At 35.0% G+C, this 72,089-nt stretch overlaps 1 pseudogene; it reads right to left on the bottom strand.

The window, feature by feature from the left end:
• Positions 1–29,430: 29,430 nt before the first annotated feature.
• On the bottom strand, positions 29,431–59,366 carry LOC120595054 (protein SERAC1-like; annotated as a pseudogene).
• Between the last annotated feature and the right edge of the window lie 12,723 nt (positions 59,367–72,089).

Genomic DNA, 72,089 nt, shown 5'->3' on the forward strand with positions numbered 1-72,089 from the left:
TGCATACAATAAAGCTTCTTCTCTTTATCCACAGGTCAGTCTCTTAGGCCTTCGTGGGAGCTTATTTAGTCTAGATTTATGCATAACTAACAAATTGGATAATCTGGTTTCCAAGAAAAAAAAAATCAGATTAAAATATCAAGTTAGAAAGGAAATTGTTTACACACAGGGACACTGACACCAAAGAGAAAACTGTATAAACAAAAAAACTGATAGAAAACATTTAAATAACATATCCAATAACTCTGAGTAAGGCATCTGAGACCACTGATTTTTAAAATTTAATTTAGTTAGATTTTTAAAATTAAATTTATTGGGGTGACATTAGTTAATAAAATTATGTAGGTTTCAAATGTAAAATTCAATAATATATCATAAGTATATTGCACTGTGTATTCACCACCCAAAGTTAAATTTTCTTCTGTTACCATATATTTGACCCCTTTACCTTTATCCATCTCCCCCCACTTTCCCTTACTTTTGGTAATCGTTAAACTGTTGTCCACATCCATGAGTCTCTGTCTGTTTCTCTTGTTTGTTTTTTGCTTGCAGTTTTATATCCCACATATGAGTGACATCATATGGTTCTCAACTTTTTCTGTCTGACTTATTTCACTTAGCTTGATAATCTCAAGATCCATCCGTGTTGTTCCAAATGGCAGTATTTCATCTTTTTTACAGATGAGTAATATTCCATTGTGTATATAAATGCCATATCTTCTTTATCTAATCATCTATCAAAGGACACTTTGGTTGTTTCCATGTCTTGGCCACCATGAATAATGCTGCAATGAACACTAGGGCGTGTATATCTTTACAGATAAGTGTTTTTAAATTTTTAGGGTAGATATCCAGAAGAGGGATTGCTGGGTCATATGGTAATTTTATTCTTAATGTTTTGAGGAACCTCCATACTGTTTTCTATCATGACTGTATCAATTTACATTCCCACTAGCAGTGTATTAGGGTTCCTTGTTCCCCACAACCTCTCCAACAGACATATGAAAATATGCTCAATTTCACTAGTTATTAGGGAAATGCAAATCAAAACCACAATGAGATACCACCTCATACCTGTAAGAATGGCTATCATCAACAGGACAAGTGAGACCACTGAAAAGCCCTTTCTTCCTCAATGGTTCCCAGTACATCATACACACAGTACATTAGTTCATGCTCTTTATGACTTAAGTTTTCAAAAACCTGTTAAACTGTTCTGGTCTTCACAAAAGGAAGGAAAGGAGGGAGGGAAGGAAGGAAGAAAATAAATACGGGCCAAAAACTTGAATAGACATTTCTCCGAAGAAGATGTAAAAATGACTGATAACACAGCAAAAGATAATCGACATCACTATCATTAGGGAAATATAAATCAAAGCCATAGTGAGATACCACTTCAATCCATTAGGATGACCATTATCCAAAAAGGAGAAAATAAGTGTGTTGGCAAAGATGCGGAGAAACTTAAACCCTTGTATATTGCTGGTGGGAATAAAAAATGGTGAAACCACTGTGGAAGACAGAACAATAGTTATTCAATAAATTTAAGCATAAAATGATTCACAATTCCACTTTTGGGTATATACACAAAATAACTGAAAGTAGGGACTCAAACAGATATTTGAACACTAATGTTTATAGCTGCATAATTCACAATAGCCAACTTTCCATCGACATGGATGAAGGAGATAAGCCAGATGCAAAAGTCCAAATATTGTGGGCTTCCCCTTAATGAGGTACCTAGAACAGTCAGATTCATAGATAAAGAAAGTAGACTGGTATTCACCAAGGGCTAAAGGAGGGAAGAATAAGGAGTTATTGTTTAATGGATACAGAGTTTCGGTCGAGGACAATGAAAACTTTCTGGAGATGGATAGTGCTGATGATTGCATAACAATGTGAATGTACTTAATGCTACTGAATTACACACTCAAAAATGATAATTATAAATTTTATGTTATGTATATTTAACCAGATATTTAAAAAGGTCAGAGATTAGTTAGTTGTATGCATGAAAATCACTGGTAAAGGAGTATTGTAGGTAATTATTTGACAGGTTTTCATGTAACATGGATTGGACTTCAGGGCAAAGAAAATCTAAATGATCTCTGAAGCATGGGTGAGGAAGAAAGAAAAGCATGCTGGATGAGGGGAACAGTGTACGCAAAGGCCTCTAGAGAGGCCAGAATAAACAACCACAACAAAAAATCCTCCTTTCTGAAGTGAATATATGAAGTGAGACAGGAGGATATGTTCTCGTTATAAAGATCCATAAAAGCGAGGAAAAAAATAGGACACGATATAACTTAAATATTTATAAACCTGCTGAAAATTCTTTTCTTTTGTTGATGAGGGGAATGATGTAATTTTTAAGGAAAATAATCCAAGCAATATAGTGCACATCAAGTGGAAGTGGGGAAATCTGCTGTCAGAGACACCTGTTAGATGTTGCTCAGTAATCCTCATGTGAGATGATAAGAACCCAAACTAGACTTGTGGTTAGGAAGTTGAGAGAAATGAAAAACTTTAAAGAAAAATTTCTAAGAAAAATAATGGAATTGGAGATTTACTAGAATTAAAAATAAATATGTTTTGACCCATGTCATTGACAGAGCCAAGTCTAAGTATAGAACTAAGAAGTGAAGACAATACAATTATAACCCTAGAACACTGAGTAGGAAAAGGACTAAAGTCCAGCATTTAAAGACAAGACTGCTGTTTATAAGAACTTTGTTGCAAAAAAAGCAGAGATCCACTGGGAACCACCATATCTCAGTTCTTTAACACGTCAATATTAGAACTTCTTTTATTCACCTTTTACAGATGACAAAACTGAGACTAAAAGAAAATAAATGACTTATTCGATATCAGCTAATAAGTGAAAGTGTGCTGTTGCTTTATTAGTGAAAGAATGTAATGAAATAAATAGCTCAAGATACATTTTTGGACAATAACGGAAATTTTTCTCAGCTACACAGCCCCGAATCAGTACAAAAAATGAACTCAAATTAATTAAATATATAACTATTGAATCACAACATCCCATAGTACTCCAAGTTTTTCTGAAGTTTTTCTAAGTTCTAAAGTGAAATAACATAGCATAGGATATGCTGAAAACCAGCCATTGTCTAGCTGACGTACTTTTTTCAACATAGCATAGTAAAATAATGTGCTTTAGTTTAATGCTGTACTCTAGAACTAATAACAGTAGAATTGTAATCTTAATTTTACAATCGAATAAGTCACCTGATAATTTAATATGTAGTTCTTAAATTCTGAAATTGAGAATGCAATCTTTCTCAATATAGATACAATTTATAGGTTATGTCTTAATAATGTTGACTAATTGCTTCTGAACTACACATTCTCTCTCATTCCTCATCCAATATTAAACTCATTAATATGCACGGAGACATTTCAGAAGTTTCGTAATGAGCCCAGACTGTGGAAACAAAGCTGTATTAGTGAATATCAGTCAAGCGTTATGTTTTTTGTTTGTCTGTTTGTAATTAGATGTACCCTGTTTTTTTTTTTTAAAGGATAATGACAGTAATTTTAAAACTCCATAGATAAAGATAATGTGAATGTCTCCAGACCTCATCAACCTATGGAGAGAAAAGCTATATTAACAACAGACATCCAAAATTCACTGGATCACTGTCCCTGACTCATGGAGGAAGGACTCTAATCCCAAAGAGAACTCCTGCTCAGGAATTTCTGGGAGTCACTGAAAGGATAAAATAAATCTGCTATGTTATCTGCTCCCAACTTTTCTTTCTAGCGGTTGCCTTCCTACATGAAAACCACTAGTCACTGCCATTGCCTCATGTGCCCTGTGAAATGTCTGTGTCCATGTCAAGGTGATACCTCCCCGTGTTACCAAAGTAGCTAGTCTTTGAAGAGTCAGAGTTTTGCTGATCGCTGTCTGAGGTTGGAAAGAAGTCTCTCTCACATACTCTGATCGGTGCTCTGTCACAAGTATCAGGAAAGTATGACATTTCCCAGGAAAAAAAGCTCTTTTAGCTTTTTCTTCTACCTTATTCTATCAAGGCTCAAAAATTCAAATGGGCTGTCTGCTCCCTCTATTGTTCATATTTCCTCCACCTCATCACCATGTGCTCCTGCAATTAAAAAAAACCTCTTCCTGCTTTAGCCTAAAACAAAATCTCTTAGGCATATCCATGTATGCTAACAGACTTTCTGATAGGTCACCAGCACACTATCTCAGCCAACAGTAAGATGCTTATTCTCAATTTGAGCTTGGCTAGGATCCACTTCAAATGGTCATGAGCTGAAATTATTTTCATAATTTGAATGTAACAAAACAAATATATGAACTATAAATAGAAGCAAAGTTACATAACACACTGATACATGCCAGCATCAAGGGATTAAATATTAGTCAGAATTACTTCTTTATTAATCCATTTTTGTTAACTGAAAGAAAATGAACCACTGTCTGAAATCACCTGAAGGAGTGCCACTGGCTATTTCAAAAGCACCGTCTGGAAGTGATGAACTAACATATTTTAATAAACCTTTTTTATTTTTGAATTTGGAATTCACTCCCTGTATGGTTAGTTGGTCTCACATAAATCCTCTTTTCTTTGGATTTACTTTCAGAGCAAATGCTTGCTACTTTGTGTGAGAATCCTAAAGCTTTTGGATGTGCTCTGTGGATAAAATACAAAAAAAGTCATTTCCCTTATAATCTTTTTAAAAGGACAAAAAAAAATTGTTTAAAATAGAAAGAAGTATTTTACTATGAGGCAAATTATTAAAGTGAGTTGCAGTGTAAATATGCATATATGCATATGCACAAACTGAATAAAAGCCTAAATTATAAACTCCAAAAATGTCAGTAGCTTTGTGTGTATATGTATATATGTATATATATACATATATACATATACACACATATATACACATATGTGTGCATATAAGTAACACATACACACAATACATATATACACAAATTCAGTGGCGTTAAGAGAATGTTTTCTTGATTTTGTGATATACATATATATAAAATATATTTCAACGGTATAGTTTACATACAATTCCAAAATAAAAGATAATTAGTCACTTTTTTTCTTATTTAGATTAATGGACTCAACTTCATTAAATTAAAATATGCAACTTTTTTACTAATTGAGTCCATTCAAGTATCTAAACATACATTTGCTATAAAAGTTTAATAATCTATCCTCCAAATGGAAATGGTTGCAAAAGAAAGTATCTGTAAAGCAACTAAATATTCTTCCAGGAAAAAGCAGGATAGGTTATTTTTAAAGAAAAAATTAATAAGATTCAAAATATTCATCATATAACAAAAGCAGACTGTGGGTCTATTTTATTTGAGATGTTTTGAGGAACTTGGAAAAAAATGATATGATTTGTCAGGTCCAAAATTCTAGAACTAAAAGGAAATAGATTTTGTGGTCATATGCTCATCAAAACTAAAATGCTATATCCAAAAATAAAATGACAGTACTTCAATGGAACCATTTATTAGGGAGTTTGTTATTAGAGATAGAAGTTGATACACTGTTTAAAGCATCATAATAGTCATCAGATAATATGAAGTCTGTGGTTAAGAAAATATTAAAAATTAAAAAAATTTTAAATGTGCTTAAAAATACAGACTGTACTGGATACCCTAAACCAAACACACAAAAAAAAATGTCTAGGGAAAGTGACAGAGGTGTCCCACCTGTCCACAGACAATAGACTGTGGGGCTGCACCAGGGCACAGTTGATAAATAGGCATAAGTCCCTCTATCTCCAATAACTTCTAGAATAGGACACAAATAATTATTTCCATTCTACATGGAAAAATTAATTAAGGTATGTTCAACAAACAAAAATTAATCAAAAGGATGCTAGTCTCTATTCCGTCTCCTGAGAAAAGGCCAAAGTATAACATACTTTCCTAATTTATATCACAATACTTTGAACAACCATTTCACCATCACTGCCCCATCCATGCTCTTTCAATGGACAACACTCAGTTTTCTGGAATTTGTCCTTTTCCCATTCTGGGTTTCTAACCCTCTAACATGCCCAAAATCTTCCAAAAGGCAATCTGTCCACCTTAGTCTACTCCACTTCACACACTCCATCCTCACATCAAACCACACCATCTCCTTCCCAAACATGTCCACGGGGATTTCCACTGGAACCCACTGGGCCAAAACTACCAAGCAAAGATGGACGTCTCCTTCCTTACCCCATCTTACCACTCCTTGCTGCACATGGAGGGAAGCACATGGAGAAGCCTAAGAGGTCCCACTATTCTCTTCCTTTGACTGCCTTCCTTGTGAGAAATTCTCAAGAAGAATTTGTGGAAATTGAATTTCTCATCTCAGAATCAGACTTCTGAATTATAAATGTTCAAAAGAAACCACCAACATTTGATTGCAGAGAACTCTTCTCTTCTCCATTTCCACATATGCTTGATGATGTCTGAAATCAGGGTTGGGGGAAAGGTCTTTCTTTTGATAATTAAAATTAATGTGCACGTTCTTGCTTTAATGAAGCTCGTTCAAAGTCAGGCAGGCAACTGGTGTCTATGACGGGTACTAAAGTCTTACCTACTTTTATAGGGTAGGGTGTAAGGGAAGGTATGTCACAAAAAAAAACCTAATGTGTTGCATACCTAAACGAAAAAAAGTCCCTACTAAAGTGGGAAGGGATTCATAAAATGGGCTACCGGAGAGCAAGAAACAATCTTTGCAGGATTCATAACCCTTTCTAGGAAATTGCATGTTACCTGGAATCTCTCTAGAGAAAAAGAAGCTGTGTCAAGATGTTTCCTGTTACATTCAGCAGGAGATGCCTAAACTCTACTAGAACAATTTATAAAGATTTGTTGTGGCTATTTTTAAAAAAATTTTTGCTATAAAGCAGCTTGTTATTAAAGGAATTTATTCATCAAAATATCACCACATTTACACACACACAAACACACCCATACACACAGTTTTTAATCAAGTCTTAATTTCTATAAGCTTGAAACGTGGGGATAGAGTGGGAGGCAATGTATTGACCCAGAAGAAGGTAAAATTAAAATAATACATTGGGGTTGAGGGACAAATTGCTTTCACGTAATCCATCCATAGATTTCATAAATGAACACATATGTACCCTTCTGAAGTGTGCATTGAGCAGATGATATTCTTTAAAATTGTAAATATACTTTTTCTTGTATGAAAAGCTCACCTATTTATTGGTCATGTAGAAAGCATAGTTCTTCATATGTAGACTATTCTAATAAAACCTAAATGATGCTTCTAAATGTAATGATTCTTTATGATTTAACCTCAGTGAGGCCAATCTAAATATTTCTTCTAGTACAGTTGTTGTTAATATGGGGCGATTTTGTCCCACAAGGAACATTTCGCCATGTCTGGGAAGATTTCTGTTTGTCAGACTTGGAGGATGTTATTAGCATGTATTGGGTAGAGGCCAGGGATGCTGCTAAACATCCTGCAATTCACAGGGACAGCCCCTTACAATGAAGACTATCCAGCCCAAAGTTTGAGAAACCCTCTTCCAGAAGAATGAGGAATATATGCTAATTTGTGAATATTCTTCCCCTTTCACTTCCCCATTTCTCCATCTCCTACTCCAAATCTATTCAGTAGTCTCCCATACTACCTTACAAAGGGAACGCTACTGATTTTCATATTTCTGACCATCTACCTCAGACCAGATGAGCGTCTATGCAAAGAGCATCTGCAGAAACCATCAGCTGCCAAGAGGCCAGACACAACTTGCCAGGAAGCTCATACTCAAGGAATATTGAAGTTCTTTTTAAAACATTTGAGTTAGGGTAGTAGTTAATCAAAAGCAAAAATCTTTACTAACATTTTTTTTTTTTAATAGACTTATTTTTTAGGACAGTTTTAGATTCACAAAAAAATTGAGAAGAAGGAATAGAGATTTCTTATATATCCCCTCTCCCCACAAATGAACATTACCAACACACCCCACCAGACTGGTATTTCTGTTACTACTGATGAACCTACACTGACATATAATTTTCACTTAAAGTCCACAGTAGGGTTCACTTAAAGTTTACAGTAGGGTTCACTCTTGATGTTGTATATTGTATGGGTTTGGAAAAAAATGTTAATAGCATGCATTCACCACAATTCAGCTGGTTTAACAATACAGTCTCGAGGTACCTGCCTGTGGCCAAGTGTCTCATACATTGTCTGCGAGGAAAACCTCTACTGCCTGGGGTACCTTGATTTGTGGAAGCCACTTATTCTCTTTTAAATGTGAGGAGCTCAGCAGGCCGAAATATAAACATTTCTTTTCAACCAGGTTCAAAGAATATGAACAGTCTACAAAGGACATAATCAAATACCTTTCAAATTGCAAAGCCATAGGTTCCAGACCCCACCAGATTTCAGTTTTGTGAATATTTTATCAACCATCTGAACAACAGAGAGTGGCTGACCTGTTTGGCTTAGTTATCAAAAGGATCTGTTGTTATCCTGTAATGACAAAAGTGGGTCTACATGACAATTTAACAGCAAAAGCCATTTCTTTCAATTTTATCCTTTAAAAAACTGCCAGGTAATTAACTTCACAGTAGTTTTGTTGGCAAAGTAATACAACAGATAAAAATGAAACATTCATTAATAATTGACCATGAAATTGGTAGTTAAATACTGTTGAGCTAATATAATCACTAACAGAAGAAGACAGAGCAGAATGACTGTGAGATGTTGGAAAGCAGAAGCTGTTACAGCTCCAAAAGTCTAAAATATGAGAGAAAGTGGGAGATTAAGAACAAGAGGTAAAAGCATTATTTATAATACCTGTATTTTTACATATTTATGGGCAAAACAATTGATAATGGTGTTCAAAGTCCAACAGGAATTCCCATTTAAAAGACACTTACTCAGAAGTCTTTCATTTGTGTGAAGATGCAAACAAGAGAACACATAAATATGATAAATAACCAAAAGCCCATCAAAGCACATGAAATAATTAAGCCATTGATAGTTATTCATCAAAGCAAGCCTTTATTTCCACTTTAAGGCCTGTGTCTTGTCCATGTCCCTGTCCTTTAACTAAATGCTATTGAGAATGACTCTATTCTCCAATTAGTGTGGCTGTTGTCTCATCCCACCCCCCCCCCCCCCACACACACACACAGCCTTCTAAATAACTTTGGCTAAAAAATGGTATGAGTTCAAAAGAATCCTTAAATAAATAAAACCTTTCATCTACAAAATATCTGCAATTCTTTTTATGCAGAAAGCTAACAAAACAAAAGGCAAAGGAAATAATTTCATCTCCCTCAAATGGATGTATATCTCACTTCTAGTATCTAGGTTACCCATGCATTCTGAGCAAAATCATAAAGAGTAGGGAGACTAACCTCACACTTAAGATAATATTTTAGCCTTTACACTTATATGAGGTTAAATGATGTACGTTTATATCGCTTTGATCTGAAAATTGCTAAACAGTATCATGTCTTTCCTACTGATAATTATCTTTGAAGATAAATAATAATTAAACTTCTATTTTTGTTGTAATAATAAGACCCATACACTAAACTTGCAACTAAACTGCTATGGGCAAAGCTAAGAAATAGAAAATAAAAGTTTCCATTTTTGTTAACCTGTTCTAAGCAGGAGACCACATTATGCCCTTGGAAATTATTTTTAGCAAGTTCTTAAAAGGGAAAAAGCAACAATGTTGCAGATAAAGAATATAGGGCAAGGATATAGTCATACACAAAAATTTCCATTGCCAAAGACTCTGTGGCTCCTATGGTGACATTAGAATATGAACAATCTGTTAGTTTATGAATAGAAAAGCAATTACACATATTAGTGATTCTAAAACTTAGCTTTTGCTACAAACGTATGAACATATGCGCTAAACTCCAACACCATCCCTTTGTATCTTTTTTAGGTAATTGAAACTGGGTCATAGGCTATGTACTAATTTCTACAAAATTAGCTTACAAAAGATAATAAATTTATTGAAAGTTTTCATGTGGTTAAAATAATTTATAAAAAGATTTTTCCATCCCATTGAATTAAAATTTGAGATGTATTCTACATCAGATTATTGAAATAAGTTTTGAACTATTACTGGATTCAATAGGCAAAGATCCTAAATTAGTGTATTTGCTTCCCATGATAATATGCTACCCATTAGGCTACAAATACTTTTTAAAGTTAGATATAATTTTATGAAACAGAGAAAGGGCTAATGAATATTTTTAAGGACTTAGGATATTTTTTAACTTGCCAGAGAAATAGACAATTGACTTTTGTGGTTGAGTTCGGATAAAAAAATAAAAATAAGAGAATAATTCATATTTCCCCACCTGTCTAGAGTATAATTTATAATTTATAAACTGTATAATTTACCTACATATAGCTCAACTGTAAAATCATGCTACCTCTGTAAAGGTTTAATGAAAAGTAGAGTTTTACTTGGTTTTTATGGTCTAAAAACAATGTGGCCCGATGAGCATATTAAATATTTTACCAGAATTATATGCCGTTTACAAACAAATTATATATGCACACATAGGAGTATTTTATATTTTATTTCTCTATCCTCAATACTTACAATGTTTATTATGTATCAGGTTACTCAATAAATGTAAATTGAAACACATATCAGGAAGGAGGAGGAAGGAAAAGAATTAGAAAAAGAGACCTATATACACAGATTATATGTACTCATGCACCCACTGGTCAAAATATGCATACAGAAATGTATTTTTATGTACAAGAAGTGAAACATGTTCCTAAAGTTTCCGAAAAGCCAAAAATAAGTATTTTTTCAAACATTCACATAGAGAGCCTGTTTTAGGGAATAAATATAGCCTCATCATGCTCAGGAAGGAAGATGTAATGAGAGGAGGACAGAGCCCAGGGTGCTGAGTTACCAGTCTCTTAGGTGCCTTTCCTAGCTGATTTACTGAGGTGCCATGGAAATGCCTTTGGAAGAAGATCGTTCCCTTTTTCGGGGAATAGTTACTCCTCTGACACTCAGCCACGGAGCAGAAAGAGAAAAATAAAATAAAATATAGAAATATGATGATAAAAAGTAATTTTTAAGTAAAATATGTATATTTCTTCATGCCCCATTAGTTTTTATACATCATTAATATTTGGACAACAGCAGGTTATATGGAATTATACTCTAAATCTTCACTGACAAAAATAGTACCTGTCAGTGTTTGTAATGTCATTATATTATTCCAAATAAATTTTAGGTAACAAAATTCTGCAAAACAGATCTAGTAAAAAAAAGAGAAAAATGTCAAGGGGTAAAACTGAGCTAAATTTTTGTTGTTGTTATGGAATAAAATCAAGAATTTTTCTGATTGAGAAGTGGTCCATGATGCATAACATAAAATCTATAAAACATATTACCAATAACAAACAGGAATGTCCAACGGTGGGTCTATGTGAAATTCTGGGTAGGTAGGAAGGAGCCCGTTTCCCTCTGTCTTAAAGCCAATGCAACTCCTAATTACAATTCCAGTGGAGCAGCTGCTGACTTCTTCTTTCCCACCTACTCACTGCCCTTAATGGACATCAGCAGCTAGAGAGACCTAACAGACCATGCCACCTTGTGAAATCGAACTGCCAGAGGCAAAGATGAATACTGAACCAAAAAACGTAAGAAGACATAAGAAAACTGAAATTCCACATGACAAAAGACTTTCTAAAAATAACATAATTTTCAAATTAAAAACTTGTAAATAGATTTAAGAAAAAGATGGATATTTTAAAAAATCTCTTCGGCCACTAATTCAGGTCCCAAAAGGATAAATATCTAAAAATACATATCTTCAGGGAAAAGATAAGGGACTTCAAGTGCAGATAACAAAGGATAGGTGGTTCTGGGTAGGGGGGAACAAAATGAGATAACAGATAAAATTTATCTGAACTACAGAAAAACTTGAGTACCCTAATTAAAAGAGCTCATCAAATTCCAGAAATGTCTGACACACACTTAAGCATATGCTAGCACTTTACCCATTTTTTGAATGAATGATTCAAATTTTCAAGAATTTGGGAAGAAAATCTTACAACTTCCTAGTCAGAGAGTACATGGCACCTTACAATACCAAAGTAAACTATACCGATATCAGAACAGAGGCTTCAAGATAGGAGAAGAAAAAATCAGAGGAAACAAAATAGTAAGGGAGGGAGGGGCTCTATAATAACATAAACAATACAATAACAATTAAATTGAAAGATAAATAATAAATCACTGAAGTAATCTCATTAAAACTCAGGAGTTAGGTCTCATACGTGCAAGTATATTCTTTTTCAAAATCCATGGCTTGGTGGCACTGAGTTTATACCGGTTTCATGGATTTATCATAATACTAGTATAATCTGATCCTTCGAATTTTTTAAAAATATAAATGACTATAAAAACAGAAGAGATCAAAGATGAACTGATAAGAAAACAGTCTAACCTGAAAGGCTATCTTGCTGAGAAGTAGAGGAGCTAGATGAGATAAAGACCTTAAAGACACAAAACCATGGTCCTTGAATTTAAACTGAAGGTCTTAGAAGCACAGAAGAGATTAGAATCAACACAATAGAAAATCTTATGGGAAAAAAAAACTCTACAATTTTACTTGTAATGCAGAGAGAATAACTAAGAGATAAAAGTCATAAGAGAAAATAGTAGGTATGTAGAAAAGGGATTCACCATTACATATAAATTAGAGCTACTAGAGAGGAGAAAACAAATGGAATCAAAATAGTACAAAAAGTTATAATACAAGAAAATTTTCCTAAACTTAAAAAATACATATAAATCTACATATTAAAAAGAACTCATCATAATTAATGAAAATTAGGCAAACATCTGAACATATCTTGGTAAGTTTTCAATTTTAAGAATAATGATTCGTGTATACTAAATGAGGAAAGAATAAATCTCACATGAAAAAAAGGGAAATCAACTCATTGTCATTAAAGAATAAGACATAATAAAGCAATGTCTACAGAATTTTGAGTGAAAAAATCTGAACCCAGAAGGTCTGTACTTAATCCTGTTGGAATTCATGTATAAAGTCAACAGAAATGTATTATCCAGTCATACTGTGGACTCAGAAAATATTTCACTACATACACCAAAATCAATTACCAATATATTAAAAAGTAAAATGCGCAATGAAATCAAAAAGTACTATAAGAAAATTTCAGTTACTCTTATTTTGATCTGATAAGACTTTTTATGCATAAACAGAAAAGCAGAAAACGTAATGAAAGAAGTTGATAGATTTTACTTACAAAAATTAACTTGTACATATAAAAATCAAAAGCCAAAAGCAAATAAACTTAAAAAAAAAAAATAAGCCCAAATGTAAGAGAGCTAGAGGACTATTATCCTTACTATCAAGATATTTCACACAGTAGTGTGAAAAAAAATGACAATAAAAAATGGATAAAAATATGATCAAGCAATTCTATTCTTAATTTTTTAAGGATCCTCCATACTGTTTTCCATAGTGGCTGTACCAATTTACATTCTTACATTCCCATCAGCAGAGTAGTAGGGTTCCTTTTTTCCCACAACTTCTCTAACACTTGTTATTACTTGTTCTGTTGATGATAGCCATTTTTAACAGGTGGTATCTCATTGTGGTTTTGATTTGCATTTCCTTAATAGCTAGTGAAATTGAGCATCTTTTCATATCTCTCTTGACCATGTGTATGTCTTCAGAAGTGTCTGTTCAGATCCTCTGCCAATTTTTTAATTGAATTGTTTGCTTTTTTGTTGTTGAGTTGTATGAGTTCTTTATATATTTTGGATATTAGCCCTTTATCAGAGGTGACCCTTGCAAGTATCTTCTCTCATTCAGAAGATTGCCTCTTTGTTTTGCCGATGTTTTCTTTTGCTGTGCAGAAGCTTTTTAGTTTGATATAGTCTCATTCAATTATTTTTGCTTTTATTTCCCTTGGCTTTGAGGATAAATTCATAAAAATCCTCTCTAAAACCAAGGTCCATGAGTTTAGTATATATGTTTTCTTCTATGCAATTTATTGTTTCAGGTCTTACATTTAGGTCTTTGATCCATTTTGAGTTAATTTTGGTATATGGTGACAGACAGCAGTCTAGCTTCATTCCTTTGTATGGTGGCCTTCCAATTTTCCCAGTACCATTTACTGAAGAGGCTTTTTCTCCATTGTAGGTTTTTGACTCCTTTGTCAAAAATTATTTGCCGATATATATTTGGGTTTATTTCTGGGTTCTCAATTCTGTTCCATTTGTCTTTGTGTCTGTTTTTTATGCCAATACCATGCTGTTTTGATTATTGTCACTTGGTAGTATGATTTGAAGTCAGGCAATGTGATATCTCCAAACTTGTCCTTTTTTTCTCAGGATTGCTTTGGTTATTCGAGGTCTTTTCTGATTCCATACAAATCTGATGGTTTTTTGTTCTATTTCTTTAAAAAATGCCATTGCGATTTTGATGGGGATTACATTAAATCTGTATATTGCTTTGGGTAATATGATCCAGCAATCTCTCTTCTGGGTATCTTCTCCAAAAATTTGAAAATATTCATCCATAAAGGTATGTGCACCTTGATAGTCACTGCAGCATTATTCATGGTGGCCAAGACATGGAAACAACCCAAGTGTCTACTGACAGATGATTGGATAAAGAAGATTTGGTACATATACACAATTGAATATTACTTAGCCATAAGAAAAGAGGAAATAATGCCATTTGCAACATGGATGGCTCTTGAGAGTATCATGCTAAGTGAAAATAAGTCAGACAGAAAAGTTGAGAACCTTATGATTTCGCTCAGATGTGGGATCTAAAACTGAAAACAACAAACAAAGAAGATAGACAAACAACTCATAGAGGCAGACAACAGTTTAGTGATTATCAGTTTGGGGAGGAGGCAGATAAAGGCAAAGCGGGTGATGGAAGATTTGACTCTAGGTGATGAACACACAATGCAATGTACAGATGATGTATTCTTGAATTGTTTGAAACATATAATTTTATTAACTGTTACTCCAATAAGTTTAATTTAAAAAAATATTAAAATACATAATACATGAAAAAATAAAATAATCAACCCTGCTTTTAAGCAAAAAAAGAAAATATGAATTAAGACTAAGGACAATTTTTTTTTTCTTTTTTGACAATGGTGACTAGAGTACTGGGAAATGAACACTTTCATATACTACTTCATGCAATAAAAGTTAACACAACTTTCCTGGAGAGCTTTTTGAAAACATATACTATTATCTCTAAAACATATACACACCTTAACAGAGCAATTCCAATTTAAGAAAGTCATTCTACATTTTTTATTGTGGCTCAAAGTGTGATCACCAGAGAAGGCCAACAGTACTTGACTATTTGAATAGATCACCATGCTTCAGGAAAATGGAATACAATAAAGTCACTAAAAATGTTGTGGAAGAATATTTTAACCAATGAAGATTTTCAATAAATATTTTGTAAGTTAATGAATAAATGAATTACTTTAGTGAAAAATAAAAGAATACAGTACATTACTAATTTCATTTAAATTGCCAATATCTGTGCAAAATATACATTTAAAAAGTAACTTAAAATCTATGCCAAAATATTTATCATTACCATCTTTGAATGATGGACTTACTGGTGATTTTTGTGGTCTTCGCTATATTTTCATGGAATTTCCAGAGTTATTATAACAAGTATGTATTAACTTATTAAAATATCAATAGAAAAAAGTGCAAAGATTTTTATGTAAAGTACTGGGAACAGAGTAAGAAATCAAAAATGTAGCAATTTTAAAGCATTAACTATAATATTGAAATAATCATTTCTTGTTAATGAAAAGCACTTCATCAAATCTAAAAACAAAGACAGCTAATTTTACAATATTTACTGAGCACCTACTTTTTATATTAAACCTTATAATCCCATTTTAGAGTCCTTTCCCTCTTTATAAATTATTACATTACATTATTCAGAATTGTTCATGCTCAGTATTGGAAACCACCATTCTAGAGTTTCTCAAGAGCTTGGATGCTAGTTCATTTATTGGGATATTTCCAGTGCACAGTACGGTACCTCTGGTTCATGACACATAGAGATGATTAATAAATGTTATTTTAACAGAACTGATCTGCTGAACTAAATTTATCATAGTCATATGATGGCGCAAGAATTTATTTTTACATAAAGTATCACCCTAACCCAAAAGAGATGACGCTTTCATTATGAGAATTTTTTTCAGCTATAAACCAGAAATTAGGATAGGACAAGGTGAGGAGAACTTCCTTGCTTTCTATGAACAGCTGAATATCATTAAAACTCATGCTTCCTATGTGCTACAACCATTTCTTCCCTATATAAAAGCTATTTTCTAAGGGTAAGCCTACAGTTCTACTCATGTGTATTATTCAGATTGTAATCCAACTTCCTAGTCAGAACAAGTATAAAAGTAATTAGTTTTACAGAGCAAGGAAGATCTAGTACTAAAATTATATGGTAGCAGTAACAGCAATCAAAGTGATCACAAAAGCAAGTACACATCAGACACAACATACAACATAAAATCAGCTACCACCTTGACAGATTTATCTCAACTTCACCGACAAAACAAATGAAAAGGAAATGAAGGAAAAATTATAAGGGGAAATTAGATATCCATCAAAAAAAAAAATCTGGAAATACGTATATGTGGTTAAAACAAGCAGATAATGATCTTTCAGAACCACAAAAACATCCCTTATCTTCCTGATCCCTGAGCTCATATCACATCAAAACTGATAAGATCAGTGTTCTCTCATCCAAGGTTGGAGTCTGTATATACTGTACAGTTAGCCTGGAGACACTGCAGGAACTGAAGAAATGTCAGACAGAATGAATGCGCCTGTCAAGAAAGAAAGAAAAATCCCAGTTTCTCCTCATTTCTTGAGCTTTAAAGTAAATGGATTTCTTCATTCATCTGTGCTTAAGACTTCATTATTGTACATACTGCATTTTCCTATAATGTACATTTATAGATAAACACTTAGACTAACATACAACCTGACCTGAGCCAATGACATATAAACACAAAATTTTTAAAATAACAATCAAAATGTCAATCTATGTGGGCATGTCATACAAAAGTCAAAAATATTTACATCCATTTATCTATTGTAAATTACAAATTGTGATCCTTTTACAAAAATATAAACTTTATGAAAAGCAAATTTTAAAATAAATTCAAGATACTTTAAAAGAGTTGAGTTTTATTTTATTTACAATTAGCAATATGATTTTATTAAGTATAACTTAGGTGTTACTATTTATAACCATATGTAACTAAATTTTTAGATAAAAATTTAATATCGCTATAATATACAATCCCTTTTTTTGTGTGTACCTTAAATGAGCTACTGTTTCCAAATTAGATACCCTAGGCTAATACAAAAAGATTGGTATTTGTAAGACATTTTTTTCAATTATAAAAATTAAATCAAACATCAAATGTTAAGAACATTTGGATTTCAACAATACAGTATATAAAATAAGTATGCATTTGATTAAAAATAGAAAAGAAATATCCCCCCAACTCTGACTGTTAATATGTAAGAGCCCTGGAATTACTTAGTTGGTTTATTCTTGTTTCCAAACTTAATTTGCTGTCATCTTACTGTTCTGTGAGTAGCAATGACAATAATTCAAGTAATTTTGAATGAGAGGAGAGATAAAATTGGTAGAGGCCTCAGTAACACATTTGAAAAGAGTCCCCAAACTCATCTACTTCAAAACAAGAAAGATAAAATTTTATAGAGTGCAGTGTGAAAATATTTTAACCAATGCAACAATGTAGGAAATAGAAATGAGTGATATCATTATTGGAAAGATAAATCCTCGTTTTAATTGTTTCAGAAGTTCCAGCCAATGCAACAAATCTGGAAACTCTTCACTTTTGAAAAAAGCAAAATGATCACTACATTAAATGAATTTAGTATTCTACCTGGATAATATGAGAATTAACTGAAATATTATTGGAATTCATATATTAAATTATTTAGTACCAAATATATGAAATCCAATAGCTTTCATATATTCTTGCAATAACCAATTTGAAAACAAGATAGAAAAAGATCCCATTAACAAAATGAAATATAAAACAAACATGAAATCTCCAGGACCTAAATAAACTTTATTGGGATCGATAGGATAAAACTTGAATAAATGAACAGATATAAACATATCCTTGAATTAAAAATGTTACAAGGATTTCAAATCTCTCTAAATTAATGTATAAACTTAGAACTTAACAAAATGATTTTGAAACTCAGCTGAAAGATTAAATGACCCAGCAAAAAAATAGCCAAGAATAGTTTGAACACAAAAATAATCAGAAGTGTTAACTAACAGATACTAAAATATTATCAAATTCTGATAAAATAAAAGCTCATTAATGAAATAGCCTAAGAGGTTCCCAATTTCCTATCACTGGAAGTATTCAATTAAGAGATATAATAGAAAGGTATAATAAAGAGAATCTCCTTATTGGTCCATAAGCTGTTCTCTACATAATTTCTAGGTTTCCTTCAACTCTGAAACTCTTTGCCTCATGCATTAATAATGATGATTATTCTGTTATCTCAGAAATACACATTGCTGTGTAGTGAAACCTTCATAATTTACTTTGAGTCATAATAGGTAGACACATGCTCAGCCTGCCTGCCTGTAACTAGGGTGCTGCGACAAAACACAAAATGCAAACTACATGTCCCCAGAAGGTGCCCCACCTGCTACTAACAGGAGGAGGTCCAGAAGCCCAGTCTACCTCCTCCAAGGCTCCTACCACCACCTTTCTATTATAGTCCAGGAGTGTGTTATTGTTCATAAATATCTGGCGAGAAGGTAAGAGGAAGGCCTCCCAACTTTAATCCAGTTCTTTCCTGATTCAATATTCTGAGTGTTAGGAAAGAGCCTAGAAAATCCTGTCTGAAGGACAGAATCTAGGCAAAGTCTTTAGCAACTTACAGGTATAGGTTTTGAGATGCTGGCCACCCTCAGAGTGGTGAATCTTTTAGGATAGCTGCCTAAGCCACTTCTGTTAGAGTTCGTCCAATACTGTCATCTAACATGCATGAGCTAACAATAAGGACTGCAGTGAATGTCATAGGCTCCTTAGACGTGATTACATGTTGTATTACATGTTGCTGAGTCAGCTCCAATTCCTGGCGACCCTATGAATGAGTGATGTCTGTGTCCTGTCCTAAACAGTCCTGCTCAGTTTCTATATACTAATGTCTGTGGCTTCTTTTACAAAGTCGACTCGTCTCATATTTGATCTTCCCCTTTTCCTGCTGCCTTCCATTTTTATCAGTATTATTCTTTTCTAAAGAACTGCCTTGTCATGATGGGTTTGACGTAGGACAACTTCAGCTTTGTCATTTTTGCCTCCAGTGATGTTTCAGGTTTAATTTGCTCTAGAACACACTTTTCATCTTTCTGGTGGTCTAGGATATCTATAGAGCTCTCCTCCAACACCATATTACAAATAAATCAATTATTTCCTATCAGCCTTCTTCACTGTCCAACTCTTGCATCTTTATAAAGTAACTAGGTATACGAGGTTGTGGATGCTCCTAGCCTTGGTCTCTAATGACTCATGTTTCCTCTTGATGAGCTTTCCTAATTCTTCCCTTGCTGCCACTTCTCTTGATTTCCTGGCTGCAGTCTCCATTTGAATTGATGACTGAACCAAGGTAAGCAAAATCTTTAAAAATTTCAATGCCTTTGTCATCTATGTCAAAGTTGTGTATTTCTTCCATAGCCATAATTTTTGTAGTCATATTTTTGTTAAATGCTTTGGCACTTCTTTCACTTTCATCAGAAGTCATTCCAAATCATCGCTACTTTCTGCCAGTAAGATGGTGTCAACTGCATATCTTAAGTTATTGATATTTTTTCTACCAATTTTCACTCCTCATTCCTCTGAGTCTACCAATTTTTCCTATAATATATTCTACATACAGATTAAACAAAGAAGAATGCACCCTTGTCTGACACCCTGGCCTATAGGAAACCATTCTGCCTCTCCATATTCTGTCATGACAGTGGCTTCCTGTCCATAATACAGGTTATGCATCAGGACAATCAAGTGCTGAGGCATGCCCATAGTCTTCATGATCCATAGAGCCAAAGGCTTTACTGGAGTCTATAAAACGTAGACTAATCTTCTTCTGGAATTCTTCGGAGCACTCCAGTATCCAGTAAATGCTTGCAATTAGATCTCAAATGCCTCTTTCTTTTCTAAATCCAACTTGAATATCTGGCATTTTTTTGCTTCACAGAAGGTAGAATTTGTCACATCACCTTGAGCATCACATTACTTGCGTGGGAAATTAGAGCAATGGTCCTATAGCTGTTGCACTCCTCAGCATCTCCTTTTTTGAAGACTGGGATGTGTATTGAATGTTTCCAATCCGAAGGCCATTGTTTTGTTTTCCTTATTTATTGACATTCTTGTTAAGACTTTGATAGATTCAGTCTTTGTGGCCTGAAGTAATTCTGTGGGTAATTCCATCTACTCCCGGTGATTTATTTCTTCCCAGTACTTTCAGGGCAGCTTTCACTTTCTAGAATTATAGATTCTTCATCACAGGAATCTCTTTCAAAGGTATCTGTCACCCTTTGCCTCTCCTGTACAGATTTTTAGTATATTGTTTCTACCTTCCCTTCATTTTCTCCTGGTCAAAAAATGTGCTTCCTTGTGGGTCTTTCAGTATTCCCAATCTAGGTTTGAATTTCCCTTTTATTTCTTGAATCTTCTCATAGTGATCTCTTGTTTTGCCTTCATTGCTATTCTCTTCTATCTCCTTATATTGACTATTTTAATAGTTCCCTTTACCTCTATGTGACAGTTGTTGAAAAAGTGAGCTCAGGATTCTAATACTAATTTTGTCGCATTTGGCTTTTGCCTCTGTCTCTAACAATTTTTAGTGTTTCTTCCGTCATTTATCCCAGGTTTACTTTCCTTTTTACTTCTGGTATTTTCTTTTCACATTCTTCTCTAGTAATATTTCTAGTTTCAGTCCACAGTTCTTCTGGTTCTCGTCACCTAAGTTCAACAGTACAAATTTGTTTTTTATGTAGACCTTAAATCCATCAGGAAGATTATTTACATTATATTTTGTCACTATGATTCTTTTAGTGCTCTTCTTCAGCTTACTTTTTTTTCAATTACAGTTGGCATACAATATTATATTAGTTTCAAGTGTATGAGACAGTGACTAGCCATTTATATAACTCTCGAAGTGATCACCCAATAAGTCCAATACCCATCTAACACCAATCATAGTTATTACAAACATTATTGGCTATATTCCCTATGCTGTACTTTACATCCTTATGACTATTTTGTGACTACCAATTTGTACTTCTTAATCCTCTCCCCCTTTTTACCTACCCTTTCAACCCCCCTTCCATCTGGCAACCATCAAAATGTTCTCTGTATCTATTTGTTTCTGTTTTGTTTTTTTACTTTCTTAATTCCACATGTAAGTGATATTATATGGCATTTGTCTTTCTCTGTCTGACTTACTCCATTCAGAACAATATCTTCCAGGTCCATTTATCTAATGTTTGATATTAAGAGTTTGTGGTCAATATTGCAATCTGCTCTTGGTCTTGTTTCGACAGAGAGAATACAACTTCTCCATCTCCTGCTCCCAATTAAATAGTCTATTTGATTTCTATATTGGCCATTTGGTGATGTCCATGTCATCTGTTCAGTTGCTTGAAGCATGTGTTTGTGATGGACAAGTTGTCAGCTTCATAGAAATCCATGAGCAATTTTCCTGCTTCATTTCTAACCCATAGTCCAAATTTTCAAAAGACATTTGATTCCACTTATTTCCTATTTTTACGTTCCAGTCACCTAAAATATCAGCATATCTTAGTGAGGTCGTTCCACACCACAAAGTAGTTCCTGAAGGATGGGCCCAATACACAATGGCAGAGACTGTGTCCTCTGCTCTGGAGTCACTGTGGATGCTGAGAAAAAGCCCACTGGCACTTGAGGCAAAGGCATATACTCAGTGCCGTGCTCAGAAATGGAGCCCTTTCACCCCACTAGACTGAAGCACAAAGTGTTACACCTCCAGTGTTCACCTTTCAATTTATCTCCCAGACATATTCCAGGTATGAGCCAGGTCCCAGAGTCCTGGGTCCAAACATCTCTGATACCTCTCACCTCAGAGTTCTAAAGACTCACTTCCCCCTAAATTCCCAGGTGAGCCACGCTTCATTCCAGGTCTGGAAACTCTCTCCCAAAAGAGTTAGGGCTTCTCCTTTTATGTGATTGCAAGATATTCTCTACCTGTGCTCTCTGAATTCAGCAGATTTTCAAGTTCCCAACTTTATTGTGACACAGAGGCAGCTTTTCTCCCTGAAGGAAATAAAACTAATGCAAATTTAATCTCTGGGAGGTTTTCCACTCTCATCCCCTACCAAATCCTACCATAACATACCATTCCAGGGGGCCTTGTCACAATTTAAAATTCCCAGAGCCCAACCCAGATCTACTGAATCAGATACTCTGGAGATGAAGTTCAGGAATTAGGTATCTTTTAACAAGCTCCCCATGAAACACTATAGACTTTAACTGTTTTATACTTGTCTCATTCCCATTTCACTAGCATAAAACAAAACTACATAATTTCAGTTATACTTTATATTTCTGTGGCTTCAGCGAGAACACCTTGTCCTACTTGAAAGAAGAGGAAGGAATAGAAAAAACATAGTGATGACAGTGGTGGTGGAGATTGCTATCAGGAACAGCAAATTGTGAACTTTTCTTAAAAAAAGGAAACTTAGCAACAAGAAGAGAGAAGACACATCCATAAACTGTGGAGTAGAGGCAAACTAACATCTTATAAATCAACCCCTTCTACAAGCACAGAGAATAAAACTTTGCATCTCCTGTATCCATTCCTTGCATATTCTCTTCATTAATTCATCCATTTAGCAGATTCTGCCAGGCACTGTCTTACTTTCCATTTATTCAACACTGAACAAAACAGACAAAGTCAGTATCATTATGGAACTCACTTATCTAGTATGGGAGATAAGCACTAAATGATCAAACACACAAATTTCAAAAAGTGCAATAACTTCTAGTTATTGATATGATAAGAGAATAATGGGAAGATAGGAGAAAAGCCCTCCATGAAGAAGTAACATTTAAACAGAATTGTTTCATTGTAGCAAACTAGGTAAGGAGTGTGGAGGCAGGGGCTCAGCATGTTGAGGAAGATATACAGGCAGAAAGGAAAGCAGGTACAAAGATAGTGAAGTGCAAATAAGCTTAGTGTCTCAGTGTCTGCAAGACAGTTATAGAAAATGAGCAAGGGGAAGGATGGCAAAAGATAATGTTTGAATACTTAGAGATCAAACTATGCAAGGCCTTACGGCCATTGTCAAGCTACTGGTTTTATTTTATGTACCACTGGAAGTTATTAAAAGGTTTTCAGCTAGGGAGGTTAACCTTTTCTTTTTTTAAAGATCACTTCAGTTGCTGTGTGGAAAATGGATGGAGGTAGACGAGGTTAAAAATAAGATGAGCATTCTAGGCAAGGGATGATGGATTTTAAAGGGTGTTTTCTTGTATGAGAAGCTGGAAAGGGAGATGGCACCAATTACTAAATGGAAATAAAGCAAGTCTGAGGGATGGTACTCAGGAGTTCAGTCTTTAAAACATTATGTGTGAAATGCTTGTGAAAATATGAAAAATGTAGACAATGTAACATAAGCATCAGGAGAATAAAACTGTGGACTGAGCTAGAGATAAGAATTTGAGTTGTTTGCTTAAAAGTGGTACCAAAAGCCATGGAAATGCATGAGATTACCAAAGGAGATTGTGCAGCTGAAGAAAAATAATGCCTATGGAGCCTTAGTAATTCCAACATTAGAAGTCTGTGGACAAATAGCCACCTCTATCTAACTAGTCTCAAAGAATTTATGTCAGTGAGCAATGCCAATTATAGTCAACCAGATAAGAAGATTAAGAGCCCCTAATGTAGGACAAACTGCAAACCTTTTAGTTGCATGTCCCATAACTGTCAAACAGATACAATTACAGTTCTACATGCATCAGAGCCCAGTAAATGTGGCTCAAGAAGTTACCGGTTATTGACTATCAAGTACCACCTAGGTCCTTTGCATGCATTAGGAGAAGTCCCTAGAGAATAATGACTAATCACATGGCACAAAGTTAAAAAAAAGATCTACAACTTTGGTCCCAGGTAGCAGCATTGTGGCCATGAGAAACAATGGCAGCAGATGTCAGACTCCAAATCTCTCTGTTCAGCATGTAAAAGATAGACTCCTTCCATTTCTCACTTTGAACTAAATAAGATCACAGGGTTTACTGGCAGTTCTAGGATGGGGAAGCCTCAAGATGATACTAGGTTTTAGCTAAAAGGACAGAAAAGTACTCAAATGAAATATTATCATAGATATACACAGAGCTGACAGTGAGTCATAGGAGTTAGATATATGTAACTAGTATATTAAATAATCTTATTCAGTATGATACAACCTAAAAATAGTCTTTTTTCTCCTTAACATTGTGTTTCTGTCTGTTATATTGTATCTCCTATCCCTGAAGGTGGGTTGCAGTGGAGACAAGCTCCTACTTTATAAACAGTGGGACAAGAGTGTTTCCTAATGGCCAGGGCTGATATGCAGGAGGTACAGTTAGAGCCATTTTAATTGGACCCTGTACTTTGAGGACTGCCTGCCAGAGTGAGGCCACAGCATGAGAGAGAAGCTATATTGGATGTACCAAAACAGGAAGTCAGGGTTATGCCTTTTAGGCTAACAAATCTCTTCAAATAAACCCTTTTTCTGATCAGTCTAGCCTGCAGATCTTCTATTATATGAACTTTTTATGTCTCAAGACAGCTTTGGCCACTTTTTAGTCATTCTACTTAGAATGTTTGGGATCTTATCACCTACTATTTTCAGCATTATGTATCCAACCATATTGCTAGACAACAAGATCTTAACCCACTAAACAAATACTTTGTCATAGATGATATTATCCCCAAGTGAGAAAACTGAGGCTCAGGGAGAGTAAGCGACTTGCCCAAGGCACAGAGTTGCAGAATGGGATTTGCTCCAAGTCCTGTTGAATCCCTAAATTGTTTCACTTACGGTGAGCCATGTTTCAGAAATAAAGCCAGATGGAATATAATTTACAACCTACCCACCATATTAATGTTAATTAGTTAATTTCCACATAATAAATTAATGTACTGATTTTTTTTTTTTTTAACCAGGGAATGAATTAGAACCACTTTTTAAAACTACAGACGCCGACACTCCAATCCCAGAACTCTGATTTAAAAGTCTGAGACAGGGTTTGCTAATCCATATCTGTTTTCATTTTTAATGCAGAAGGTCCTGGGTCAAACTTTCAGCTTTTATTTAGTATGTTATCTGAAACTGTCTTAGAGTGTACTGGGGCTTTTAGTGAATAAATTTGTTGAGAAATCTGCAAACCTAGAAAGTAGGTAAAGGATATTCACTTAAAGTAAAATGGAGAAGGAAATTATATTGTTGGAGTACACATTACTTGGGTACACAAAGAATAAGGGGGATTCCTGTAAGTATTACAAAACCACCACAGAGGCAAGTATAGCAGTGATTATGGACTTCAATTCACCTGACATCTGCCTGAATTCTGTCAATTTGATCAAAGTATAGCATAGGTAAATTCCTAATTTACCTTGCTCATAACTTGATCTCTTCAAAAGGAAAAGACACAACCAGCAAGATTTTTTATTTAAATCAGCACTTGCTAACAGCCCCTAAGGTTGTCTCTCCTATCTTTTCACTAAAGTACTATATAGACATAAGAAAAGATGAACCCACACCACCATTTGACAGACTACTTAAAGCAAACATCCAGAAAGAATCTCCACAAAGCACAGGAGAGATTAATTTAGTTTGTCCTCAAATGAAAGCCTGAGTATGTTTTTTCCCTCAACATGACCTCCAAATATAAATCTGAAAAGTTGATTCAGTCATGACTCAAAGAGATAAAGAGACTGAAGAAGACAATCCAACATCTTGTCTTTGAAAAATATAGTCTGGATAGACAACACCTCTTTTAAAAGATGAGTAAGTAGAAAACAGCCAACATGAAATCTATAAAATATCATTTTTAATAAACTTATTTAAGATCATAAATTTTTTCTGAATACCACTTTATCTGCATCTGACAAGTTTTGATATGTACTTTTATTACTGTTGATTCTAAAAAGTTTATAACCCAGGAGTTATTTCTGGAATGTTTTTCGGTTTCCAAACACCTTGTTTTTCCCTTTATTGTTAATTTGTAATCAGATTGTTTTAAGATAAAGGAATATGCTTCATGTCTACTTTTTAAAAATTGTTGAGGCTACTTATAAGCCAAGACATAGCAATATATACTTAAAAAAAAAGTTTTATATCCTGTATGCATGACTTTTGTGATTTATCCTAGATTGGTATTATTGGCCTACAGGCTGGTCCAAAGATAACATAAAGCAGAAAAATTACAAAATCTCACATTACCAACAATGAACAGGAAAATTAGTTTATGGACCAGATGAGTTTGGTCTCCCAGACACTGAGCCTTTTGGTGATTGCGGGCTGCATAAGAAGACCAATGTTTATGATCCTCCAAGTCCAAAAGATGCTCCCCAAAACTAAAACCCACTCCAGCAATACAACTATCTGGGATTTTAATGTAAAGATTCTGTATATTTTTCTACTGAATGTTAATATTTTATATTTGGGAGAAAAACAAGTTTTTACAAGATTTAAAGTTATGATTAGCAAGAAGAAAATGTCCTGTCAGCCAGTCCAGACTTTGACGCTGACTGCTTCTGGAAGGACAACTGAATGATGACTTGTCCACATACAGAATTAGAACATTAGACAACAGATGAGGTCTGCTTCCAAAGAGCATGAAGAAATAGCTCACGTTTTGATATATTTGTAGTGACTGCCATTTCTCACTAGAGAAGAAGAGTTTCTGTGCTGATCATTGGCAGCTGACAGTACTATACAGGACTAGGTTCATCTGGGTAAGAGATGTTATGGGTTGAATTCTGTTTCCCCTCCAGATTCATATGCTGAAATCCTTACCCCCAGTACCTTAGAATATGACATTATTTGAAATAGGATCATTGCAGATGCAATAAGTTAAGTTAGGATGAGGTCATTTTGGAGTAGGGTGAACCCCTAATGCAATATAATTGGGGTCCTTAAAAAAAAAAGAAGACCATCTGAAGAGACAGAGACATGGAAAGAATGCCATGTGAAATTGGAATATTTGAGTGAAGAATCTATAAGCCAAGAAACACCAAAGACTGCCAGCAAACCACCAGAAGCTAGGAAGAGGAAAAGAAGGATACTCTTATAGATTTCAGAGGCAGCATGGCCTTGCCAACACATTGATTTACAACTTCTAGTCTCCAGAACTAAGAAAAGAAATTTCTGTTCTGAGCTATCACTTTGTGATACTTTGTTATGTCAACCTTAGAAAATTAATACAAAAATGTTTGCAGATATTTCTCAGTGAACCTAATGAGTTCATAACAGCATCACAATGTAGGAAAATTCAAAATAATATTTTTAAAAATAAAAGCAAGATTGCCAACTCAGGGCTCTAGAGATTCAGGGCAGCTCCCTGATGTGCCCACTTTGTCTCAGGCCCCTGGACCCTTCCAGAAGGGGACTCTTCCTTCCTGCTTACCTGGTGGAGTCCCAGGAATTCTTCACACCAAGTGGCAAGCACCCACTCCTGAAAGCTCCTTTGCCTGAATCCTGCCTCCATGTCTTTGATTGCAGTCAGCTATCCACCTCCCACCTTGCACCTTCTGGTCTTCATTTCCTACTGAGACATCAATGCTGGACATTGCCATCGAGATAAGACACCTTGGTTCCAATCCTGGCTCTGCTTTGAAGCAGCTGCAACAATGGGCAAGTCTCTTTGCTCTCAGACCCTTGGTATCTGATCTGTACATAAGGAGGTGGGCTCAAAGCTTTCCCATCTCCGCAGCAACACTGGCACAGACTGTAGGACTTCAGCACGAGCTGTGTGTCCCTTCTCAATAGGATGGACGTGACCCAGAGAAACTGAAGGATTAGACACTGTGTGTCCCCCACCCAATAACATAGACATATGATAAATAAATAAATAAAAAATAAATAAATAAATAAATAAATAAATAAATAAATAAATAAATAAAAGCGGGATAAAGACAAATCAAGCGTTACCAGTTTAGTCTTATTTTGGCTCTTTTGTCTATTAAATGGCAGGAAACTTTACTGTTTTCAAATAAGAAATTTTAAATGGCACATTTTGTTCTCTAGAGGAAATTAATTCATAAACGTTAAAACTCATTACAATGCAAAAATAAACAAAAATGGCATATAGGGCACTATACTTTATAAAATCAGTTTTATTCTTAAATTTGGCCCGCTACGAGAGCTCTGCTATGGAACACATATTTTGTCCTGTTTTTTATAAAAGCACATAATAAATACATTTAAGAAAAAAACAAATTAATTTCTTTTCAGAAAAAAAGGTGTATTGGTTATAAATTTTTTTTTTTTTAAGAAAGAAAGGTATATTTATTTAGCTGAAGAGAATCTGAGAATTTTGATACTAAGTATTGCTAACATATACAAAGGCTTAGACTAGTTTTGGTTCACACTCTAATCAATAATGGATTACCTACTTTATCTGGGAAAAAGTAGAAGTATAGGTAGCTGAAGTCTGGAAAGAATTACTATAAGTTGGAATTTTTTAAAAAGAAGAAATATTTGTTCTCAGCAATGTGAAAATAACAATTTAAAAGGAACTGACTCATGGATGACAACAGGTCTAACGAAGTTAACATGTTAGACAAAGGTTTTCTCTGACATGTTTAGAAAAAATTTATAGCACAAGGAAACCCAGAACAAAGACAGAATGTTTTATGTTCTAGTTGAATCTTCTCTGCATTCTAGGTATTCTCCAAATGGCATTTTTATGGTAAGCTGATGATGGCTATCCCTTCAGAAGCCATCAGTGTTCTTCTGGCATAAGCCATAGAGTTACAGCTGACAAAAGGCATTCTCTATCCATGGCAGCTTGCTCTATGTCACCAGGGACAACATTACAAAACATAAACTGGTACACATGGAATTTCCTTAAATCAAAAGAATCCAGTCTAGCCCTTCATTCTTTAATTGCCACTTCAGTTTGTGCTTTACAGAATATTCTGTTGCCTGAAACATACTCCAGACCACTCTGATCCCATAGTGACTATGTTTGCAAGGTTGTTTAGAAAGAGAAAGAGAACACCAAATTTCTTACATTGTGTTCACATATGAAAAATGGAAGACAACTGTCAGTTTTCGAGGTCTTTGGCTAAAGTTTCACAGATGAGTTGTAAGGTACACTGGTACAAAAAAAAAAAAAGCATTCTTTTTCTTTGGCTTACAAACGTTCAAATGGTTAACGTCCACAAGAATTAGATCTCCAATGCCTAAATCTGCTGATTCCATGGCACCACTTGTAATTTTACTATTCTACCAATGTAGGTTGGTAATGTTTCTACAAAATTAAGCGCCTGGAAGTTTTTGTCTTTAGCAAACTCCAGAAAGTCATCCTATAGTGTTTTAAGTAAAGGAAAATCCTTGCTGAATTCCTTGACCTCCAAAGAAAGATAGAGAAGATAGTGAATGTTAGCAGAGTACTCTTTCAGATGGGGTCTGTGATGGGGGACACTATAAAATTATTTCTGGTATTGTTTATGACAGTACTCATTTCAGGCCTCTGAGAGGCTTCCAGTAGCATCTTCTTTAACAATACCTCCCACGCTATATGATACCCAAATCACTGGCCTATCCCCAACAGCAGCAGCTCTGAGCTTCCCAAGAAGTTCTTTGCTCCTAAATGCAATGGACTTTCTTTCTGTAGGGCACCTTGCTCTCCAGTCACTAAGAATGGTGTCACTCTCCACAGATATAATTAAGACAGCAGGACAGTCTCTTGCTAACCATATGTGGTGTACCTGGTTTCGACCACTGAAACCTTTTCAGTTAGAACCTGGTCACTATCCTGCTGGTGCCACATTTTGAACGCTACAACCATAAGGCCATGAATAAAAAAGACAACGTCTTTAAGGGCTAGCACACACATGCCATCCTGGTATTTGTCTTGCACAGTCTCTCAATCTAGATTAGCCCAGGTTCGGTTGGCATGTGAGGCCTCCATGATGTCGCAAGACTTCATTGCTTCTGCCAGTATGGAAACTCAGCCTCAGAATGTTTTACTAAAGCATCTAAACAGAACATTTCCACTGCAGCTGAAGGGACTTCTCCAAAGCACTTGCCATAAGAAAGTCCATTTCCTCTAAAATACCATAAGCCACCCAGATCTTAGGGTGCTGAATCCCAAAGCAGTTTAAGCCTGTATGAACTGTTTCTTAAAAGAGTTGACCATTTACTTTAAATGATCATTGTCACAACAACCTATAAAAATTATTGTCATATTTTAAGATTTCAGATAACTAAGCATATAAGTTTAATATTTCTATATATCAATGCATCACAAATAAGAATAAGCTACTGAAAATTCCAAATCCAAAAGGATTATTTGTGGAGTTTTGGAGAAACATGGCAGACTCAAAGATGTCCCCAGATCTCTCCCCTTGAAACAACAATGAGCTAAACATGTAAAACTCAACAAAAGACACACAAAGTGCACACCAGCATGTCTGAGCATGGGATCTGCGCATACGAGTTATCAAATTCAGAATCCCAGGTGTCAGGAGATAGACTGGGAGAAATAAAGAATTTGCCTCTCACAGCCACTGGAGCTCCCTGTAGGAGGAAGAGGAGGGAAGAAGGTGTGGCAATTTCCACGAACAGCCCTGCCGGGGAGAGTTCTGAGTTCCACGCAGCTGAAGGCAGGGGCCAGTCATCAGGGCAGAAAGCAGAGAAGTGGGATGGCATAGAAACAACAGTTGATTTTTACCAGCAGTGGATGCAAAACTGAAACTGAACACAATCCCCAAACCCCAACCCAGAGGGCCCTTACCCCTGTATCCTCCGAGATTGAACACTGCGGAACACAGAGGAATCTCAGCAAACACTACCAAAACTGTCGCTAACACTGACAAGGGCTGAAACTGAGAGTACGAGCGTAATTAAACATCTATAAGAAAAAAGGCATTATTAAGGCTTTATATAAAGGAGAGATCCAAGAGGCTTAGATGCCCCCTACTGGAAACCAAAAGAAAAGCATCTTCTTTGCAATAGGCTGAAGAGAGACCTTTATATAATAAATCTTTCGGAAAAAAAAAGCTGAATACACTTCTGTTAATGTCCAGGCAGAGAAAGGGTCCATTAAACACCATGAACAACCAAGGTGACAAGGCATCTCAGAAAGAGAAAGTCTCCAGAAAATAAGCTTACAGACATAGAAATATACAACTTAAAGGGCAGAGAATTCAGGATGGTACTTCTGAAAAAACTCAGTGAGTTCCAGAACGAGTCATATCAATAATTTCAGGAATTGAAAAAAACAACTAGATGAGCAGAATGAGTTCTTTAGCAAGGAGATTGAAACCCTCAAAAAGAACAGAATAGATTTTTCTGGAGATAAAAAAAAAAAAAAAAAAACACTGCAAGAGTTGAAAAATGAAGTAGCAAGCTTGGGAAATAAAGTTAACCAAATGGAGGAAAGGGTCAGTGATATCGAAGACAGAAATCTAGAAATAAATCAGAAGGAAAAAGGGAGAAACCGAAGAATGAAAAATAATAAAAGATAAATACAAGAACTAGCTGACACCATCAGAAGAGGAAACATAAGAATAAAAGGCAATATCAAAGATGAGGAAAAGGAGCAGGGACTAGAAAGCATTTTCAGACAAATAGTTGATGAGAATTTCCCAAATCTAAGGAATAAGCTAGAGCTTGGAATTCAAGAAGTCAACAGAATACCCAATTATCTCAACCCAAAAAGGCCTTCACCAAGACACATTGTATTAAAATTATCAAAAACCAATGACAAAGAGAATTCTCAGGGCAGCTAGGGAGAAGAAAACAGTAACTTGTAAAGAAAAACCCATTAGATTATCCTCAGACTTCTCAGCACAAACCTTACAAGCCAGAAAGGAGTGGAATCACATATTCAAAATATTAAGTCAAAGGAACTACCAGCCTAAAAGACTGTATCCAACTAAGCTCTCCTTTAGAGATGAAGGAGAAATTAAGATCTATACAGACGTACAAATTTTGAGGGAATTCTCCACTACAAGGCCTGCACTACAGGAAATACTGAAAGGTGTCACCTCACCTAAAATAAAATGACAAAAAAAAAAAAAGAACCATAATTAGGAGTAAGGTGACTATCAGGCAAAAGAAGCAGAGCAGTGCAACCCTTACTTTATAGACTCAAAGTGAAAGGGTAGAAAATGATATTTCAAGCAAATGGCATTCAGAGAAAAACAATAGTGGTGCTAATATCAGATGAAATAGACTTCAAAATAAAAAATGTAAAGAAAGATACTGAGGGACACTTCATAATAATAAAGGGAATCATGCACCAAGAAGACATAACACTTATTAATATCTATGCTCCCAAACAGAAAGTATCGAACTATGTAAAGCAATTACTAACAGAACTAAAGGGAGAAACAGACCAAAACGCTGTCATGGTAGACCTAACTACCCCACTGTCAGATATGGACAGATCATCCAAACAGAAAATCAATAAGGAAATAACATCCTTAAATGACACATTAAACCAACTGGACATAATTGACATTTACAGAGCCTTCCATCCCAAAACAGCTGCTTATACATTCTTCTCTAGTGCACATGGAACATTCTCAAGGATCAACCACAAACTGGGACACAGAAGTCGCCTCAACAAATATGAGAGGGCTAAAATCACACCAACAATATTCTCTGATCATAATGTTTTGAAACTAGAGATCAAAAAAAAAAAAATCAGGAAGAACCACAAATAATGGAGATCAAGCAACATGCTACTGAAGAATAACTGGGTCAGAAAAGAAATAAAAAAAGATATCAAGAAATACATAGAAACAAATGATAATAATAGTACAACATATCAAAACTATTGGGACATGGCAAAAGTGGTCATAAGAGGAAAGTTGATATCATTACAAGCCTATCTCTAAAAACAAGAACAAGCCCAAATAAACAACCAAACGGTTCAACTTAAAAAATCAGAAAAGGAAGAACAAATGAAGCCTAAAATTAGCAGGAGAGAAATAATAAAAATTAGAGCAGAAAGAAATGAAATTGAAAACAAAACAAAACAATAGAAAAAATAAATGAGACAAAGAGCTGATTCTTTGAGGTTAATAAAATGGACAAACCCCTGGTTAGACTCACTAAAGAAAAAAGAGAAAGGACACAAATAAACAAAATCAGGAATGAAAGAGGAGAAATTATGACTGATATCGCAGAAATACAAAGGATCATACAAGAATACTATGAAAAAGTATATAACACAAAATTTAATAACCTAGAAGAAATGGGCAAGTACTTAGAAAAATACAACCTTCCTAGACTGAATCAGGAAGAACTAGAAAATCTAAATAGAATGATCAGCAGTAAGGAAATTGAAACAATTATCAAAAACTTACCAAAAGGTAAAAGTCAAGACCAGAAGGCTTTACCAGTGAATTCTACCAAACATTCAAAAAAGATTTAATATCTATTTTCCTCAAACTCTTCCAAAAAATCGAAAAGGAGACAATACTTCCAAACTCATTTCATGAGGCCAATATTACCCTGATATCAAAACCTAGTAAAGATAACACACAAAAAAGAAAACTACAGACCAATATCTCTCATGAACACAGATACAAAAATCCTAAATAAGGTGACTAGCGAACCGAATACAGCAGCATATTAAAAAGATTATACACCACGATCAAGTGGGCTTCATCCTAGAGGCACAGCGATGGTTCAAATCGATTAATGTGATACACCACATAAACAAATAAAAAAATAAGAATCATATGATCATATCAATAGATGCAGAAAAAGCCTTCAACAAGATACAGCAACCATTTATGATCAAACACTTAACAAAATCAGTATAAAAGGAAAGTACCTTAACATAATAAAGGTCATATATGACAAACCCTCAGCCGACATTATACTTAATGGTGAAAAACTAAAAACCTTCTTCTAAGGTCAAGAACAAGGCAAGGCTGTCCACTATCACCATTGTTATTCAATATAACATTGGAGGTCCTAGGGAGTGCAATCAGACAAGAGAAAAATATAAAAGGCATCCAAATAGGAAACGAAGAAGTCAAACTGTCACTATTTGCGGATGACATGATTCTCCATATAGAAAACCCTAAAGACTCCATAAGAACACTCCTAGAAACAATAAGCAAATACAGTAAAATATCTGGATACAAAATCAACGTTCAAAAATCCATAGCGTTCCTATACTCTAATAATAAAGTGTCAGAAAAAGTGGAAAAAATAATTCCTTTTGCAATTCCACCAAAAAGAATAAAATACCTAGGAATAAATCTAATGAAACATGTGAAGGACCTATATAATGAAAACTACAAGACTCTATTAAAAGAAATCAAAGAAGATACAAAGAAATGGAAAGATATCTCGTGTTCTCAGATTGGAAGAATCAACAGAGTTAAAATGACTATCTTACCTAAAATAAAGCATTATACAGATTTAATGCAATCCCAATCAAAAGCAAGGGAAGTAAGAGCAAAAATTAATTAATGGGACTACATCAAACGAAAAAGCTTCTGTTCAGCAAAAGAAATCATCAACAAGGTAAAGAGACAACCATTCAAATGGGAAAATATACTTGCATGTAAAACCTCTGATAAGGGCCTAATATCCAAAATATACAAAGAACTCATACAACTCAATAACAACAAAAAAACAAATGGTCCAATCAAAAAATGGGTAGAGGACTTAACAGACACTTCTCCCTAGAGGACATATAAATGGCCAACAAATATTTGAAAAGATGCCCCACATTGCTGGCTTTTAGGGAAATACAAATCAAAACCACAATGAGTTACCATCTCACACTTGATCAACAGGACAAGTAATAACAAATGTTGGAGAGGATGTAGAGAAAAAAGAACTCTCATACACTGCTAGTGGGACTGCAAATTGGTACAGCCACCATGGAATACAGTATGCAGGTTCCTCAAAAAACTAAGAATTGATCTAGCAATTCCTCTGTTCGGTATTTACTCTGAAGACTTGAAAAGATATTTGCACACCAATGTTCATAGCAGGCATTATTCATAGTGGCCGAGAAATGGAAGCAACGGAAGTGTCCTATGATAGATGATTGGCTAAAGAAGCTGTGATACAAATATACAATGAAATATTATTCAGCCATAAGAAGAGATGAAATACTGCCATTTGCGACAACATGGATGGACCTCGAGATAATCATGCTAAGCGAAATAAGCCAGACAGAAAAAGCTGAAAATCACATGATATCACTTATATGTGGTATATAAACCTAAAAGCAACAAATGAACAAGACAAACAGAGTCTCATGGACATGGACTATAGATATTGGTTAGCAGAGGGTAGCGGGTAACAGGAGGAGGTACATAGATGGGATAAAGGGGGTGAAATATGTGGTAACAGAAAGAAATCTAACTGTGGGAGGTGAACACACAGTGTAAACATATAATATGCCTTATTGTTAAAGTGTACAGCTGAAATTTATTGGATTTTGTTAACCAATGTCACCATAAAAAATAAATATTTTTAAAAGATTTATAAAATGTATAAAGTTTTGCTATTGCAAAAACAAAATCAAATCTATCTGTGTTACATATGTATATAATAAAATAATAAATTGGATAATCCATGTACATAATTGACATATAATAAACTGGCCACTGATCAAAATTCAATATTTCAACTCTAGTATTATATTCTTTAAAATTAAGAGAGGTATTATTAAATAGAAATCTTAATTATACTAGAATACAACTATCAAATATCTTATTAAGATTTTTATCTAATTTTACGTAACCTACTCAATGAAACCAAGCACTCAGTAGTTCTAAATTACTTGTGTTTGTTGTACCGTTGAATCTGACCACAAAAATTCTAGTATTCAACACTAACATTAAATGAATTCTGGTCTTAAACACTCTAAACATTGTTAACACAGCAGTGACATATGAAATCACTTCTACAATATAATAATGTTTCTGTACATTTATATACCATACTAGTCAATGATTACCTGCCATTATTGTACAGTATTTGGTTAGAAATGGTTACTGCCATGATAGGCTCTCACATATATCCCATCAGGAAATATTTTGGAAGATATAATTAATGAATATGTCATATTCTTTGTTACCAGTCTCATGTTATAATATGTCCCTCACCCCTTTCTTACTCATAGCAAACTATACACCTTCTTCAACGCAGTATCACACGAATTGACCTACTGCTTTCCTGCATCACCATTTGTAGAATGGATATACACAGATATAAAAATAAAAACTAGCACTACATATGCCTGGTATAAATATGAAAAATATAATTTTAAGTGAAAATCACACTCCCTGATATCAAACTATATTATAAAGCTACAATAATCAAAACAGTATGGTACTGGTGTAAAAAAAAAAAACAGATATATACATCAATGGACATGAATAGAGAGCTCAAATAGAAATCCTCCCTTATACAGTCAATTAATGTATGATAAAGGGAGTAAAGATATACAATGGAGTAAAGACAGTCTCTTCAATAAACAGTGTTTGCAAAACTAGACAGATACATGCCAAAAAAAAAAACCTGAAATTGGACTTATTTACACCATATACAAAAATAAACTCGAAATGCGTTAAAGAGTTAAATTGTAGACCTGAGACCATAAAACTTCTAGGAAAAAAGCACAGTCAGTAGTAAGCTCTTTGACATCGCTCTTAGCAGTATCTTTTTGGAGGTATCTCCTCAAGCAAGAAAAACAAAAGAAAAAATAAACAAATGAGACTACAGGAAATTAGAAAGTTTGTGCACAATTAAGGAAACCATCAACAAAACAAAAGACAACCTTCTGAATGGAAGAAAATATTTGCAAAGGATATATCCAATAAAGGGTAAATATCCAAAATATAAATGGAACTTACCAGAAAAAAAAAACATCCAATAAAAATGGGTAGAGGACCTGAATAGACATTTCTCTGAAGAAGACATATGGATAGCCAACAAGCATATAAAAAGATGCTTGACACCTCTAATCATCACAGAAATGCAAATTAAAACCACAGTGAGATAGCACCTCACACCTGTCAGAAGGGTTACCATCAATAAATCAACAAATAAGTTCAGGCAAGGATGTGGAGAAAAGGCAACCCTCATACACAGTTGATGAGATTGTAAATTAGTATGGAGTTTCCTCAAAAGATTAAAAATAGAGCTGCAATTCAATCCAGCAATTCCGTCTCTGGATATTTATCTGAAGAAAATGAAAAAACTAATTAGAAAGATTAAATGCATCTCTATGTTCACTGCAGCATTACTTGTAATAGCCAAGATATGAAAGCAACCTAGATGTCCATCAATAGATAACAGATAAAAATATGGCACATATATACAATAGAATATTATTCAGCAATAAAAAAGAATGAAATCTTGCCATTTGCAACAACATGGTTGGACCTAGAGGGTATTATGCTAAGTGAAGTAAGTCATACAAAGAAAGACAAATACTATATGATCTCACTTATGTGTAAAATCTAAAAAACAAAAACTAAATAACTGAATAAACAAAATAAAACAGAAACAGACACATAGATATAGAGAACAAGCTGGTGGTTGCCAAAGGGAGTGGCGGCGGGGGGTGAGTGGGAATAAAAAAAATATGAATAAATCTTGAGAAAAAAAATGTTTCAGAAAGATATGAACAAAATAAAAGAAAATCAAAATAAATTGTGAAAGGATACATACAATATATTAACACACTATTACATGGCCTGATTAGCTATTTTCCCTCTGATGGGCATGTGTCTCAGATGTAGCTCAGATGTAGCAAAAATAATTCTTACACATTGACCAGCATTTGGAGTCATGTCTATGAAAAGATCATAGTGCCCCTCTTGTAGCATCTCACTGCTTAGAAGCATGATATTAAATGAGTTAAGATAATTTCTATCATTTAAAATTCAACAAAAACTTGCAAAGCAAGAGCCCCTAGTCCTTTTGGTCTTCTTTTAGTTTGTTATTCTCCTATTCATTTGAGTCTACGAGCTTCTTTAAGCAGAGAACTATTCATCTCTATAGCTTTCATGCCCACCACAATGTTTAACACCTAGCAAACCATCAACAGTAATTAAGAATCAACATTTTTAATAAAAAATTATAAGATATCCTTAAAATGAAATCTTGCCTTAAAGACACTGCATGCAGAGTTAAGAGAAAGTAATGAGGTCAAATTTATTAAAATTAATAAATTAAAATTAATAAATTTGACCTCGTTAAAAATGAGGGGAATCAAAACATGACTCATATATTAGTATCAAAATTTTATTGTCTCTCCTATTAAGACTGAGGTTATTGAAAAATAATTCCAAGAATGTTCAATTAAGATATTCTTCAAATATCTTTTAATATCACTTTGAAGGGGCATATCAATGTTACTTAATAGGAGCAATAAGTAATTTCTTAATAGAAGCTCTTGATGTTAAGTTTCATTCGTCATGTGCTATTTAAAGTTTGCTAGAACTCAGCTCTAAGCCATTGCTTATCTTTCTTTCTGGAATATTTGTGTCTCTCTGGAAAATCCCTACTCATCTCTTTCATAATTTAATACAAATATCTCTATGTAACTTTCCCATGTCTGTTTCTTATCCTAAATTGTAAATTATAGAGAATAGAATTCTACACAACCATTTAAATAAAGAACTAGAGCTATACAGATCATGAATAAATTTTTTTTTAAAAAAAGCTAAAAGTATAGCAAAACAAATTTATTTCTACACATTTTCAAAAACCCTAACAATAGTATCTATTTCATTCACCTATACATACATATGCAAAAAACATGTAAATGGATGATATACATCAACTTTAGAAATGTAGTGACCCCTAGGGAAAAAGGAAAGAGCAACAGAGAATAGATGAAGCTTTAGCTATGGCTGCAAATTTTTCATTACTGGTGATAAAGAGGAGGGAGAGAAAGAAGAATGAAAGAGAGGGAAGAGGAGGAGGAGGAAGAAGGAAAGGGAGAGAGAAGAAGGGAGAGGAAAAAAGGAGGCAGGGGGAATGAGGAAGCAAACAGGGTCAAATTGTTAATATACGTTTAATTTCAGTTATATATATGTGTGTATATATGTATGTATATATATTATATATATAATATATATATAGTGTCTGTAATATTGTTTACATTTATTATGATTTTAAAATTCCTCTTAAAGTTTTCATTTTAATTTAAAAGATCATATCATTTTAATCCCTTTGTTAAATTTTCAGAGAAAAAAGTCCTTATTGGCTTAATCTATTTATGTATAATGGTAATATTTAATAGTTTCCACTAATGTTACCTGATATCTATTGACAATGCCATCATAAAAATTATCAAAACATTCACTGTATTTATTTCTTATATGTCTGATTTTCACAGAAATCTCTGGTAGGAACCTGGGATATCTGTGGCTAGATGATTCCAAGATCTTCATCTAATGAATAGAATAAAAGCAGAATGCAGCAGAACTGTAGATAAAAAGGAAAAGAAAAACTCCTCCCAAGAAGACATACAAATGGCCAACAGACATATCAAAAGATGCTCAACTTCACATGGATGGACTTTGAGAATATCATGTAAGGCGAAATAAGTCAGACAGAAAAAAATTGAGAACCACATCATTTTACTCATATATGGGATATAAAACTGAAAGCAACAAACAAGACAAATAGAAAACTCATGAACATGGACAACGGTTTAGTGGTTACCAGAGAGAAAGGAGGGTGGTGTTGATAAGGATAAAGTGGTTCAAATATATGGTGATAGAAGGTAATTTAACTTTGAGTGTGAACACACAATGCAATAAACATATGACATATAACTTATATGATTTTATTAACTAATGACATATGACATGAAACTTATATGATTTTATTAACTAATGACATCCCAATAAATTTAATAAAATAAAAATGTTCAAAAAATTCCTGGTACCAATAGGTAGATAGGTAGGTAAGTAATGAAGTGGGTGGAGGAAGGAAGGAATGAAAAAAGGAAGGGAGGGAGGGAGGGAGGGAGAGGTTGATTAATTTAAGAAAAAGCCTCATTCTTTTATAAGGGTATATTTCATATGCCTAGAAATTATTTTCACCCGAGAAATATTGACTGTAATCATTTATTAAATGGGTCATTCTATAAAGTTTGAATACTTTAAATCATAGTAACAATATTAATTCCCTGCAGTATTATCTGTCAGTCTCTCATTCATTCTTTCATTCATTCATTCAAATACATGATCAATGTCTACTATAAGCTTAGATTACTGATTAATTTTGAACACATCAGTTGCCAGATGCAAAAGGTAATTCTAGTCAAGTCATTTAAGGAAGATTCATTCTACCCAGTGGTAAAGTTCTTTTGAGAAAAATATTTCTGTATTGTTTTACTGAAGCTTATTTACTCACCTCAGGTAGTGGTGTACTGAATAAGAAGAATATTCTTCCTAAATATTTGCATATACCCCATTAACAAGGTGTCTGAATGAGAATAAATAATTTCCATCAAAATAAACTTTAATGGGCAGACCGAGCATTTATTTGGAAGAAACATCCACCAAGCAACCACTATATGCTAGTCACAGTGCTAGAAACAACTAAAAAAAAAATCGAAGCCAGTCTTTTGCCCTAGGGAACTTCGCTGTCATTTTGACCAAATATAAATTAATGGAATGTTCTCTTTTCTCTTCAAACTATAAGTTAATAGTAAGATTAAATAAATAATTGAATTCTTAATAAAACAATGACACCAACAAAAACACTTTTGCCCACAACATTTCTAAACCACAGCAGTACTCAACCTCAGTTACACATTGTAATCACTTGTGGAGCATTAAAATATATATTAAATGTCTGGATCTCACCTTCAGAGATTCTGATTTAATTGTTCTTGGATGCAACTTAGGTACAGGGATAAGAAGAAACTCCTACATGCTTCTATGCACAGCCAAATTTGAGAACTATCATCAGGTCCCACTGGCCTAGTAGCCTTTTCTTCCTGCCTGAGGATATAGACTTTCATGACCATGGGGCTAAAAGCAAAGAATGTTAGAGAAAAATAAACAAATGGGGATATTCTTCAGGCAAAATATATTTAGCTATGTTTCACTCTTTTTTCCCCAAGTCAACTCTAAAATTAGAGCAGCTCTTTTTATTTTTAATCCTCACTCAGACACTAACTGCAGGATGTATTAACAGTCAACACATTCGTCTTTTCATTATCTCATCCAATCAACCCAACAACATAGAAACATAGAAACCTCAAATCTCTCCTTCATCTAGAAAGAATACAGCATTCCTTCTTTCCTCAAGAGAGCTTGGCAATTAGTTATAAAAAAAAAAGACTGCTTTCTTCCTTTAATATTTTTATGTGCCGAAAAGTGAGAAGATGGTGCAAGTTTCAAACTGTCCCTAGCTAGAGAGGGAAAAAATGAAATTGGCCTTTTTATGGACTTAAATGGCTTGGAGAATTCACACAATAGGTCACAGTCCTTTGATTTCCACTTTCCTTTATAGGAATGAATATTAGGTACAATAGATAATAAGTATGTCAAGGTCATGTTTACCTAACTCTAATGAAGCAAGGCATAAATCTCAAATTGTTACCATCTGCAGGGAATGAGTGGGTCTTTTTTTTTTCCTAGAAGCCAAGTAATTAAAATGGAAGAATGTGTTTAGTGTTAAAAGAAACTGGAATGTTACTATATTAGATAAGGGAGCAGCCTGTGACCACATAATGTCATTAAAGTGAGCGGAAATTATGTGGTCCCTTAAATTGCTTTATTTCCCTCAGCAGAACATTAATTTCAGGTGAGTAATTTAAATTGCATTAACAGCAGACTCCTTAAGATGACACTTCATTTAGTCTTGAGAGTTGCTGCTGTTTAAGATATATCCCCCCAGCCTGCCATTTCACACTGGTGCTAACTTGTGCCAGATTGTATATTGTTTTTTCAAAATACCATGGGGGTGTCAAATGCTATATTGCAAACCTGCTGCTTTATGGGAATATGCAATGTAAATAAACCAGGGAGACACTTCTGTAAATTGCCCTATTTTAGATGGAAAACGTTTCAATTAGATGTATGAAATCAACTGACAGTTTTATGAACCAAAGCATTTTGGAAATATCCTTCTCGTACACTGGATATCATCATGTTTTCGGAGACCATATGGTATGAGGTAGATGCACAAGATCTTCAAGAAGAGGTAAACTTACACTCAGCATGAATCTCGATTCCAGTATTTATATTTCCTTCACTACTAAATGTTCAGTTGAGACAACTTTCAAAGTCGCTAATTTTGTGGAAAAGAAGTATCAAAAAATATTTTTACAAGACATCACTTATCGTGGTTATTTTCCTTACAAAAACAAGGTAAATGCACATTCTTCTACTCTTCCATGGACCACCAATCCAGTAACTCAGTGACAGACCATTAGAGCCTGGGCCATATAGGGGACAAGGGCTATCAGATTAAGGATGTGTTTGCATTATCATTGCTTTGTTAGGACCCCTGAGCATCAACACAAATGAAATGAATAACCATTTGTGCGATAATAGATTCCATGGATGATTGAATGAGAAACTTTAATAGTTCAAGAAACTTTAGTAGCACATATATTTAAATTGACCTTTGACCTCCAAGCCCTCCTCAAATAAAGAGGATATGTTCCAAATTGGGTATGACGAAGTCATTGGTTCAATATCCTTGTTTGTATCAAATAACTCTTTCTTCCTTTTCTATGCTTTCTTTTCTGGTATTACAGAAGATTTATAAGCACCTTCAGAAAATGTAACATTCATTTTATTACAATACAGGGCCTTTGCTTTCTCAACTGTAAGTCCTATCGCTTTCCTTTTCTCCTATAAGCTCCCTGTTCTAAACTGCAACACCTCTCTCCTACACCTTGCGAATGCAGCCCTGAATTTTGCTTTTTGGCTGCTGCTTTCCTTGATGCCACTGCTTTTTTCTTCTAGGCTACTCCCCTGCTGTTCAACTCGATTGCCAGGACACTGCACTGTCTCTGTCAACTGACTCTTGAATCAACCCAGATATTCCAAGGCCCTCTTCCAAGCAAGGAAATTTCTGGCCATAAATCCACCCCAGCCGACCATTCACTTGACTGAACACATCTTTCTAACTCTCATTCTCCACAGGATGGAACAGATTCTCTCTCCAGAAACCCTAGGTTTTGGAAAGAAGAAAAGTCCAGCCTTCCCAGAAGACCATGAGCAGCAGTAACATTTCCAAACTCTATTTACAATGCTTCCTATTTAATTCCTTGAGAATTATCCCTGCCACCCCTGTGAAACCACTTAGCCACATGAGGTAGCAAAGCTGCCCACCACCTAAGAGGTTATCAGGGATAAGCATGCATTCTCTAACACGCTTCAAGAGAGAAATTTGAAAACCCTTGAGTAAATGATGACAAAGAAGGATCTAAGTTACACAGCTGGAAATGAATATCCAAGCAAAGAACATACAGCTATCTGGGATATTCCTTAAATTATAGGTAATCCAAAGTCATTCTCTGTTAAAAACATTTTTAAAAAGTAACCTAGAAAGAAGAAAACACATTCTCTTTCTAATGATGGTAAATGGAATATGCTTCTCCCTAAAATATGCCACATTGGCATAATAATAATTTTTGGCTAAAGGCAGTTAATAAACAGACAGAGGAGAAACTCTCTGCCCTCTCCCTTTTTACTGCCTAAAAAAGACATAAATTTCCCTTTGTGAAGGTGTCAAGACAACAGCAACAGATGACCCAGATGATATGCTGATATTTATCAGGAGTTGAGGCTAAAGGGTTTTTCATTTAGATTAGCTTTCATCTCTACAATCTTTAAAAAAAGAAGTATCCTAAAAGCAACATGCAAATTGAAGGAAATACAGTAACAATGCTATAGCTAAGACAGTCTTAAAAGCATTCATGATTTTCTTCTATTTCCTTGCATTATTTTATTACTATAAAAGAAACATCAGATTTCTGGAATGTATAATAAAAAGCAGTGGGACTCCAATGACTGATGCTGCACTCACATGGGCTGAGCAGCTGACAGAAATAATACCATTTAGTCTCTGAGGAATTAAAAAAAATTTACAGGCTTATTTAAGTTTAGCTCATTTTCAAATGACATTATAAAGTTGTAAGGGAGCAGATATTGTCATCTTAGCACAACAACTAAGGAAAACAAGGCTCCAGAAGAAGAAAGTGAATGAAGACATTAGGGATATGGAACTCAGTTATGTACCAGGCCAGAGTAGGAGAAGCTGCGGCTTTAAGAAGGACCCCAGGCTGGCAGGATGAACTGGTAGGTGAGTCCTCATTATAAGAATCTCCCTTTCCTTCTTTAGCGTCTAATGCCTTTATCCTGAGATAATACCGAAGGTGGTTTGTGCTCATCTCTTTTAACTACGGTCAGTCTATATAACCCAGCCTTTCATAAAATTCTTTCCCCAAAGGAATGCAGCTTCCTCTCCACCCGCCCAGGGCATCTTTTAATTCTTACAAAACTCATTCAGTGTAGACAAAAAAAATTTGCCTGCCACTTAGGGATCTTATTTGATATATCAGATTTTTAAAAAATTTTATTTTAACAAAATATATATAACATAAAATTTACCATTTCTCATTTTGTAGTGTAGAATTGTCTGGCAACACGTACATTCACAGTGCTGTGCAACCACCACCACTATTCATCTCTAGAAATTTTTCATCTTCCCAAAATTAAATTCTATATCCATTAAACAAAAACTCCCCATTCCCTCCACCAAACTGAGGTAACCACTATTCTATTTACTTTCTCTATGAATTTGACTATTCTAGGTACCTCTTATAAGTGGAATCACAAAATATTTGTCCTTTTGTGTCTGGCTTATTTCACTTAATGTCTTCAAGGTTAATCTATTTTGCAGCATGTATCAGAATTTCATTCCTTTTTGAAGCTAAATAATATTCCATTGTATATCCATAAACAAATGAATAAGATTTTGTTTATCCATTCATCCTTTGATTGACATTTGGGTTGTTTTCACATTTTGGCTATTGTGAATAATTTTGCTATAAACACTGGTGTACAAATTTCTGTCTGAGTCTCTGCTATCAATTCTTTTGTGTATCTACACACAAGTATAACTGCTAGAGTATATGATAATTCTAAGTTTAATTTACCAAGGAATCACCATATTGTTTTCCACCGTGGCTGCACCATTTTACATTACCACCAGCGATGTACGAGGGTTCCAAATTTCTCCACATCCTCACTAATACTCCTTTGTTCTCTGGGTTGTTTTTGTTGTTGTTGTTTTGTTTTTGTTTGTTTTAGTAATAGGTATCCTAGTAGGTGTAAAGTTACATTTCATTGTGGTTTTGATTTGCATTTCTCTGATGATTAACGCTAAGAATATGATACATCACATGTATGGCTATTTTATTCATTTACATTTATTTGCACTTATCTTTTTTTTTTCTTTTTAGTGCTTTATTGAAGTTCCAATTTCTCTACATTCTTGTCAACATTTGGTATGGTCAGTCTTTTAAATTTTAGCCAGTCTAGTATGAGTATTGTAATATGTCATTGTGGTTTAATTTGCATTTTACCTATGACTAATGATGCTGAGCATCTTTTCATGTGTTCATTTTCCACCTGCATATCTTCTTCAGGGAAGTGTCTATTTGAATCTTTTGTGCATCTTTTAGTTGGGTTTTATTCAATTAAGTTGTAAAAGTAGTAGGTGATTTTATAGGCTTATTATATATATCACACAATCATATATTATCAGATATGTTTTGCAAATATTTTCTTCTCATTTGCAGCTTGCCTTTTCATTTTTTAACATTATCTTTTAAGGAGCAAATGTTTCACTTTAATAAAGTCCAATTTATTTATTTTTCTTCTGTAGCTTATACATTTTGTGTTATATGTAAGAAATCTTTCCTAAACCAAAGGTCACTAATATTTCTCCTATGTTTTCTCTTACGTGTAATTAATACCTTCATTCAAAAAAATTTTTAAGAGAAATACCAAAAAAAAGGAAGAAGAATTTGCCCCTCCAACACTACGCTGAATTAATGCCACAGAATCTCTGTTGTATCCTTAAATTCCCTCTTTGATGATCCTATTGGCTTAAATGATTGTAACTCTGAAGAAGGTTAACAACTTCATACAGATACAAAGCCTAAGAACTGGGCTAACAGAAATCAATGTCCCCTATAAAAACACGTCCTCCATAATGCCTGATCCATCGCCCCAATTTTCACCCAAATCTGTTCTCTTTTTCCAAAGACTGTCATCATTCTGGATATCTAGCTATTAAATGACTTTCTCCCTTCCTCAGGACAACTGGACTAGAAAGTTCATAAATTCAAACTGCAAGGAAGTTCCTCTGGGAAAAAAATCTTAAAATTAAACAAATTTAGTAAAAAAGTAAAAAATATACATTCCATTAGCTTATAAGATTCTATCGAGTCTTTACAAATAGGAAGTAGAGTCAACCATCAGATCCAATTGAATTAAATCAATTTGCCATCTTAATCTTAAAACGTTGAATGGAGGCTATATGGAGTAATTTAAAAATTTTACTTATGTCTTTATTCCAAAGGACCAGAGTTAGTTAATTATTAAGACAAACATTCAAGCATGACTGGGTGCCTATGCACTTCTACAGACTAATGTACAAATATGCAAGTTTCCTCCTTTCTCTGAAATTCATTCTGATTCGCATTATCACTATGTCTTTAATAACTTCTTGCTATAAGTAAGAAATATGTGTCAAGCAGCTTAGGCTATAAGGAAATTTATTATAAGAAAACAGGAGTATCGCTCAGGGCCTAAGACAGATATGAAATGTTACTGACACCCAAGGCTCTTATCCCTTCTTTTTCATTGTCTCAGGTTATGTGATTTCACACATCTGCTTCTCTGAATGGCTACTTCTTCATTGAATATCTATCTATAATTCAACATGTATACAAATGATGGTTCCCTGACAACTATCAAGTTTATTTATCTATAAGATAAGTGACCAACCTAGAGAGTCTTGGTGTCTCTCAATCCCAATTCTTAATTTGTAGGAGAAAGAACCCAATTGTCTTAGCTTTGTTCATCTAAAGCAACTATGGCCCAGAAGACAGCATCACAAGACACAAGCCTGGGTGACAGGGCCCTTCCCTGTGTGTAAGGAGTGGGGAGGAGAAAGTTCTCATAAAATGAGGGGCTAATAAGCTGAGGAGATATCACGTAATGTGTCCACCATATATGATAAATTTAATTATAAAGTTAAAATAAAAAAGATGAATAGTGTTTCTAGAGATCTATAATTAATCTAGAGATGAGGGTTTCTAGATATCTAGAATTAATGCATGCTAAAAAATTTAAAGCAATACTCATACACTCTATTGAATGGTTTCATCCTGTAATAATATCTAAAGAGATTATATATAAGATACAAAGAAGACTGATCATACCATAACTGGGTAAAGACTGGTTCTCCTATCTACTCACTTTATAAGGACAACAAGGAAGTTAAAAATATCCTAGAAAATTTGGCAAGATAGGAATTCGAAAGGAATTCAGCAGGGAACTTTGGTTTCAGCTCTGACATGTAAAGAGCTTAGAAGCTGTCACTCCCATTCTTATAACAATAAAAAACTAAGTAAACTGAAAATCAATAACTGTTCTTGGACCTATCAGAGAACTGAGGTTACACAGCAAGCCACCATCCCAAAATCTGGAGTGACAGGCACATCCAGAGGTACAGCAACTAAGATCTGTTACCTACAACAGAAGCCACTGGAGCTATAAACTGGTAGAGATACCTAAATGATCATTTTAATGAATTGCTAGGGGCTGAATATAGACTAGTGTGAGAGTAAGAAACCCCTCAGGACCCAGTAATACCAGGAGGTCCTCGCAGTGAGATTCAGGAAAGATACCCCTCCTGCCTCTGGCAGTGGGGAAGAAGAATAACCATGGAGCTTTCTACATAAAATAAGTCTGCTCTCCAGGGTAAAAGGCTTTTCAGAGTTCTATTCTGAAACGCAATTCCAGTTGGGCAAAGCAAATGCCTCTTAACTCTAGGACTTCCAGCCAGTTCTAGACTTCTTGTCTCATTTAAAGTGGGAAAACAGACCATAGGGGTCAGGACTTCAAGGATATTGACTGAGAACATCTCGGCCAAAGTAGGGAATAGCAGAAAAAGTTTCCTTTATGCTGAAGAAACACAGGAAGGCCCCAAGACACAGATCTGCAAAAAGACTGAAATTATGGAATGCTCACTTGCCCTACATCTTACCACCGCAACAGGGCTTGAATATAACAGTGGATTATAACTGAAAGAGCTGTAAGACACAGACTTTATCTAAGGAGTTTGAAAGAAACCCAGAGACAACAGGGGACACAAAAACAAGGACTCTAGAGGAATTGGGGCCTCTAATATTCATAGCTACAACAAACATTAAACATAGTCCATCCTCCTAGCCAAATTAATATAAATCCTCATGATAAAGAACTATATGCCTCAATTTCTATTACCCAATACAACATGTCCAGTTTTCAAGAAAAATATTATAAGGTATGCCAAAAGCAAGGAAAAAAAACACTCAGTAGAGACAAAACAATAATCAGAACCAAATTCAGATATGACACAGATGTTACAATTATCAGGTAGGAAATTTTGAATAATTATGATTAATAGGATAAAGGTTCTTATGGAAAAGTAGACAGTATGCAAAAACAGATGGGTAATGTAAGAAGAAATATAGAAACTAAAAAATAATCAAAAGGAAATACTAGAAATCAAAAACACAGTAATAGAAATGAAAACTGCCTTCAAAAAGTTCAATAATAAACTTGACATGACTGACAAAAGAATCAGAGAATTTGAAGATGGCTTAACAGAAACTTCCCAAACTGAAATGCAAAGAGAAAAGAAAAACAACAATAAGAACAAGACATGCAATAATTATGGGAGAATATAAAAAGGTATAACATCTGCATAAATGACATACAAAGAAAAAGAATGAGAACAAAGCAGAATAACAGTTCAGATAATAATGGCTGAGAACTTTCCAAAATTAATTACAGATACCAAACCACAGATACAGGAAGCTTAGAGAACACCAAGTATAACAAATGTCACGAAAAGCATATCTCTATAGGTTAAAATACAACTGCAGAAAACCTAAGACAAAGAAAAAATCTTGAAACAAGGCAGAAAGCTGGGATGGGGTTGGGGGTGGGGGAGTCTTAACATATAGAGTAACAAAGAATAATAATTAAACCAACTTATCAGAAACCACACAAGTAAGAGAGAAGTAGAATGAGTTAAAATGTTGAAAGAGTACCCTCAACCTAAAATTCTATATCCAGAAAAATTAACCTTTAAAAGTGAAGGATACATAGAGACTTTCTCAGACAGTGAGTGAATCCATCAACAGCAAAACAGCCCTGCAAGAAATCCTAAAAGAAATTATTCAGGCAGAAAAAAATGACATGTGTCAAGATCTACATGAAGAAATAAAGAATGTGAGAAAAGAAACTAATGGAAAATAAAACCTTCTATTTTTCTTATTCTTAATTGATCTAGAAGATCCCTTTCTCCAAAGCAATAATAGTGTATTGAATGATCACTGATTATAATATATGGATAAGTGAAATAAATGAGAGCAATGTCACAAGAGAGAAGGAATTGAGAACACACTGTTATAAGGTAACTGTACTGCATATGAAGTAGTATAGTATTATTTAAAGATTAATTTAAATTAGTATAAAAATGTGCATTATAAACTGTAAGGCAACCACTGAAATTTTTTAAAGTTATTGAAATGTAAGAGAGGAGATAAAATGAAATCATATAAAATGTTCAATTAAAAACAGAGAAGGTACAAAAGGAGGAAATGTAAGAAAACAGTTATAAACATGATAGGTAATAATCCAACTATATTAATAATCACTTTAAATGTGAATGGTCTAACTGGGTAAATACTGATTCTCTTACACATTGACTTCATGAAAAATTTTTGAATGAGGATCGTGTTAGAAATCTCTAAACTACCTTTGTAACTTTTCTGTAAATGTTAAACTACTCTAAAATAAATATGTTATTTATTCAAAAATAAAGAGGTTGTTTTTAAAACGGAACCCAACTAAAACCAAGGGTCCATAATCTTAGATACTTTCAAATACTCCCCTCAAAATGCATTGCATTAGAAACCAATAGTATTTGAGTTCATCATCATCAGATTTAAAGACACTATTGGCTAGAATAGCACTGCCCAATAAAACTTTCCACAGTGAGAGAAAGGTTTTATACCTGTGCTATACAATATGCTAACCACTAACCACATGTGGCTCTTGAACACTTGAAATGTGGCTAATGTGATTGAAGAAGTGAATTTTTAATTTTTTAAAGTAATTAAATTTTAAATTTAAATAGACAGATATGGCTAATGACTACCATATTAGCACAAGTCTCTTGCACATCAAATACAGCTCTTCATTTAGACAAGCAACTCACTCTCCTATCCTGATCTAGCAACAGGGTTTGATCTTTTTTTTTTTTTGTATTTTATAGACTCTAAAGTTTTCATAGCTGAAATTCAACGACATCATAACTTTCAGAAGACATTTTGACAATCTTTACCAGCTTATCTATACAATTTTGTAAATATAATATCCTAAAAAGAGGAAAAAATAAGATTAATCCAAATTTTATAAATACCTAGTGTTTCCCAAATTATAGATTTCTATTTTGCTAGATACTCTCTAATTTCAACTTTTATCTCAATAAGAATTGTCTATGAACTAAATTGTGTCACTGCAGAATGGATTCCAAGTATTATCACATCTTTGAAGGTTATATCATAGTACTACTAGCTTTCAGTTAAAACAGAATCTGAAATGGGGTAAATCCAAACTCCCACTAAGTTATCTCTGAAGGCAGAGACAAAGACTATACACAATAGCACTAAAAACAAGAACCAACTTCATTGGAATTGGAAAGAATCTCAAGGAAATTAGAAGAATTTTCACTGGTTATCAGGTGAGGGAACTGGACTGATAACATAAGACAGGCTTTGTCTTATGTTAACTTAGCCATAAGAAACAGGGGAAAATGGCTATGAGTTCTCTAGTCATTATCTCCATTTCATGAAACAAACCTTCACTCACCTCACTAGAGAACTATTCCTCTCCTTCAAAGGAGTACTTATTAAGGCAGCCCCAGTTAGTATTTGTTTTTCTTTACATATTGAAGAACCAAATTTTTCAACAACAATAACAACAAAAAATGGGTTGTAAATGAGGACACTGGAGGTGGCACCAACCCAAGGAGGAAGTGCTAGCCCCAAAAGGCAGAAGCCAGGACAGCCCAGGTGACATTTAGTGGATGGTCTTGTCCAATGCAGCAGGAGGTGATGTGGGAAAAAAAAAATCTTTGCGTGACAGACATACTCAAGGTCATTGGGAACTGAACCAAGACAAGGAACATCTATCCACTCACTTCAGAAGAGGGTTTACCTGGCATCAAACGGAAAGTGAACTACAAATATTAAAAAAAAACAAAAACAAAAACAAAACCTATAGGTTGGCCGCTGACTTGAAAAAAAAGGGAGATGATCTGAAACTTACAAAAAATATATAAGAAATAAAAAACGATGAAAATATGACAGATGTGGAGCTCAACCAATGAAGAAACCAAGAGTTACAGTTTTTCCAAAAGTTGTAACTGGAAGACATGATAGAAATAATAGTCAGAGATAGAACTTAAGAAAACCTGTCTAAACTGATAAAAAAATCTTATGACTTAGTATAACAGCCCCACTATGGTCCAAGTAAATCTCAATCAATGCACCAAACATCTATGTATTTTGTTAAAGTTCCTAATTAACAGGCTAAAACAAAGTCCACAGGACTCCAGGCAGAAAAAGCAAGCAAACTGGCTTCTCTACCAAGGAATATTAGGCTGAGGTTTTTTCCTTTACTTAGTGACCTCACAGTCACATTTTTTAGGGCAAAAAGGCTACAACCCAAGACTGTAACACTGCCAAGTCATTCACATATGAAAATAGTAGAAAGACATTTTCAACTACAGGGGGATCTGTATGTTCAGAAAACATACCACTCTTATACCATCATTTTTTAAAAGATAAAGGGTAGTTATATTGATGGAACCCTTTTCCTTTACTTTTCACATTCCCACCTCAAACTACAAAAACCATATTCTTGCTCAGCCCAGTGTCTACCTTCCTGGTGAGACTGGAGGAGAGGAAGCCTTTGATCTTCTATCCGAGTAGGGAACAGCTGCTGATCTAAGTGAGAAGAGCCTGAATTTCCTTGGTCTTCCTTTCTGGGGGATAGTCACTGCGCCTCAAAGCAAGAAATGGGCTCCGCCCACTCTCTCTGATCCTCCTGACTCTGCTATAATGGCCAGCTCTTGTGGAACACACTGTCCTTCCTCCCGTCCTCAAGTGGTAGACAACTAGCAGAGAGCCCCCAGGCTTGGGAAATGGAGGCCTGCAGTACATCACTGCTTTTGACTAGATAGATAAATTCATTTCTGGGTGATGCATCCTCAGCTTTGTCAGCTAACACCCTCTGGTAGATAAGAGATTTGGCTTCAGATATCTATTCCATCCTCCTTCTAGAGAATATTCCTTAAAGCAGGGACTAGAAAACTAAGCAATTCAATTCATAGGTTCTTTTGCAGCTAGAGTTTGCAGATATACTTTAGGTTGGACTAATCAAATACACTTGCAGGAGACTGAAAAGATTTAGTGTTGCAGAAGCCACCTTCTCCTGCTGCTGCTGCTGCGGCCACCATTTCTGCAGACAAGCACATTCAAGGAGGCACATAGCTTTTCTGGGATGGCATTAGTAGTCAGTCCCTAGCTTCATGGCTGTCAAAAGACCACAGGCCATCCATTTTGCTGGCACATTTTGTAAGAAGTGGGACATGGGTGTATGGCCAGCAGCAGTAGGAGTTTCTTGATCATGGCCTCGACAGGACTGCTCTGGAGCTGAATGTTTACTGATTATACCAAAGGGAGAGGCTCCCTAGGTGTCCTGGTTCTAGATTGTGGCTTAGGAGTTGCTACTGTAAGTTAACCTAGAGTCTATCTCTTCAGCCTTTTATAAACTAGTTAACTGATTTTTCCTGCTTAAACTAGCAGGAGTGGATTTGTTTTTCTGTTACTGAATTCTCTGCAACTAAACTCTGACCAATATAACCAGAGCCATGTACTTCCGGTACATGTACTTCAGGTACAGGGAGCCACTTGGCTCCCCGTATCTATTATCAATTCTTTAGAACTTAGAGAGGCCAAGGATGGGCGGTTAGGCTCTCCTAAACCTCCAACGGTAGTCAACTAAGCATGGTGTCAGAATTAAAAGACTCAACATTTTAAACAATGTGCACTGAAATCAAACAATGATTAACTATACAAAATTATTATATACATGATTACAAAAATGGAATAAAAATCTCAAAAATATTATATAAAATATGTTATGTAAGAAGTGTTAATTTAACCACTCCTATGACCTACTATCTAAGATAAAAACTAAGTTCGGGAATTTAATAATGGGTCAAAAATAAAAGTGACATATAGGAATATCAAAGAGATGCTATTTCTTACTCAAGATTTGAAATATAGATGGAAAGTTGTTTTTAAAAATAAAGTGAACCTCTCAGATGCCTCCCAACTGTTGGAGGAGAGAAAAAAAGCAAATAAAACATAGGCCATCTATGAAACAAGTCTCAAAAATTAGAAAATATTAATCATGACAAGGTAAGATAAACCATTAAATAAGATGACAACAGTTCAAGCACTTCAGATTATAAATGTGACTATTATAAATTTATCAATTAAATAATAAAGTCACTATATACTGCTTCAAAGAAATTATGAAATCAGAATGAATAATGAAATCAGAATGGGTTAAAAATAAAAGCTTTGTGGGAAATATACCAAACTCAAACCAAAAACAACAACAACAACAAAAAAACCCCAGCAGGGGCAGCATATTAGTTTTAGACAAAATCACATTTAAGATTCAAATTATTAAGTGGGCAAAAATGGTCATTTTAAAAATCTACCACAAAGAAGGGATATATACTATCATTTGATGAAATATATGAAACAAAAACTAAGAAGTACCAGGATAAATGTATAGGCACACAATTTATTCGGAAGCTCATAACTTCAAGTTCTAGCAGACCATATAACTGTTAAATAATTGATTGAGGGAAAGAGAACATTTGTTCCTTGTAAAAGAGGGTAAACTCTCTAAAAATACTGATCTGTTCTTGGTTACAGTGTAAAACGAAAGACATCTCTTTTTGAAAAAATGTTGACACTTTGTGTTAGTAATCTTAAGATGTTTATAATTCTAGGTAGGAAGACTCTACACAATAAATAAAGGTAGTATAATTCTAGTTACATAGATACTAATAAGTTACAATTTGAGTGCTTAATATCTCTTTTATAAGGACGCTTATCAAATTCATGAGGGCTCCACCGTCATGACTTAATCATCTCCATAAGGCCCCACCTCCTGATACCATCATATTAAGGGTTAAGAATGCAACATATGAATTCGGGCAGGGGGAGCACATAAACATTTAGTCCATAACAGTTACTACCTATGAGGCTATGACAGGCCCAAAGACAGGTCATAAGAACATTCTGGTTTTGTCTAAGACCCAAATAAAGACTGTACTCTAAATGAAAATCTATACAAAATAAAGCTACATGAGAATACTATTAACAAGGCACTTTATCATTTTTCCAAACAAAAGAACCACCCCCAAATATTCTGAAATAATATATCTAGTTAGACACCTAGCAATAAAAGATATACCCTTTCTAGATAACCAGGATTGTACTATAAAATGCATTCTAAATAGCCTTAGTGTGTTAATATGTGTATGAATCTTTGGTTGGGGAGGTAGAAGGGATCAGTTAAACTGAAACTTATCTCACAAGATCAGTCAGTATGCCTTTTGTTACAAGGTATAGAACATCCAAGTCAAATCTGTTTAAAAAAAAAAAGTTGGGTGAGGGCATTTATTGGCTAATAGAACGTAAGAGTCGAGAGGCAAGGATGACTTTTAAACGAAGCTGGATCTAAAGGCTGAAACCATGTCACCAGGAGCCAGACTCTCCCCAGTCCTAGCTTTGCTTCCTTCTGTATTGTTTCTATGCCCAGGCAGCCATGCCTATTCTGATAACAGTAGAGAGGATAAAATGGCTGCCAGCAGCCTCAAACTTACATTCTTTTCTTCTCAAACTAAAATATAAGGGCTACTCTGACCCAACAGAATGAACAAAAGTCCTGGACTTGGATTCCATTGGCCCAAGTCAGGTCACATGCTTATTCCATAATCAATGCCTATGGCCAGAGAAATATAAGCTATACCGAGAGGCTCAAGCCACATGCCAAACTCATCCACATCCTGACAGCATTGAAAATAATAACAGCACTCACAACAAAACAACAACCACAACAATAAAAAGAATAGAGTCCTACCAGACCCATAAGAATGTCTACTACTTCAGATGTCCCTTTTAAAAACCATATAGGAAATAAACTGAGATAAAGAAATTAGCTTAAGGAAACATCATACCAGCTTTATTTTTTAAAATCTTGGTAATTGCTAAATACTCTGCTTTTCTTCAGCCATGCAGCACTACTACTTCTCCTCAGGTATCTATGAAGCGGAGGAACGCAGTCAAAGAATACTGACTAGATCTGGCAGTGCAGAGTGTCCTTAAAATTTTCAGCTTTAAAAAAACCTTGTACTAGCTCACAAATTTCTACTCATACTTCCAGAGAGATCAGCATTTGCGGCAGAAACTATTCTCAGTTTTTATTAGAAACCTCATTTGCTGCTAGCCTCATATATTTTTAAATGACTAGCCTAATTTCTCCAAATCTACAAATATCACATACTTTTCTTGGCTATAATTAGTCATTAAGACTTATTAGCACAGGAGTAGTTTCGAGAAACTCTAAATCACAAGTCAGTCCTGATTTCTGTTTTTATGTTTTTCTTGACTTTCAGGAAAAGTATTTGTTTATTCCGCCTGGAAAAAGCCACCACATTAGGTTTCCTCTTTTTATCCCTTGAGAATAGTTATTATTATTATAACAGAGAGTTAAGGTAACACATTGGAAGCATTAGGTCGAGTTTAAGCAGCCTCTCAAGTCTGTGACTAGAGTATAGCAAAACTTCCAAAAGTCAGGAGAAAAGCAAGTTAAAACAAACCCTTTATGAGCTGCTACACGTGGGGTGGATCGATAACTCTAACTGACAATTTTTCATATGAAATTCAAGCAGTCTGAAGTTCCCTTTTTCTATTTTCTGAGTATCTGTTTTCTCCACTTCAAAGGACTATGCGCCGTGAAGCAAGAAGAGGTGGCTCATACACAACAGCATTCCTCTTCTGTGTAACATCCAGCAGTTCTGGGCTGCCAGGCAATGATAAAAGGGCACAGGACTTTGATTGTTTATTTTTCGGTAGTGAAGGCAGAGAAGCACTGTGAACAAGGGGACAAGTTTAGGAGATGAGCATGGCTGGGTTCCAACCTCTGCTCTGCCACCTACCAGTCTTGTGAGTAACCTTGAGCAAATTATTTAACTCTCTGAGCTCCTCCTTTCCTCATCTATAAAATTAACATTGTAATAATAATATTTATCTTGCTTGGTTGGTAGGAGATTTAAGTGAAGTACGTATTGTAAAGTGGTTAACCTAATTTGCACTTTAAAACAACAGCTAATATTTACCGATATTTATTAATATTTATTATGTACCAGGTATAAATGCACCCAATTTATGTATTTATCCATTAAACAAATATTTATGAGTACTTAACAATGTACTAGGCACTGTTCTAGAAGATTAGGATATTTCAGCAAAGAAAATAAAGATTCCTGTCTGCAGCTTAATTCTTCCTGGCTAGCTATTAAAGATTATAATTAATAAGCATAATATGCATACTACATAAAACCAACAATAAAAATGAAAATGAAATTACTCAAAGTTAATTGATATGATAAAGTCTTGTCTAAAGTCATTGAGAGCAATTGGCCTCTGCAAACACTTCAGACATAACAGCACAATGAAGGCAGCCAAGCGAACTTGAGGAACCAGAGACTTTCCTGTACCAGCGGTCCCGGTATCAGTTGCAGTTGAGTTCCCTCTGGCTGGAGATGAATGAAAACGAAAGCAGTATGAAGATTTCCTACAATGTTGAAATGCTACAAATGTTCTGAAGATCTAAGGAAATGGAGTAGACTATTGATATTTCTCACTTACTATAAGAGTTTTAGAATAGTGACTGCTCTCCCATAATTTCAAATAACAGCAAAGGGCCATTTAGCAATATACTAGGGTTGAAGTGACATGTGGAACAGAGCTGTGACTTTCAGTTTCTACTTATTGGTAACTGCTCCCACACACAAAGTTATATTTTCATTTTTGGATGGTGATCCTGTTCTCAACCTGAATGTATCTTAAGCATCAGCTATCAAAATCAAGAACAGGATGAGTATTGCTTAAAGGGAAGCTGCCATCCATTATGTTAATTGTTATTGGTGGTGAGCTAGAAAAGGAAAACAGAAGAAATTTCACTTGACAAAAGCAATAGAACTATGTCCATCTTGTGGCAAAAGGAGGAGGGAGAAAAGAGTGTTGGATAAGCTAACAGGAAAATACAAATCAAAACCACAATGAAATACCACTTCATTCACATCTACAAACATGGCTATATTTAAAAAGACATATAAAAACAAGTGTTGGTGAGGATGGAACCCTCACACATTGCTGATGGAAATTTAAAATGATGCAGCTGCTTTGGAAATGGTCTGGCCGTTCCTCAAAAGGTTAATAAACAGAGTTACCATAGGCCCCAACAATTTCATTCATAGGTATATACCTAAGAGAAATGAAAACATATGTCCACACAAAAGTTTGTACACTAATGTTCATAGCAACGTGATTCAAAATAGCCCCAAACTAGAAACAACCCACATTTCCACCAATTGAAGATTGGATAAATAAAATGTAGAATATCCATGCACTGGAATATTTAATAATAAAAAGGAATGAAGTGTGGGTAGTTGCCACAACATGGCTAAACCTTGAAAACATTATGCTAAATGAAAGAAGCCAGTCACAAAAGGTCATATATTATATGATTCCATTATATGAAATGATCGAATAAAAAAAAAAAACCCATAGAGACAAAATAGATTAGTGATTGCCAGGGACTGGAGGAAAGAAGAAAGCTGCTAACGGGTACAAGACTTTGGGGGGGGGTGGGGGGAAGTGGTAATGAAAATGTTCTAAAATTAGATACTGGCAATGGTTGCAGAATTCTTAATATACTACAAACCATTGAAATGTATACTTTAAAAGATTGAATTGTATGGTATATCAATTATATCTCAATAAAGCCATTTTTTAAAAAAAGCATTGGGCACTGTAAGCAAAGTAAGTTGTCTTTACCCAAAATATTTCTCATTTTGACATTATTCAGTATTTCTCCCCGTCCCATGGTATGATTTGATTTGAGGGAGGGCTCTATGTCACTGAAATATTTCTTGCCCATTCCCTACCCCTGTTTCACTAAGCTTGTGAAATTATACCTTATTAACTTCACACCTGGGGCTTAAGGCTTTGCTTCTAACAAATATTCAAAATAGCTCAAGGAAAGATTTCTCATTGAGCTTTTATCAGTCATGTGCTGTTTAGTACAAATGAGATTGTCAGATCTTTTGCTGACAGGGGGATCTGAATGAGGACAAAGTGCCACAGGGTGAATGAAGAGGGCACAGAGAAAAGAAGGTTGAGGATGTGCACATTTTCATCTCAATATCTTAACAGCATTGATATTATTACCTACCTGTCTTGGCTAATGCTCTGACCCGTCGCCCTTTTTTCCTCCTTTTTCATCCACTGATCCATAAAACCTCTGCATCCTGCAGGGTATGATTCAAAGGCCACTTTTACCAAAAGCATGATTGCATAAAACTACTACTCATATATCTATTTTCTCTGCTTTTGGTCCATATCTTTGTTTATTTGAATTTGAAATTACATTGAAATTTTTTTCATTCTGCTTCATAGATACCAGTTCTGCTCTTAACATAAAAAATTAGTTCTGTAATATATCTCTGTATTAGATGACAGATAGGCTTTCTTTAGAGGATCAGCTCCAGCTGGTAGTCAAGAGCTCTCTGTAAAGGACTCCAAACCATAGCCACTCTCAGCGAGGAGTATGTGTGACCAATCAGCCATGTCTGCAATGAGCATGGGAGTAGGTGCACGTCATCCCTGATGGTTGTCACTGCTTATGAAGCCCTTTGTTATTTGATATTTCCCTCTACCTTATAATCAGACATGATTTTTACCTACACAGCTGAGAAACTTCCTTCACTGTTGCATACAAGTGTCAACTGGCTTGCTAGTGATATCATTTGCTAAAAATCCTAACATCTTGTACTTTAAAATACTATGGAATACTACAATATTTCATCTTTCCATACTACCCATGTGATGTAGATCTTCTGACCCCCATAAATAAGAAAAATAATTTTAAATATATAAATTTGACATGTTGTATAACAGACACTATTGGTTGCCTTCACGCCTCCTGCCTCCTTCTGGAAACGATTACAATGTCATTCTGTTATCCACCCTTTTTCCATGGGTTCGCATGACTTAGGGGAGGCTGGCACCACTATCAACCAAAAAGCTAAAGCCTGTTTGGATGAAGCCAACTATGACAGTCCTATTTCCCAACCTGGGCTTGTTTTAAACGAGGAATGTAATGCAATTCTGACAAGAGAGGAAGTCTCCTAGGCTGAGAGGCATCTGGAAGAATCTTCTCCTCTTTTCAAGACTCACAGAAATAGATGTTCTTTATCTGGATGTTGTTGTGTCTGGACGCTATGCCCAGACTGCTACAGCCATCATGCTGTGAGTCTGAAAACAGGGTTACCATAGAGGAGAGAGAAACAGAGAAAATGCAAAGAGGCAGAGCCAGAATCATGTCAACCAGCACCTGGAGCTTTCCCTACTTTTGGACTTCTTGTTAAGAGAAGTAATAATCTTTGTATTTTTTAAACCCACTTGAATAGTTTATTGATACTTCTCCCTAACTGATTATATATTATACTCATTCTAAACTACAGCTATATCTATTATTTGATAGCACAGATGTAAACCTTTATCGTTAATCAAAAATCTTTTTCTGTGTGTGTGTGTGTGTGTGTGTGTGTGTAATTTCAAATGTTCTAACACGTCTATAGTGTAGCTATTTTACAAGAATTACCATCTCCAATTAAAATGAAGTAACTGAGACCCACACATGCCAAAGATCACACAACTGGTTAGTGGCATTCTTCATTCATTCCTCTAGGCCATCTGGCCTGAATCTAAGAGTGGCATTGTTGAGCAACACAATTAATTGATGTTTCATCCAAGAAAACCGAGTGCATTCTTTGTGCCAGACATCAACCTAAGGACTGGTGATACACATGAAAGAACCCTGATTTCATGGAGCTTTTAGTTTGTAGAGAAGAAATATATTAGACAACTATTGGGAGAAAATGTTATGCAACTGAAGTTATAAGTCCTTTAGAACATTTAAGAGAATGTGAAAGTGTATCAGAGAAATCTAATCTGGACCAGGATATCAGAATGGCCTTCCCCATGGAGCTGAGCTTTAAACTCTGAGGATAGAAAGGAGTTTATTCAGTGAGGTAGATAGGCTAAGTGGAAAGCAAGAACAGTATGTGAGTATATGCAAGGCCCTAAGGCAGGAAGGAATTTGGATTTCTCAAGAAACAAAGAGAAGGCCAATCTGCAGGAACATGATGTTCCTGGGGGCAGGGACACACTATGAGACAAGGTTACGTGGGCCAGGTATGTTACAAAGAACCTGAAGACATTTGAGTTTTAATTAGGTAAGTGACAGGATTGGATTTACACTTATAAAGAATTGGAAGATGGATTAAAGAGAGGCAAAAGTGGAAGGTGTAGATGTGATTATTGAAGAGTCGGCAAGAAATGATAGTGTCTTAGACAAACTAATTTATTTGTCTTTCTCTTTCCTAAGTGCTCTCCCACTCAAATCCTCTTGAACTCCAAGGCAGCATGTATCTCCTATCCTGGAAACAGCACAATCCACAAACCTTTATGGCATTGAGATTCGATTGTCTTTCAATCCTAGACAGTGGACAAGAGTCATAGAGAAGCGCTTCCCTGGGGCCTGAAGTATTTGTTACAAAAGTGGATGTCAAGAGTTAACTGGTCAGACTGTGCCAGTTCTGAGCAGATGTTCTTATAAATTTATTTTCCATAAGGTTGTGGTGCAGCTCCTCTCATGCAGAACTCATGCCAGGGGCCTCTCAGGCTTGGGTCTGGAAGTGGCCTTTGTGAGTAACACAATTTATTGTTCTTTCATCCCAGATAAATCAATTACTAAGTGCGTGCTTAAGCAACTGAATGGACCAAGTTGCTAATAAGGACAAGATTGTTAAATATAAGTCAGTTAATTGCTGAGGAACAACGATCATAAATGACTGCCTTAGACCTGCAGCCCTTCTCTTTGTTAATTGTATGGCAGATTCAGTTTTATATTAAGGATTCCACTGTGACGACTGACGGCAGGCGGTGACAGAGAAAACCCGCCCCTGTCCATATGGACAGTCTCAAAGGCCCCAGCCGGATGCACACACACCTGGGCTAGGCGGGTGGACCGCCTTAGCGGCAGCGGCAAAAAAGCACAGTACTAAGAGCGTCTGAGGGTCTCCAAGATCTCGAGGTCCCTGCTTGCGGGCACAGGCATTTTATAACTGGAACCACTGAGAGGCGTGTTTGTATGCTCACTTTCAACCTCCTTTCCTGCAGCCTGCGCGAGGAGCAAGAAAGCTTCTCAGGCGGCCTGGGTGGGCGGTGGATGTGGAGTCGTGGGCCTAGAGGAACCCGGCCGGGAAGCGACGTCGTCACTGCCGTCATTGCGCACAGTGAGTGCCCTGGAGCGGCCTTAGGCGCAGCCCAGGTCACTGGCCTTGCGGCCTGCCAGTTTGCATATAGGCCCCGGAGCGCCTGGCCCACTTTGTTCTAGGCCCGTCTGGACCAGGAAGCACCCCCCAACCTGAAGGCTAAGGCTCCCGAGCCGCGGCCCATCCTCCCGGGAGCACAGCAGCGCAGTCCACCCTCCCCTCTGCCCGGCCCGTGGGCAATCACAGCAGAGTCTGAGCCTTAGGTTGAGAAGGAAGCAGCATGAGAGGAGGAAGGTGGTGGCCCCCAAGAGCAAGAGCACCATAGGGAGATTATTTCCCTGAAAGTCAAACTGTCGATCCAAAATTGTTACTAGTTCTGGTGATTTCATCTTGAAGGCAGGTGTAAGACACAAGACTAGACGTTTTAAAACTTTAGAAAGCCACCTAACTGGATCTAATATGTTGAGCAATAATTAGAGATAACTTAAAATACACAAAATGCAGCATTAAATTCTAGAACCTTCATGGAGGACGTCTCATCATGATGATATACAGATTGGAGTCCTGAAGTCAGTAGCCCAAAGGAAAGAATACCCACTTCTGTCTAAACAATTGAAACTGATCCTGTAAGATTAAATTGGCCCCACAATGTTGTACCTATAATGAAGAAAACAAGAGTGTGAATCATGACTGAAGCCTGAAATTAAAAGGAAAAATGCAGTAGAAATATCACTATAGCACATATCTGTCTCCTCTGTCTACTGCTTCAAAAGTCTGTTGGACTTAAATGATTCAGTCATTTTGTTCAGTGACAATGATGAAAATAACAGGACTAACAGAAAAGAAAATATATATCCTGAATTAGATGATTAGCATGTACTTCCCTAGAACCATTCTCTGGAAAAGTAGAAGCAGCACTAGATGAAAATACCTACAGAGCAGAGCATGAACTCAGAACCATTCCAGCAGATTCAGAGTTAAACACAGTACCAATTTGATGTTTCTAATACCAATACACCTTTAAAATGTCACGAAGTGATATCTCAAGGAATTTTAGTCAATCTTCTATCTTTACATTGGAAGCACTTTTGAAGATGCCATTCTAAACTGTGGAAATGAATCAATAGGAACACTCTCCTGCCTATTAATAGAGCCTATAATTTTTTTTGTTGAGATTTTAAGATATAGCTAGAAGAACCAGAAAAAGATCCTGTAGATATTACTTTAAATATCTCTGGCCTAATTAAACGTGAATGGTGTAATGTCTGAAAATTATCAGTAGTGTTTCTACAGATAGTACCAGCAGTTTAGCAAAGGCTGAGAATAAGCATACAAAGAATAAAAAGAGTTTGAAATAATTGCAAAGGAATAAATGAGTAAACAATTCTAGAAGAACACTATATTATTTTAATTTTTCAAACGGGCTTCGATCCTCTGGCAAATATGATATTTGAAATTATTATTACTAACTTTGATAAAAGAAATAACGTTTCTAATTTCTCTGTGAAAACTCTCTTTGAAGAAGCCAACGGCAGATGTGTTGCCTATTAAGGAAGCATCAAAGAAAGGTGTGTGCAAAAAGAAAATAAAATTTTTAGTGTGTCCTTTGAATCTAAAATACAACTTTTGAAACAAACCAGAACTCCACTGTTTTGATGAGGAAGAAACTAAAGAGAGCCATATCATTTCCACTGGTCCTATAAAAAAAAAAAAAATGATAGTATATCAAGCACCTGTAACTAAGGGAGGCTGTTACTAATGAGGACCTATACTGCCTCATCATTAAAATAAAAACCAGAATTATTTTAGCGATATTATCACATATTTTTATTTGACATAAGTTAATTTTTCACTAAGCTTTTACCAAGTCTTTAGCTTTCTATCATACTGTATATATTTGCTTTCTGGTATCAAACTATCTGGGTTTTGAATTGTAACACAGACACTTATTGTGTGACATTTAAGAAGTTAATCTGTCTCTACTTGTTTCTTCATTTAAAAAATGGGAATAATTACATCTTTCTAAAAAGGTTGTTGTGAAAATTAAGATAATCAAGACCTAGGAGAAGTTCCTGGTACATGTGAAGTAGTCAATAAATGTTAGCCTAATGTTATTGTTATAGTGTTTTAAGCCTTTTAAAAAGATATGGGTTTTTTTAGATTAGGTAATAATTTGTTGAGCGAGTACAAAAGTATGATTTCATTCATTTCCTTCAATAAATATTCAAAGTGCCAAAATAAAATCATGTCACCATCACTGCCATCATCACATTTATTATTTTATGTGAGAGTATGCTTCTCGCTAATCTAAAACATCAAGATATTGTGGTAAAATTGAGGAGAATCAGAACTCTATCTCTCTTTACTGTGCAAAAGCAACTGTTATCTTATTAATCAAAAGATCATTAATAACCCCAACTCTCACCATAATATTTAAGGCACGATTTAATATAAACATGAATGGGGAGATATCAATTTAGTTTTGCCCACAATCAAGTCTTGTCCACAAATTAATGGTCAATTAATTCTTGTCTATAATGTCAAAACTGCAAACAATCTTATTTTATGGTGAAGATGTTTCCATAATGTGATATAGAGTATGGTAAGTCAATAATGGAATAGCCATGCCTAAATCTTGCCTGCTTCTTAGAAGGGATTTTAACATAAAATATCAAATTTACAATTCACCAAGAAGCATATGGCCAATATTGTCAAAGGAATTTATTATACATAAATATGTCTGTGTATTTTTTCTTTAAAAACAACAAAAGAATGGACTATATTTAGGTAAAATCTGACATTAATAAACAAGAATGGACAAAGATAGAACACACAATGTGAGGTCTTTGAAAAATTCAAAAGAACTAAGACCTTCTACAAATATCTCAAATTCTTAAATCAACTATAGAATATGAGAAGGCATGTTTTTTAGAAGGTTTTAGGATTTAAATTTGATAAAATCACAAGTGGATGCTTCTGATTTTTGTTTCAAGGGTCAAGCACTAACTAGTTTGTTTTTGTTGTTGTTTTGTTTTGTATTCTTTTGTTTTATTTGCTACCTAGAAGTCTTTGTCAAAGCAAGCACTAAAAGGTGATTTCCACATTTTCTAGGATACCAATGCATCAAATCATTTTTAATTTATCAAATGTTGACAGGAAATAAATGAAATTTCTCTTTAAGCTACACCATGAATTGTGATAACAGGAGGTGACCAGTATATTTTAAAACCCCTTTGTTCATCATAATCTTCTCTGCCTTTTAATTTCATTAATCTAAGCTTGGGTAATATTTGTTCTGTTATTTTTTTTCCAAAGATAAAAATCAGGGATATCATCTTTTAATATTTAGTCTAGTGCATCCATTTTGAGATAATATAAGCAGAGGAGGCTTAACATTAAATAATCTATATTGCTGGTTCTTAGGGAGGAAAGTCGGCTAAAGTCTCCAGTACTGTTCCTGTATCTTCTTGTAAGGGGGAAGGCCCACAGACCTGCAATCACTCCAGGAAATGTCTCCTTTAGCTTGACATCAGTCCTGGTAGTCAGTGACCACTGGTGAACTCAGTCACACAGATGCATAAAATAAATTAAATCATCATCAAAAAGAGAACCAATCTGTACCCAGAATAGAGAGTGCACCTTGATTGCAGTGATAAGGGTTAAGAAAAATCCGTCAGATAAGCTCAACAGCAAACCCTGGCCTACCTTTTCACCTATCACCAGGAACAATAAAAAACCTAAAACACTGAATATTGAGAACTGAATGTTCTAACTTCTTTTGTAGTTGTATAATATAAAAACTCAAGTAAAGCCACTACATAAGTATCCTTTCTTTCATTATTCCAACTGGCCACGTTTCATAATATAGGATGGATAATGGATCTCAAAGGTACAACCTGATAGCTTAAAATCTATCAAATTCATCGTTTCAGGTCTAGGACCTTATCTCAGATCTTAAAAGCTAAATTCATCCAATTTAAGGTGAAAGCTTACCGGCTTCTGGGTATAAATCTTGTGTAATAGATTATGTTGTTAGTGAGAGAGACAAATTAGGAAATTTATCAAGAACTTTCGCCATGAAGACAAGAAAAAAGTTAACAGATTAAAACCATATTAAGATTAAGGTACTATAAGTATAAAAGTAAAAGTTTTTTAAAAAGTAAGAACTAAAATCCCAATTAGAATTAAATATTAGGAGTTAAAAATAGTGATATAAGAGATATGAGATGGAAAGTCTCTATGCCAATAGAATAAAAAGAAAGGAATGCAAAAGAGATAATGGATTTTATTAAATGTGAATTTGAAAACTGAAAATGTAAAAATATGTGGGATTAAGGTTTAGAAACAGAATTAAAGATTTAAAAAGAAAACTATACCAAAACTATAAGATGAAAGAAAAATGGGAAATGTATTTTTGAAACAATGAATATATCATTTTTGAGAATTAGAAAAAATATAAGACAAAAAATAAGAATACACAATTAAAATAGCAGAAATAAAATATTTGAAATACTAATAATAATCAACCATCAATTTATTAGTGATCCTCTTCATCTGTTATGCACTATGGGGTGAATTAAAATTTCTACTTCTTCCTGTAGCTACTGTAATTTCTAGTTTATGAATATTGTTCCTAAGTAACCATTTGGGTTTTAACTTTGTCTGATTTATAAAATGGGGATGATAATAAGTACCTCTTCACATGGTTCTTGTAAAGCTCAAATGAATTAATTCTTATAAAGAGTTTAGAACAGTGGGAAGCCCAGATTCAAGGAGAGGGGAAATAGATTCTTTCTCTTAATGGGGGAGTAGCAAAGTCACATTGCAAAGGAGCATGTAAAATGGGATATGTGCCCATCTTTTGAGACCCAATCTACCATAGATGGATACTTAAGAAATCTGTAATAGTGGTCACCAGATGGAGTAGTTGAACACAAGGTATCGGATGGGATAAGAGGAAAAAGGAGAAATAATATGTAAAATTTATCTATTAAAAAAATCTCATGAGTGTCAAATAAAATTGCTTCAAAGAAGACATTTTCTTTGAAAAGTAAAACGAATATTGATTAAATGGGCATTCTTTTCCCCTTGGTTCCACTGGCTGCATTATTAATGCTCCTTAATCTCCATGCCCAGAGAAAACCTCACTTCAACTTGGGCTTTTGTTTCCTGACACTGTGGCTGAATTCCACCAAGGCATCCTCATCTGGTTAGTCCATTCTTTTGGACCCACGCCACAACACAAATACTAATATCACAGTATATGTTCATTCTAATATATTTTATATACTTCTTACATAAGCTGAGGCAAGAATTTAGAAGCTTTTATCATTTTCTTTATAAATATGTCATGTATATTCTTTATAAATAATATCTCATTTTTAGATACTATTAAATTATCTGTATGCTTAAATCAAATATATAAAAAAAACAAATATATTGGCACTTTGTGTTATTATCATCTGGGAAGATTGATACCTATTTGCCCTTTGCTCAGACAAAATTTTGAAAAGATTCCCTCTTTAAATCTTCATGGTTTAACTATGCAGAACTCAGGGCAATACTGTACTTCCTCTGCCACCAAAACATATCAAACAAAATCTCAAATATAAAGCCATAATAACTCTCATTTCTTTTCTGGGTAACAGATTAGCTGAGCCATGCTATCACTCCCTTGACAGTACTAGCCTCTATCCTTATAAAGTACTTAATCCTGCTCAGTTCAAAAGCCAACACTCCCAGGAGAGTGGTCAGAGTTCTGAACACATTCTAGGACCTATCAGTGTCACTTCAAGCCTGCCTCCCAAAGACCCCTGCTGACCCCAGTGCATGGTAAGATCACACATGTGTTTTTGATAGCTGGATTTCTGTACCATTTTTTTTTTCTTTTGGTCAGAAATCCTCTTGACAGGCTTCCTAAGGATGCCATGGAGAAAAATAAACAAGTAGAATAATCAGGCTGAAATAAGCAGCTGTTGTATAACAGAGTATGCCGTACAAAATCTATTTCCAGAAAAATCAGTCTGCAATAAAAGCCCACTGTGGTTCTTTTGATACAATTTGAAGATACACATGCATTCCTGACTCAAGTGGCATCATGTTATCTTTATTTCTGATATATTAAATGTTAATATTAACCTTCCAGTTTAAGTAGCCTTCTAAAATATATACCATGTTAATTAGAATACTGAGGGTTTTTTTTTTTTAACTCATTAAGGGTGCTCTCTCAACTTTAAGGTGATAGTAAAAGTCATTAATATATATAAAGTATGACCATTCAGCAAGGAAAATTATCTCTATGTATGGCCTAAGAAATCTCATGCTTTCTTTTTTTGTGGTCACATCTACCACAAGTGAGCTACCATCCCTTCTATAGTAGCTATCATTTTGAATACTTTTGTTTAAGAGAAATATCATTATATCCAATACCTGGGCTGTATCAACCACTGCAGTGTATAATAATTTTCCCATATTTTCTAATAAGTGCATTTTACCATGACAAATACTGCACATAGTGTTCAGTTACAGTAACCACTAATATAGCAATCTTTACATCATCTCCTAAACTAATCAAGATGCTTAATGGTTTTTTAGATAAATACCGATACAAAATCATGTATGTCCCAATAAACTCATACAGAAATGTTTCTCCTTTTCTTTCTTTTTGTCTTTCTTTTTTTAAAAAACATAAGCCTCAAAGTTAAAACAAACAAAGAAAAAAATCCATCAAAGTGTTCTAGAAAAAGAGCCACATAATCATTTGTTAGATCTAAATAATATGCATCTATTACTCTCCCCAGCTTAAGAATACACTCTTTAACAAACAGAGGAGGAAAAAATAAATAGGTTAATCAGAAGAAAGGTCATGCCTTGTCTGTTGTAATATAGTCTGACCACCCAAAGGGATTGATTTCTTAAAAGAATCCATATCCATGACTCTTATAGACATCCTGCCATTCTGCAGCCAAAACAAGGTAGCTGCACTTCTAAGGTCATTCAGAGTGCTTGAATCCCTGTGGTTCTCTCCGAAAATCCAGGAAGTTTTGTAGACTCGTGTTTTGTGGTGAAGTTAGAATTCTCAGTTTTTTTTTTCCTCAAAAGAAAAAAAAGCCATGTAAACAAAAGTGTTAAGTAAGAATAATTTAACATCTTTTTTTTTTTTTTCTGCGTATCTCCAATACCTTTGCCTCCAATCTTGAAATAAAATCAAGGAAAACTATTTTTTTACAATAATCAATCAATCAACTTCTCCCCCTTCTCCTTTCTCTTATTGAAAAAGCATGTGGTGGCAAAAACTAAACACACTTGGCTCTTGACCCAGTCAAAACAGAGATAATTCAAAAGAACCACTGGCTATTTTTGACTGCTTAGTATAAAAATACTAACCATTCTAAGACTTCTTCTCTCTCATTTAATGCAGTCTTTCTTCTCTCCCACACCAGATTCTTTCTTCTCTGCCCCAAGAAGCAAAGTAAGATTCTTAATACTGTCCTAAAATCAGTGAAAGTAAAAAATATTGAGCTTGTACCACAGCAGTTGCCTGATTTATCTTCTTCCTCAAACGAAACACTACAAAAACAAATGAACAAAGAAGCAAACCGGAAATCAAGAAAAGTAAAAAATTTACCCATACTACCCTATTTTTTCTTCCTATCTTATTTTGATCTTTTTTGTGACCACAGCACTTCACTACTATAATTACGAATACCACCACTACCAGCAATTATTTAGCATGAAAAAACTAAAGTTTTGTCCTATGCAGTAACCTTAGTTCGACCTAATAATCAAAGCTCTCTCTTCATGTGACTCAGTCTCTGTTTATATGACTCCAATAAATCTTCAATGTTCCATTCATCCCTCCTCTTCTCTTCAAGATGCCATCAGAGGAATGGGAAGGGTTGTGACATACAAGGCATCAGATTTGGGGAAAGGGATCTGAAGGTAATCTCTACAGAGCAACTGGTCTGGGTTTTTTGTACTACTCAGATCAACATTTGATAATATTTATTTTTATTTTTTGGTGGGAGGTAAGAATCGCTGGCTCATCACTGAAGTCCTTGAACTCACACATTTGCCTCCAGTATCAGAATACTGTCACCCCCAGACGCCACCTCCTGCCAGCCCTTTCTGTGCCTCTCAGCTCTCCCCAGGATACACATACATTTCCAGATCCCCTTAATAACCAGCCTATCTGAAACTGATATATTGGTATGATCAAAATACAACTTTTTTTTAATCCTCCTTTTAAAACATTTTTTAGATTAAGAAAGTCTTCTTCCTCCTGTACTTAAGACTCTTTCACACTTATAAGCAATCCTTCAGTCATTACAATTCACAAAGCATTCTAATTTAGTAGAGTAAGCTATTATACATGATGATGAAAACTCAGAATGTGATCTTAACTAGCATCTTCTCTCCTTCCTCTTGCTAGATTCTGGGCTAGCCACTTGCAATAGAAAAGAGGTGTAGTGTCCTCCTCTTTCCATGTTTAATCCTACTCATTTTCTTCCACTAGCTTAGTAATCAAGATTTAGAACTCTCAAAGATTGGGCTCAGAGAGAGGAAGGATTAAGGAAAAGGGCACAGACAATAGCAGGCACCATTGCCTTCTGGTGAGCCAGCTACCTGGGGAAGTGTTTAATACTGACTCTTCCTCACTGGGGATCTCAAGGGTTCCTTGGAGATTGCCTTCACTGAGAATCTCCATTTCTAATCCCTACAGACATGTGGATGGACCACTGCCCTTCTGAAGCCCCTGAGTTTCAGAGTGGCTCATTCAATTTGGACTTTCACTAGTAAAAGACCCTTCTTCTTACCAACTCTGAGCAAGAGCTTCCTACGTGGACCACCATGGGAAACACTCATACACCTTTTGTCCCAATAAGCTCTGGAAGTGTTAGTCAGTTCTCATGCTGCCACCTTTACCCTGCTATCACAAATAGGCACAGTTCTCTGTGGTACCCAAGTGTTGGGAACACCTTTCAAACTCTCTGAGTTGTCCCATTGAAGCCTGTTCCCAAACTGAACTTGAAGTGAAGGAGATAGAACCGTCCCCACACACACACACACACACACCCCTCTTTCCCCTTCTCAACAATCTGTTTACTTTTTCTACCATTTTATAGTCTTGCTGTAAATGAGAGACCCCTAGATGAGAGGTCTATGGAGTGTAAAATTTGGTATTTTCCATTTCTTTTGTAAATTAGTATATAATAATCTAGCACCTCCGCACTTTGGAATTTCACATATGATAATTATACATGTGTGAGTCCCAAAACTTGAATTTCAACATTTCTAACTGTTCTTTTTTACTTATGCCATTTGTGTTTTGATATGCTGTGTCGCTGAGCTAAAGGCTGGTTTTCTCCTAAATTCTTGCAGTCTTTCTAATAAGTCCAGAGAAGTGAGCCACACACTTCAATATCCCTGGGCCACTTCCAGCAACTTTGTGACTGAACCAAAGCAAAACTCTTCTACATCAAAGTTTAATGCGGAGAAAGGAATTAGATACCCTGTTGACTGACTTTCCCATCTCCCTCTGTCTTCCTGCCTACAATCCACAAAGATCAGAAAGTTAGGCATTCTTCTAGTACTTTTTCTGAGGTGTTGTGACTGTCTTCTCATATCCTCTCATTAAGTCCCTGTCTGGGAACAAAGTCATATTGTTTCTGCCAGGAATATTGTAATAAGCAATAGACCCACTGAAGTAAATGTCCTCTATTACATGTACCGA

The sequence above is a fragment of the Pteropus medius genome, unplaced genomic scaffold, assembly GCF_902729225.1.
Source record: "Pteropus medius unplaced genomic scaffold, Ma_sr-lr_union100, whole genome shotgun sequence".
Classification (NCBI taxonomy): domain Eukaryota; kingdom Metazoa; phylum Chordata; class Mammalia; order Chiroptera; family Pteropodidae; genus Pteropus; species Pteropus medius.